The 62,833-nt window shown below is 39.1% G+C and overlaps 1 protein-coding gene across 1 annotated transcript; it reads right to left on the bottom strand.

The window, feature by feature from the left end:
- Positions 1-13,718: 13,718 nt before the first annotated feature.
- LOC122105319 (fatty acid desaturase 2-like protein FADS2B) lies at positions 13,719-53,097 on the bottom strand. Its single transcript, XM_042676520.1, has 12 exons — positions 52,777-53,097; positions 42,974-43,084; positions 39,370-39,575; positions 37,990-38,083; positions 30,488-30,613; positions 23,464-23,524; positions 22,005-22,081; positions 21,764-21,861; positions 20,533-20,629; positions 17,011-17,090; positions 15,603-15,728; positions 13,719-13,767 (listed from the first exon to the last, which is right to left on the bottom strand). The coding sequence occupies exons 1-12, from the start codon at positions 53,095-53,097 to the stop codon at positions 13,719-13,721; spliced, it is 1,446 nt and encodes a 481-aa protein (XP_042532454.1).
- Positions 53,098-62,833: the final 9,736 nt, after the last annotated feature.

The raw sequence follows: 62,833 nt of genomic DNA, 5'->3' as shown, positions 1-62,833 counted from the left end.
TCTGTTTCTGTAATTATTTCAGCCAAATGTTATCTTTTCAAAGGACAACCATTTTATTTTGTATTTTCTCAAATATTTCTTGATTCTCTTTTGTTTTTAAACTTCATCACCTCCCTTATAGTGACTTTGGATTTAATTTACTGCTTATCTGTCTGCAAGGTACACTCTTAAGGTCCTGATTTGAGGATTATTTTTCCTGTTTTAATGTGAAAGTGTACTGCTATACATATCTTATGTCTAGCATTGTTTCCATTGCATGCTGTGGGTTTGGTACAGTATCTCTTCATTTTAATTCATCAAAGAATGTTTTAATTTTGAAGTCCTGTCATTAGGTAGGCTTATTTGTATAATTGATATATCTTCTTAATGATTTCGATATCACAATTTGTAGCTTTCTTTTTTATCTTGCGTGTCTCTACTAATAATTTACTGTAGCTTTCGTTATTTTAACATTTATACAAATGTCAAAAGTGATTTATATACCACAGTTATAGCAACAGAGTATTCCAAGTATCCTAAAATGGAGTATGGAAATACCCTTATTTTTAGCATTGTTTTTTATACTTACGTTTGTTGCCACTAATTAATATTCTTTCATTTCTGCTTGAATAAATCTCTTTGACTTTTCTTGTAAGACAAGTCTAGTAGTGATGAACTTTCTCATCTTCTATTGGTCTGGGAAAGTTTTTATCTCTTTGGTTTTGAAGACCAGGTTTGCCAGGTAAAATGTTAATGAGCATTTTTTTTTCTCTTGCCGCACTTTGCCCGTCTCCTCCCATTTTCTTCTGGCGTGAAGTGTCTGCCAAGTTTTATGAATGTTCCCTCATGTATGATAGAGCTTTTTTGTCTTGCTTCCACCACCAAAATTTTTGTCATTGATCACAGACAGTTTTATGATAGTACTTTGGTGAAGCCTTTCTGGACTGAATGTCTCAGAGAATTTGGAGCTTCATGTACCGTGGATGTCAATATATCTCCCTAGATAAGGGGTAATTTTTTAATTTGTAATTTGTCATTCTTTCTTTATTGTTCTTGTAGAGGTGATGTAGTGAGGGGCTTTGGTTACATAAGTCAGATAAAGAACACTTCTTTTTGAGCAATGTCACCTTGCTCTCCCAGTTTTTCCCTCCCATCCTCACCTACAAGTTGCGTAAGTTCATTGTCAACAAGGTATCTAGGGATGCCTTGTTGCATTGGTACTGCTGCATTGGTTCCCTCTTTGTCCCATCACTTCTATTGCTCCCTTACCCTCCCCCAAACAGATAAACATGCATACAAGACAAAAAGGTACAGAAATCAAAAACAGTAAAAATAAATATTATTTTATATGGTCAGATGCACATAGCTATTGCACCTATGTGATCCTCTCCTAAGAACATCCTCCTTTGGTCTCACTGTGTGTGAATATCTACAGAACTGTATAATTTATCATGTCTTGGTGTATTTTTTTCCATAAGGGGTATTTTTAACCTATATTTCTTTACATATCTTCTCCCCTTTCTTTCCTCTCCTTTTGAGACTGCCATGAAGCGTATATGTTGGTTCTCTTGATAAAGGCCCACAAATATATTAGGTTTCTTTTGCTTTTATTCCTTCATATTCTTTTATGTTTTCTCTTTGGCAAAATAACTTCACTTTGATTTTGTGGATTCTTTCTTCTGCTTTGCTGAAGTCTGCTGACTGGGCCATCTATTGTAGCTTTCATTTCATTCACTGTGTTATTCAGTTACAGAATTTCACTTCTCTAAGCATTATTTTATGCATTCAATTATTTAATCCATATTTATTGAAAAACAACATATATGGGTTCAATGCTTAAAAATTTACCAAGTGGCAGACACTTCTGTTGACCAATAGAAGGCCAAGAAATGCTGTTATTTGTTAGTGGTGGTCAGCCTTCTTCCCATTTTTTTTTTTGTTATTCCATTATACTTTGTCCATTCAGTATTCTAGTTTGTTAATGGATCTAAATAGTGTGATGCATGTTTAGAATCATTTCCATCAAATTTTAGAGTATGCCTAAGAGGAACTTATAACTCTCAATCCTGCCATGATGATGGCTATGGTTCATTTGCACAAGGGATCTTGAAGTGGTTTTTAGATGCCTTTTGAAACCCCAGTGTACTCTATTTTGTTTCACATGATCCTACTTTCCATCCACATGGAAAATGAAAGCCATGGCTTTAGTTCACATTACTGCCATTTTCGCCCAGAATTATGGGAGTCATTTCTCAACCAAGTTCTTTCTTTACCAATCTCATTTCCCACAAGTTCAAGCTCCATTAAATATGCAGCTGGTGATCTCTTTCTCTTGAGTAAACTTAGTCTATGGTTTTCCATGTTTTTCAGTATCAAGTTTAGACACCTTGGCTCAACACACAAGGTACTTCAGAAATTTCCCATGATGCCTTACAGCAAACTTCCTGAGGGCACATTTGCTTCTCTTCAAGCCAATTTCCTGCAGTGTCTTCTGAGACTCTCTAGTCCTGATTCCCTTCTATTTCTCACCCTTCTTTTTAACTGTGTGCTAAAGGGAACCTGTATCTAACCTGTATCTAAGTCACCCTGGTGACTTAGACCTTTCTTCTTTTCCTTCCCATAGCTAATGGGCATACATATCCAGTGTCACTCTGTATTAGTTCTTAATGTATATCACTTGTTTGCATTCAATGTTAAGTACCTTGGAGTCAAGAATATTTATGTATTTGTATCAGTAATGTGCAATGTGGCACCCCGGATTAGTATATATTGAAATCTATATAGATATTCAAATGTTATATAGATATTCAAATGTTATATAGATATTCAAATCTATATAGATATTCAAATTTGTTCAGAGAATAACTATTACTGAAAAAGGTGTGATGTATGATAGGAAAAGAATCTACCCTTTTACTTTAAGCAATGATTACTGAAAGCACAAAACCAAACCACTAACACTATTTATTGTGGGCTTGATATTTCAAGGCATTAGACTGAAAAGTTTTATGTGTAGTGTCTTCTTTAAGCTACACACAACTTTATGGCATAGTTAGTGTTAGTATCTGTCCTTTATAGCTAAGGATTCTGAAACTCAGGAACATGAAGTAACTTAGCCATATTTATCCTAATTACTGATCACACAAGTTGAAGTTAGAATTTAAATAAGTGAGTTTGAGCCTAGAATTTAAGAGACTAGTCACTAGTACTTGAATTTGTTAAGAAGCAAGATGGTTAATTCTTCAACATTCCTCAGGAAAAATATAAATTAAATGACTAGGCTTCATGCTGAATGCTTTATGTTAATTCAACAGTATTTTGTGTTAATACAGCAGATTTGATTATCACTAGCTGCATGATAGCACTACCATTGAGAACAGATAAGAAACAGAAACATACACATATGTAAGATTCTCAGGGAGTTTGCATTGTATGTGTCTGGTGAAGTACAGTATAAACAAAAGAAACCACTGCTTGCTGGATTAGGTAATTTCTAGAAAGAAAAATGATATGAGGAAAATTAAATGCTACGAGGACTGAAGAGAGGAGGCATGATCTCAGTCAGAAGAGAGGTCTTTTTTTTTTTTTTTCTTTTTTGTCAGTTGTGGGGCTTGAACTCTGGGCCTCAAAGCTAGCACTCTACCACTTGAGCCAAGCGTGGTTTTCTGGTGGTTTATTGGAGATTAGAGTCTCACAGATTTTCCTGCTGGGGCTGGCTTTGAACTGTGATTCTCAGACACCAGCCTACTAAGTAGCTAGGATTGCAAGTGTGAGCCACCGGCGCCCGGGAAGAGGACGTCTTATAGAAGTGTTACAATGGAAGGAGCAAATGCAACTGAGGAGAAGATGGCACAGAACTCTAAAACTCTGAAGAAAGAAAGAATTGGAAAGAGTTTGTGTGTGTGTGTGTGTGTGTGTGTGTGAGAGAGAGAGAGAGAGAGAGAGAGAGAGACAGACAGACAGACAGGCAGACAGACAGACAGACAGACACAGACAGACACAGACAGACAGAGTCCTGGGGCCTGAATGAACTCAGGGCCTGAGCATTGTCCCTGAGCTTTTTTGCTCAAGGCTAGTGTTCTACCACTTGAGCCACAGTGCCACTTCTGGCTTTTTGGTGGTTGATTGGAGATAAGAATCTCATGGGAAGCCGGGTGCCAGTGGCTCACACCTGTAGTCCTAACTAATCAGGAGGTTGAAATCTAAGGATCGCCAATAAACTACTAAGAAAACCGAAAGTGGAGCTGTGGCTGATGTGGTAGAGAGCTTGCCTTGAGCTGAAAAGCATAGGGACAGCACCCAGGCCCAGAGTTCAAGCCCCACAACTGACAAATAAAAAAAAAAAAAGAATCTCATGGACTTTCCTGCCCAGGCTAGCTTCAAACCACTCTCCTCAGATCTTGGCATCATGAGTAGCTAGGATTACAGACCGAAACCACCAGCATTCAGCTGAGCTTTGTGCTTTTTGAGGCTAAGAAAGTAGGCTGGAGAGATTGAAAGGGAACATAACACATGTTGGATCCGAGATCCAGACGTCTGGCTTCCTGAGAAGGGTGAATGTTATTCTGTCTTTGTAGGGAGCCAGGGCAGGGCAAGTGGCGTAAGTGACGTCTAGCAAATCATTGTGTTAGACGGATCATTATTGCGGACTGCAGTATAGATACAAAAGCATGAATGGAAGCAAGGTAGGAGGTCATTTTTGAGGTTAATGTCATCATTCACTTGAAAGGAACAGCAGCCAGAGCTCAGGTAGTAAATGGAAGACGAAGAGTAAAATACGTACCTTTGCTACTCAGAAGATAGCTTATGGTAATTGCTTTTGGATTAAATTTAGAAAATAAGAGAAATGAATGCTGACTGCTAGGTTCTTGCTACGATCAATCGTGTGAATGCGAATGCTATTTTGTTGTGATAGAAAAGATGAATGGCACGTATCAATATAACATACAACAAAATCAGATAAGACATTACAAAACAAATGGACAAACAAAAAAATCTCTTTAGGGAGAGACTTGAGGGGATGGCTGGGAGGCAGTGAGTACTTTCTTGCATCTTTACTGACTTGAAATAAAATCATTTGATTCCATGGTGCAGAGAGAGGGTGTGGGATGGGGGATGGGGGTGGGGTGAGGGGAGGGGGGGTGGGGTGGGGAGGATGGTGGACAGGAAAAGCAAGATTAAGCAAGAGTAAACTTTAGATGGAATCCAGATGGAATCTAGAAATTGTAAACTTTGATTTATAAGAGATGCAACAAACTGTAGCATGGAGTGCTGACGAAAATAGTGAAAAGCAGGAAATCGCCACCAGGGGGGTTATAAGAAAACGATAAAAGACAGGTCTCAGGAATATTATGTGTATCAAAATTCAAGATAAGCTGGGTGCCGGTGGCTCACCCCTGTAATCCTAGCTATTTAGGAGGCTGAGATCCAAGGAGTGTGGTTCAAAGCCAGCCTGGGCAGGAACGTCTGTGAGACTCTTATCTCCAATTAAACACCAGAAAACCAGAGATGGCACTGTGGCTCAAGTGGTAGAGCGCTAGCTTTGAGCTGAAGAGCTAGGAACAGCTCCCAGGCCCAGAGTTCAGGCCCCATGACTGACAAAAAGAAAAAAAAAATCCAAGATGAAAGATCTACATACCATACAACACACACACACACACACACACACACACACACACACACGAAGGAACCCTGTCTTTTTACAATGTTCTTATTTGCAATATATATCCAGACCTCAAAGGTTTCCTTCCTGCACTTCCTTAAGAGAATGACCTGGCTGCACATTCACCAAGAGAATCTGTAGAAAGTACAGACTGCCCATAGGAGCTCAGCTATAAAGCCAAAGACTAAAAATCACTGAAACAACAGCTATGAAGCTGAGAGTGAGCGCTCACACGGGGAGCAGCGGGGCTGGAAACGAAATACCGTCTGAACTCCTGTAAAAGGAAAAAAAAATACATTGTTTGCATGAGGACAGAATTGGAATGCTGAGTAATGAGGAGCAAGTTGAAGCCCAGCCAGGGCAAATTGAATTGTGTCGACAGCTGTAGCTCAGGTTGAAATGTTAACACTCAAATCATCCGGGATCTCTACTTGAAATTTGATTTTTGGACAGGATATTTGCCTTTTGTCAAGAATTGTCTTTCTCAGTCCATTGAACAGAATAGAAAAGGTGTGGAAAATCATCACCCACTTAGATTCGGAGGTAGACTGGGGAAGGCAGAGAAGGAAGGGTTGAGGGGAGTTGTGGAAGGTAGGGTAGAGACTACTCACAGACATAGTCGTATCTCGATATTATAGTAACTACTACTGGTGCATTCTTGATATGTATGTGTCAGGGAAATCCATGTGTGTGCTTTTTTTGTAGTATAACACAAAACTTCCCAACCTGTGGGTTGGAGTTAGTGTGAGAGGCTGATATAATCATCTTCCAGCAAATGGAGACAGCCACAGTTCTCAAGGAAACCAACAAGGAAGGAGCAGTATACAACTCCTCTTACCCTCTATGCCATATAAACTTGATAATCTTATATTTGTACCATTTCAGAACAAAATTGGTGGTGAGCAAACATAATATCCTCCCCTAGTGTTTAAAGAGGATGACTAACTTGGAGACATAAGCCAGATAATCTTATCAGAGTAGTACCAGGGTTTGAATTAGGGCCCTGTGTTACTTGGCTTGCTCAGCTCACTTGTGATAGAGCTGGTGCTCTATCACATGCGCCACACCTTTAGCCTTCAGTCTTCTTTTTTATTAGTAAATCTAGTTTTTATTTTCAAGTGTTTAAGGTGCTATTAATTTTGGTCCACATGGCCAACATCTTGATATGCACCAAGCTCAACTTTGTTTTTTCCAGACTGAACAAAGTTGGTCAAGAATAGAACTAAATGGTTTTGTTTCTCCTGTCTGGTTTGTCTCAGTTTATCATTCACACCCCAAGCCTTCCTTCTCTTCCTTCCTGTGGATCATGGCTCCAGTATTTCCTGCAAGGGTTCAGTGAATCCTCTTTATCTTTGCTATCTCTTTCCCCTCCCTCCTCCTCTCTAGTAGAACATCCCTCCGATTCAAATCAAACCTCTTTCTCTACTCTTTTCTCTGGTCGACTTCTTAGGAGGTTGTGTCCCTGTTGCTGCCTTTTGTCTTCATTTTCTTTTCAACCTACAGAGGATGCCTCCTTCAATTACTTGTGAGATATCCAACAAGCAACTACTCACTTCTCTTTCGTTTGTTAATGCTGTCCGTCCACAACCTAAACTTTTATATCTCTTTAAGTTTCTCACCATTGGATAACCTGAACCCATGCAGCATGGATCCAGGTTCTATAAATTTTCCATTTATTCCCTTGTGTTTCATAGCTACACCACACTGCTATGGCTTAGAGTTGGGTCACTTCATTTATGTCTATCTCAAAAGCTTTGTTCTTGCTTTTGAAGTGACTGTCCCAAAGATCTCCTGGCAGATACCACCACATCCCCTGAAGATCAGTGAACTGAACCAGGTCTGTACTTTCTAACTGAGCATTGTAGATTGTCTTTCAATATGAAATCAGTTACTTATTAGGCATATCCACCATGGCTCTTATACATGAATGATTCATGACAACCTTTATTTAAACAATCCACAAACAATGGGCTAGAGGTGGAGATGAAATGACTATTAGCTCGCAACCTCTGTGGGGTTTTCAGGCTTGTGGGTGGTAGCAGCAGATATCAGTTCCACCAGTGAGGTGTACAGGACATAGGAGCTGAGAGAGAGAGAGAGAGGGAGAGAGAGGGGGGGGGAGAGAGACAGCGACAGAGACAGAGACAGAGAGAGAGACAGAGAGAGACAGAGACAGAGACACAGAGAGACAGAGACAGAGACACAGAGACAGAGACACAGAGAGACACAGAGAGAGATACAGAGAGAGACACAGAGAGAGACGCAGAGAATTAAAATTAACCTGGTCATCTGAATCTAGGAAGAATTCCCAGAGAAAACTCCGCTTGTACAAACCACGAGGTCATTTTGACTATTGTTGAATAGCTCAGACACACTGAACTTATGAATAAAAAGAAGTTTAAATGATATTTGAGGTAACAACCTTGTTTGGTGTTCCAGCTAGTCTGCCACTCTGTTATTTGAACAGATTCTACTTTAGAACTTTTGTTTTCTTGTTTTTGTTTTTTTGCCTCTGATCATTCTGTGTGTCAGATTCATGACTGGCTTACTTCACTTAATATAATTTTTTCCAAGTCTTTCCATTTCCTAACAAATGGGGCAATGTCATTCTTTCTGATGGAGGCATAGAATTCCATTGTGTCTATATACCACATTTTCTTGATCCATTCATCTACTGAGGGGCATCTGGGTTGGTTCTATAACTTAGCTATGGTAAATAATGCTGTAATAAACATAGTTGTGCTGGTAGCTTTAGTGTGGTCTTGTTTGTGATCATTTGGGTAAATGCCCAAAAATGGGATTGCTGGGGTGGTGGTAGGGGGTTGTGGGTATGGGGGGGTGGAGAGGGGAAGGGATGGGAAGGGGAAACAAAGGAGGAGGTAACAATGCTTGATAAGAAATGTACTCATTACCTTGCCCATGTAATTGTCACCCCTCTGTACGGTATTTTCACAATAATTAAAAAAAAAAGAATTATGGTAGGCACCTTGGATATTTTTCTCAGATTCACCCCTAGTTAACCTTTTCTGCTAATGTACTTGTCTGATCATCTCCAACCTCCTATCATTCAGTTTATTTTTTTTATGTGCAATCATCGTGGCTTTTCTTCCACTTGTAAATTGACTGCCTTCGCCAGAATGAGAGCTCCAAGAACATTCAGAGTTGTCTCTTCTTTACATCACCTGGCTCAATGACCGACACATGGTAAGTGCTCACCCAAGATTGCCAAATGAGAGTGATGACTATAACGAAAGGCATGTGAACAAATGAAATGAGATCCCAGGCATGTGCACGTGGGCACATATACATGTATGTATGCACATGCATATGTAAGTTTGTTCTTTAGGGAGCTAACTAGTTTGTAGAAAAGATAATCATGCTTACTTAGAGATAGGTCTGCTATGTAATTTTCACCCATCCATTCTTTTCAGTGGCCTATATGAAATTATACATATACAGGAGACTCATCATGGTGTTTGCACACATGCACATACTATGTTTTCATCCCCTCATAATATATTACACCCATCCCCTCTATTACTCTTTTTTTAAATCCTTCTTTTATCCCTTTCCAATTTACCTCTCTCGTAGCCCCTTGAGCTTGGTGGTGTAAAATTCTTTCAGTGTTGCTGCTTGCAAACTTTCTTAAGCAGTGTTTGGAAAGTAATAGTGTTCAAGTATCTTTATACTCAATAGAGTTTAACTTCAAGCTTCCACTTTCTGCACTTCTAAGATTGTACCAGGAGAATGGTGGTTAAGAAGCAAAGAGTCATGAAAAGTCCTTTACTAGATGTAGTTTAAGCAGCAGATGATATTCTTGTATTTGGTAGGATTTCCTGCAGTAAGAATTGTGAACTCACAGTTAAGGAGAAGTTTGGGCAACTAGAACCCTCTTTGTCTCCTGTCTCTATGGGCTGAGCTTTATATGTTTCAGAGGATTTTTGGTGTGGGCACAAGTGGAGGGTTATTTATTTTAACAGGACAAATATTACTTCTCATGTGTGACTCAGAGTCTCTTATTTGGGCAAAAGTGCCCTCATTACCAAAGGATTCATATCTTTCCATCCTGTGGGTCTGTATAACTTGCTATCATCTTTTTTAATGTTGATGGGTCTTGGTTGTGATGAACCTTCCTTACAATAATAACTGCAACCACCATCTAAAATGGCTGTTCTTTACTAATGAAGGCCTTTTATTGGCCTCACTTCACTTGATTATTACAATCATGCTATGATGCATGTAAGGAAGTTAATATTATGCATTCCACCTGTTTTATAAATGTAAAAATGGAGGTAGAAATTACATAAGTAAACTGGCCCAGGTCACTTGCTAAATTAGAATTTGCTAAATTAGAATCGGCTAAATTAGAATCTAGTTTCATGACTTCTACAGTCTACTTAATACCCAACTGAAACTTAGGTGAGTCCTCATTTTTTTGTAATTATACCAAGAAAAGTGAAGCTTGAAAGAAAGAAAGTATTAGGGAAAACCATGTAAATATAATCATGGGTAACATGAAGTTTTCCTGGGTTGACTGTAGACTATGGTGTTGCAGAATCTTAAATGGTTTCTCCATCCTGTTTACCATATGTAATGAAGCATCTGCCATTCTGAAAGGTTCACTCCTGAGTCTCTCCAAGCAATATTGCCCTGATCTGAATACTTTTTAAAGATTGGCAAGTAGAGGTTGGCTAAGAAGGACCTTTGCTTAGTTTCCTTTAATCGGTAACGTGGTTCACAGGTAACTGTTCTGGCAGAATGCACCGGTATTCAAGAGCCATGTGGGCACACTCTATCAGCTCCAGGGAAGCTCTCAGAAATATTTCAAAGATGTCAACTGCCCGTGTATTTGAATGCTACATAGTGACACCTTTGCTTTGGATTTCCTACCACGGAAATGAATAAGCATTGTTGTGAATTCAAATATTCCTAGATCTGAAGCTCTACCAGTTTCTACCTGTGAAACCAGGCACATTGCTCAGTTTCCCTTAAGCTTTGTGTTTTTATCCATATGATGAGATTAACTATAGTACCTGCCCCATGGGGTTATGATGAGGCTTAAATAAAACAAAGCCCACGAAGAATGTGGCTCATTAATTATTGTTAAGGGTCTCATATAACAAATCCACACTTGTGTATTCATTAAAAACAATGGAAGTCAACAATGTTAGTGCTCTCCTCTTAAAAGATATTAGCATTTTTGTCTCAATTACAACAGTATTCACAGTAGCTAAGATATGAAAAGAATTGAGATGCTCATCAGGATATGAGTGAATAAACAACATGGCATGTGCATCCCAGGGAATATTATTCGATCTCAGGAAAGCAAAAGACCCTGCAATAAACAGCACAACTTGACCTTGAAGACATCATACTACGTGAATAAGAAGAGTGCAGAAATGCTTTATGTTCATTTCATCAAAAAAACAATTCCTATCAGATTGGAAGAAATTAAATTAACATTTTGATTTTGCAATCAGAAAAATCGTGATGGAACAAAAACTTACTGGGTAAATTTAGTAAATTTTAATTTGCTTCATCACTTGCTAATTCATAAGACCATTTTCCTGGGTTCTCAGTTTGACTAATTTTATCCTTTACTCTGTGTTGACTGGTATTTGGACTTGTGCCAGGGTAGGGGTTGAGGTAAGCAATGAGAGCCGGTTGCTCTCCAAGCCACTGTTAGAATTTAGGTTAGCTGACCAGTAGGCCAGCCAGCCCCTTACTTTGTTCTTACCTAGTTAACCTTCTCTCCCTCACCCCACCATGGCCTTCAATTTTGTGTTTATTATTTTCTTACTTCACTTAATAATGAACACATTTGTGAATCCCTAGACAGCAAATCATTTCATTTACATCTGTTTGAATAACACAGGAACACAAAGGATCACTATAATTATTCACCCACAAATTGGATAAATGGTAGGAATAAATTCCCAGGAATGTGATCTACAAAGACTGAATCATGAACAATAGAACATCTGGACCAATCAAGAAATGGTAAGGGATCAAAGCAGTAATCAATGACACTGATCAGGATGCATTGTACACATAAATGGGCATTGCTGAATTGACCACCTGTCCTTTGTGCAATTATTTAAAAAATAAAATTAAAAAAAAATCCTCCCAACGAAGAAAAGCTTAGGACCAGATGACTACAACTTTCTTAAAACTAATTTCATGTTTTCCCCTCTATAATCTATGGACATATTCTAGTTCCCTTGAAATGTACACAGTAAACAACTCTAACTGGGGAACTACAAAGTAGGCTAATTTGAATGTGGAGTGGGGAATTCCTTTGAGATAATTAGTTTTGGCCAAGGAGAGGTCCAGTTGCTCTTTTTAGACACTAAGAGCACAAAGTGCCTGAGTGACAGAGAGAAAGCCAGTCACTGTATCCTCTTCCTGCTTGCGACCCTGACTTCAGGTAGGAGAGACTGGAAAGGCATATCAGTGGGAGAGATGGCGATCCTCACAAAAGAATCATGGAGTCAACCGTACTTTTTTTTTTTTTTTTTGGGTCGGGTCGTGGGGCCTGAACTCTGGGCCTGGTCGCTGTCCCTCAGCTCTTCAGCTCAAGGCTAGCGCTCTACCACTTGAGCCACAGCGCCACTTCCGGCTTTTTTCTTTTTGCTTATGTGGTGCTGAGGAATCGAACCCAGGGCCTTTAGCATGCAAAGCAAGCACACTACCACTGAGCCACCTTCCCAGCCCTCAACCGTACTTTTTATCCTCAGTCTCTATGCAGATTTCCTATTTGGTAACTCTATAATTCCATACCACATTGGTATCTCTTACTCCCAGACAACCACTTTTCTTTTAGATTTGACACGCATTTGTAATTTCCTAGGAACTCAGAGTTGCTTAACATTCTGTTCTTCACCGGGGATTTGATTCAGACTCAAACAAACCAGAGGGTGTTTTTCAGAATGTGGAGAGAATGATTGCTAATGGGTAAAATTTCAGTCAACAGAGAAATCAATAACGCTGATTTGCGTGGAGCCCTTATAGTTTCCCTCCTTGTAGTTAAAGTCAAGTTTTATCACAGACCGCCCCCCAACAATGGCTGAACAGAAGGACAAATCAGCATGGTACAAATGAACCATGTCTACTTTATTCTTTGTGAGGAGGGTGGGGAGGAGATTTCTCTTAAGACATATTTAATTTGATGTAACTAAACTTGAGAAAATTCTTTGACACAACTTACAGTCTCCATAATAGAAAATGAAAGTCTTTCTTTGGTCCATGTGACTGAGAAAAGATCTCCAATCATTCTGCTCTGGTGGATATGGAACTAGGCCACCAAATCGTATACTCGAGTCTGTTGTTTTGTTTTGTTTTTGTTTTTAGCTGAACATAAGATACCTTCAAATACAGAACTGTTCAGTCGGTTGCTGTTGGGACTGATTGAAGTTTCCTAAAAGTTTTTTTAAAATTGAAATTCTAACTTCTCCCATAAAAACACTATATATACACACTAATTACAAACATATATAGGTCCAGAAATGAAAGTCTGAAGCAATATATTCAAATCTTTGAAGATAGTTTAATGTTATTCAGGATAAATTTCTTTTAAAGAGAAAGAACTCAAATGTTTGAGAAGACATAAGCAAAAATTTGTACTTCCTAAGAGACCTCTTAAGTCAAGATAATTTCTTTTAAGATGAGTTGCCCTGTTCACCAAAATACTCCATTGGAAGTCTCTCCTCTGGGTGGCTTACTTCTTCCTATGTCAGCTTCATCTGTAAATTTTACCAGGTTCCTGCACTGATGATCTTATGAGGTCTATTGTTCTATCTATTAAGATTCCATTAAGTTCATGATTCTAATGAAAAAAATCAAAACACTCATTTCCTTTTTGTCACTGTGGCCAAAATCACCTGACGGACATTTCTTCTGCTTCTTATAGGCAAGAAGACCTTTAGAGAAGGGGTTTTTGTATGTGTCTGGGATTCACATTCCTGGCACACTCAGGGATATCAATGGTGCCGCTGGCTGATTTCTAGTAAAGCAGGAGAGATCCTCATACAGCCAGCCACCAGTCCCCTGAGAGATACAATTAAAGGCGTGCTCTGCATCATTCATAATAAGCATCCATCCAGAGAGCTGCAGATTTCTTCAATGCCCTGTGAGAAGAGTAAACGAAAGCATCAGGAGGCGAAACCCCTCATGGAAAAGGAGTTTCCAAATATCTTTCCTCTACGTGGTATCAGGACAATATGACTTCCAGCTCCATTTGGTAAATTGGTCAAAAAATATCAAATTGATTTGGAAAATAAGTTCCTCTTCCTTTTCTGAAAATTTGAGTTTACGTTTCATTTTTTTCTCTTCTGCACTTAAATATTTACAAGCCAGTCTGTCCTATATCTGTTTACCTACAATATGTTATAATGAAGAAGGCATTTTTCTATGCTCTGGATTATACAGCGATGAAGGAAACAAATGTAAATCCTGTCTATGTGGAGTTCTTGGTACGGTTTTAGAGACATGTAATAAACAATTTATTGCATACTCAAATAATAATTTATTTAAACTCAGTAGATCATTGTTAACAAATAATGAATTACTTCAGTATGGCTGTGACAAAAGTCATCAGCTAAGAGAAGCAGGTGCCATGAGATCCTGTTAGGGATTTGCTCTTGGATATTAGTGAAGATTAATCTGAGGAATAGGAATTTGAGAGGTGCCCCATTGAGTGAATGGGAATTGTCAAAGAGACATTGAAGAGATGCAGCAAATTGGAAGGACATCCATGAAGAAGAGAAAAGTGGTAAAGGAATGAGAGAGTAGGACCAGGGCAGGAGTTTGGTAGCAACTGAAAGGAGAAAGGGAAGTGTGGTAGGTATAAGAGTGGGGGCTTTGGAGAAGGATTGGATAAGATCAGGCTGGGACCAGCACAATGTCTTCTAGAAAAGTGTCTGGGAATGCCTTGGGATGAATATGGATTTTCAGTTTTTATAGCTCTCACTCCTCAGAGCCAGCCACCCCAGTTGGATCCCCTTTGTGTTCACTAGCCTATCAACAACAGTGGACCTGAAGATTTGATCATCTCTTTCCTCACTTAAATCCTAAAGCATGTGGGAAGTCTTTAAGGGATACAGACATAAATCACACATAGCTTTCATTTCCAGAAGCTTGAAATATGCGTTTGATGCTGGTAGTTTTTGCCTGTAATCCTAGCTGCTCAGGAGGCTAAGAACTGAGGATCACGGTTTGAAGCCAGCTGGTCAGGATGTGAGACTCTTTATCTTCAATTAACCAGCAAAGAGCCAGAAGTGGAGGTCTGGCTCCAGTGGTAGAGTGCCATCCTTGAGCAAAGAAGCCAAGTAAGAACACAGAAGGCCCTGAGTTTAAGCCCCAGGACCAACACAACACACACAAAATCGGAAGAAGACTAAGGAATTTTCACTTAGCCATAAAAAATAATAGTTAAATGATAAACTTTTTTTTTTTTTGTTTTGTTTTTTTTTGGTGCTGGTCTTGGGGTTTGAACTTAGGGCCTGGGCACTGTCCCTGAGCTTCTTTTGCTCAAGGTTAGCCCTCTACTACTTGAGCCACAGTGCCACTTCTGTTTTTTCTGAATAGTTTATTGGAGATAAGAATGTCACAAATTTTTCTGCCTGGGCTGACTTTGAACTGTGATCCTCAGATCTTGGTCTCCTACTCAGCATCCAATGAACATTTCTTCCCAGGAGAACTGCAGTTTGAACTCAAGTCTTTGTGCTTACTAGGCAAGTGCTCTTCCACTCTGGACTCTTGCCCCCAAACCTATGGTACGTATTTCAGTTATCAGATTGTTGCTGGAGTTGTTCTCTGCAGAGTCCCATGTTTATGCTGGGCTCATAGGGAACTACCTTAACCAATGGTTGTGGGAGGTATGATTCATAGGCCAGTGAATTTGGTGGGGACTGTCAGTGAGGGAAACGTGAGAGCTGTCAGCCAAGAGAAATTATGTTCGCACCTGACAATATCTCCAAACGCCTTCAACATGGGCTTGTTCACATACTGCAATCCGTGCTTGGCACACAGTGACTTCACCAAAGGGGCCACTTTGTGGTAATTATGACGTGGCATTGTGGGGAACAGACTATTGAAACAGAAAATACAAGTCAGATGAAAGAAAGAAAAACATCAGGGGTATTTTAGTTCCTGTATTACTACATAAAATTACATCAACAATGCAAACCCAACCTTGACCTTACACAATCCTTCTTGGAAGTTCAAACGTCCTGCCAAAACACTCTCATCCTATTTCTTAACATGTCTGTCAGCCATGTAGGTGGCAAATGTTTGAGAAATGATAACAGGAAAAATATCACCCCCCCCCCAATGCATTTACTCTGGGACAAGTCAGGTAAAAGTATGGGTCATTGTACCATGTGAATGACCTTGGAGAGCTACATGCTGCTCTTGGCTCCCACCTCCTCTGTCTGTAACTCTCTTTCTCTCTATCTAACTTTCCATCCTGTGAAGAGGTGAATATTCATTCACAAGGGTCCAGTTATGGCACATGGGGAAAAGCTCAAGGACAGTAAGAAGAATCGAGGAGATACAGATTTTATTCAAGGTCATGCAGCAATCCATCAGGTAGCATTCTTGTTTTTTAGCCTCCTCTTTGATAAAATATGAGTAACAGCCCTTTGATTATTTTTTTCTGAGGGTTTTAAAGACTAACATAAAAGAGAAGATGAGAAAAAAATCCCATGAACAGGCAGACATCAGATCTCTGTCCTTCACTGCCTTTCTCCCAGATATTGTTTAGATAAAGAGATGAGGAAATTATCTTTCTGAATTTTCTAGAGAGATTGGCTATCCAATTTACTATTATTTTCTATTAAGTTTATGTTCAATAAACTGACCTATTGGTAAAGTATTTACAAATACTACTTGGGAATTGGATAAAGAATAGATTTGATGGTTGAGTATTTCATATTTTGGCTCTAAAAAGACATTTAAATTGTCATTAAATTTCAATAAAACTTTGTAACTCATGTTATATGATTCTTTCCCCCACTTGGGTTTAACCAACTAACCAAATGTTCATGTACACATGTTAACACACACATACACAGACACACACACACACACAGAAAACACTCTCCAATTTCTAAGACTCAATATAACCAGAAAAAGAGTCACTGGTACATTTATACTCTTCCACTTCATTTTCTCACAAATAGGGAATCTTCTTCCTTTCTTTTTGCCCTCCCCCAACCAGTGTCCCCAATGGAAAGATAGTAGACTTTAGAGAATCCTGGTTTGTTTTAGCTCTTCTGAGTTTCTGAGTGGAAGAACTGCACCCAGGACTGTGTGTGGGGCTGTTCCTTGTGACTTCCCTTCTTCTAGCAAGGATTGTCTCTATCACTCACTGGTGCTCAATTTGGAAGTTCAGGTGCCCCGTGAACCAATCGTTGAAAAAGGACTGTTCAATATTGCATGTGGCCAAAACCTGCAAAGGAAAAGCTTCCATTAGATAGGAAAGGTAAAAACAAATGCTTATTCTTTTATGCAGACAACTGCCAACAGGTGCTTAGGAATACATTCCTGAGTGTAAGAATTGTAGCAGATATAAAAGATAACACAGTCCCAGGTCTTAAGAAGCTCAAAAAGATGATGAGGTTTTTTTTTTGCCAGTCGTGGGGCTTGAACTCAGGCCCTGGGCACTGTCCCTGAGCTTCTTTTTGCTTAAGGCTAGCACTCTACCACTTAAGCCACAGCACCACTTCTGGCTTTTTCTGTTTATGTGGTACTGAGGAATTGAACCCAGGGCTTCATGCATGCTAGGAAAGCACTCTACCACTCTAAGCTACATTCCCAGCCCTGATGAGATTTTTTTCGTTGTTGTTGTAAAGATACAGTTACATGAGTAAGGTAATGAGTACATTTCCTATCAAGAATTGTTACCTCCTCCTTTGTTTTTCCCGTACTATCCCTTCCCTCCCCACCTCCCAGCTCCTTCCCTGCCTCGGAAGTTGTAAAGTTCATTTTCAACATAGAGTCTTGTATGTCTCACTGTTACAATGGTCAACCTGTACCCTTATTTCAGCATTTTGTTATTTCCCTTCCCCTCCTCAAATTAGAAAAGTGTATATACAAGATGCCCTGCCCTGATGAGATGTTTTTTAAAAAGACATTTAAAAAGACAATGAAATATGTTTTTGCCAAGAAGCACATACAAGGTAATAGATATAAAAGAATATGAGGATTTCCAAAGAAATGGTTACTGATGATTCTTAGATAAACAAAATTATAGTATCAAGAATAAGGATTTTGGTAGGCGGTAATGGGATTGTAGAATTACGATAGAGATTATAAGAATAGATTACCATTCAAAGAGTAGACTTCGTGGATTTGTAAGTATGGAGAAAGGCATATTTTAATGTTCCATTTTATGTTATGGTTTAAGAAGTCATGGTTTCAAAGGAGGACATGCTTAGGAGAGGAACTAAGGTGCAAAGCCTCTGTGGATCTGATCATACAACATAATATTTGTCGAAATGAGCTCCAGGAAATAGAAATGGGGATTTTTCTTTGCTGCTGGTTTTGTTTTCTTGTCTTTTTGTCTTTTTTTATGTATCTATCTTTGAGAGACTAAGGGGTTCACAGAAATGAAGTGACAACGGATGAACAAACGCAGCAGTGGTACTAACTAGACTATATGATTTGTGGGTGGAGATGGGAGGAAAAAACTGGGAGAGAGTGCAAAGGAAGGGGTGACATTGTCCAAAATGAAATGCACTCTTTACCTAACTCATGTAACTCTAACTCCTCTGTACACACCTTTATAATAACAATAAAGATTAAAAAGTTATGGCCTCAAGAGGCAGAGGCTTTGTTTTAGATTGCCAAGGTTAAGAATCCATATATCTCTATCTCATCTATCTATTTATCTATCTATCTATCTGTCTATCTATCTATCTATCTATCTATCTATCTATCTATCTATCTATCTATCTATCTATCTATCTATCTATCTCTGTCTGTCTGTCTGTCTGTCTGTCTGTCTGTCTGTCTGTCTATCTATCTAGCTATCTATCTATCTGCCAGTTTCCTCTATGTCTTTTTTTTTTTTTGGTCCTAGTCCTGAACTCTGGGCCTGAGTGCTGTCCCTAAGCTCCTTTTGCTCAAGGCTAGCACTCTACCATTTGTTATATCACCATTTCTGACCCTTTCTGTGATTAATCAGAAATAAGAGCCTCATGGATTTTCCTTCTCGGGCTATGATCCTCAGATCTCAGCCGAGTAGCTAGGATTACAGGTGAGAGCCATTGGTGCCCGGCTTTCCTCAATATCTTCTTAAAATTTAATTTTAGCTGGATATTTCCCTTGAATGTAAACCAGTTGTTGTTCTCTGTTGGCATTACTCAAAGCGTAGTACTGATGATTTTGAGGTACCCAGCGCCCTATATTTACAAAATATTTCATATTACTTCTAACACACTATCTTTTAATTTTCATCCTCTTAAGGTATGCAGTGAAATTTAGGCCCAGCGAGTACAAACGTGGAACGCTGTCATGACCTTGGTGTTAACATGAACTAGAGTGTTTATTATTTTGAAATTTTAAATAATTTCTGTTTCAGTTTCAAATATAATAGATAACAATAATATAACCTACATACAAAGTTCTTCGAGGTTTTCAATAATTTTTGAAATTGCAAAGTGTTTTTGGTGTCTTTCATTATTGTAAGAGATGGCGCGTACTAAAAAACCAGAAATCTGGAAAATTAGTGGGAAGATTTTGTTCTTTCCATGCACTAGCTATAAACATGATATGCTAGTGTATTATTCTAAATAAATTTCTTACTATAAATTATATGCCTCAGTCACCACAGTCTGTAATGAGTGGAAAAAGAAGAGTGAATGGCTCAATACAACAGTTTTTTTTTCCAGGGATATTGGATATGAAACATGATGAAATATTAGTATTTTTCCCACAGTAAAATTATAGGCCTAAGAAATAAGCAAGAAAAAGTGTATAGTATATATTACAATATGCTGTTATCTTTACAAAGTTATTGAAACTCAATAAGAAATATACAAATATCTAGACTGAGTAATAGATGAAACGGTTCACAGGAAAAGAAATATGAAGAGAAAATAAATACTTGAAAAGGATTTATCTCAATAGATAATTAAATAAATTATAAGTGGAAACCAACAGACAAAAATGTGGTTCTGTGGGCAAAAAGTTCAAGACGCCTTCTCTGTATCACGAAGAGAGTCATTTGAGTTTGCATATGAATTTGCAGAAGAAATAAGGTAATTACTGATTCCTTTGTTAGCACAATGAAGCCAGTCATGGGGCATATGGTGTAATAGGAAGCAGAGCAGTTCTGCATTCGAAATAACGTTGTTAAGCATTGACAATATTTTGGGATACTCTATCCAAATATTAAAGTTAGGCAATTTTCAAGGTTCTTACATACAATTTTTTTCTATAATTCTGTGAGTTTCAGATTCATTTGAAAGAATATCATTGGGGGATTAGAACAGGGAGAGAAAACTTGTTCCATAAATACCACACAATAAATACTTTAGTTCTCTCACAGTTACCCAATTCTACTGCATCATGAAAGCAGTCATAAATAATATATAATTGGATGTATTAAAAAAATGACATAAAGCAGCAAGAAGTAGTCCAGGTCTAGTTGACTGATACTTGGTTTAGTGGAAAGGTTCTGTAATCAAAGTGCCAAGGTTAAAACCTTGTTGCCATCACTTATTACTTGTGAGTTCTATATGCGTCCTATGACTTCAATGTTATGATCTGGTTGAGTGAGAATAACCTTTGTGCTTAACCTGGTGCCTGGCTTCTGGAAGCACTTTGTGATGGTTATGAGATTCCTATCTGAGGTCACAAGACTCTTAGATCAATCTGGTGGGAATTACCTGAGTGCTGAGCCAGTCTCGGTTTTCCTCTCTGCTCATTTTCATGGGTATGTGGCTCATCTGCGTGACATAGGCAATCCATGGGCTTTCAAGAAACCTTTCAGGGAAACAAAAGATGGGTGATGGCTTCTTAGTGTGTCTTCAATGGCAAACACTGGGCCTGCAGAGCCTTTTGGGGAGGTGGCCAAAGACTGGGTGGAATTGGAGAGATTCCACCATTGCAGTAAAAATGGTCTTCATCCTATATCTTCCTGGCATACTTTTCTAATCTAGCACATAGCCATTTGGCCCTACCATTTGCCTAAACCAGGAGAGTAGTACCTCCAAGAATTCCTAGGCTCTGTGCAAGGGTAAAACATACCAGGTTTTCAAAGGGCATGTGCAAAGTGTTTGACAGCCTGCTTAGTCATCAGAGAGAGTTGGGTTCAAGCTCTGTCTTGGCATTAGTCTTGGCCCTTACGGGTTCTATTGCCACAGACCAGTGATTTAATCTCTATGAGACTCAGTTCCACTAGCAGAAAAATGAAGATGATACCATCTACCTTGTAGACTTGTAGGAGGATTACATTAAAAAAGATAATGTATGTAAAGCTTTTAATGAAGTGTCCAACCCATAATAACTGTCGCTATACTTACAATTAGTTAGGATTTAACATAATAACGTGGTAGGATGAAGGAAGGAATAAACTAAAGAGTAGGACAAGGTTATTTAGGAAAAAGCAATAATTGGAAGTCATTTGGGCTTTGGGAAAATCTCTATGTACAAAAATACTTCAAAAATATCTAATCTTGGGTAGGGTATGCTGGTACATGCTTATCATTTCAGCTATTCGAGAGGCAGGGGTAGGTAGACCACAGTCTGGCTTTTCTGAGCAAAAGCATGAGACCCTATCTGAAAAACAACTAAAACAAAAAGCAATTGGGGTATGGCTCAAGTGGTAGAGAACCTGCTGCTGTGAATCTCAACTGAAATTCTATATTTTCGAATCTGGGCAAGTGCTGAAAAAGGGAAATTGGGCAAATCATTCTTGTGAGAAATAGATCTTGCTCAAGTAATTGAGCCATTGCCTTTTGACATTTATTTAAACACACACACACACACACACACACACACACACCCTCAGTTCCCAGTTAATGGAGTATGGTGTTTTAATCTTCTACCAATCACAGATACCTCTGACAAGAAAGTACCAAGACCATGTGAGTTGTGGCAATAAGAGAGCATTCTTACTTGACCAAATATATGAGCAACACAGTTCCAAAAATTCCATAGAAAGGGCCAAATGTGATGAAGTGTCGGATGTAAAAGCTGCTGACCCAGGCAATGTCCTGCAGAGAAAAAAACACTGAGTATTATTTCATTGCTTCTTCATATCTTGGCTAAGTCCACATGCTGTGTCTCAAGGGAACTAAACATTTTCATCCCCCTCTTCTATTTGGCTTAGTTTCAGGTAATAAAGCAAGTTACTCACCCACCAATACTTTCGAAGGTACATCACTTGCATAGATTGCAGGTTAAAATACACAGGCATGAGGAGGGGGAGAGCAACTAAAAAATTAAAAGAAAACAAGAAGAGATGACATTAAAATGTGACTCAGAAACAAACCAGCAAACCTCTGTTTCCCTGTTCTCCCCATCTGTCTCTTTCTCTCCCTCTCCATGCCTTTTCCAGAATACTGGGCCCTGAGTACGGAGATTCACACCTGTATCTTAGACTTTACTGAACTTTCCAAGGCCCAGAAGTTGAAGTAAGAATTTGATCAGTAGTTCCAGGCTCAACTTCCCTAAAAGTTAGTGAGATGTCATGTGGGATGGGTGCACTTCCAAAATTTTGTTGTGAATTTGCAAGATTTAATTAAAAAAAAAAATCAGGTCCTACAGTCTTGTAGTTGCCCTCAAATGCTTGTTATTGGGTCCAGTCCCAATATGGTTGTCTTGTAGGAATGAGGAAGGTTCATTTATTTCCTGGCCAGAGACTTCAAATGTCTTTAGATATTTTCTAATGTCTCCAAGGGAAAAAACTTGCTCCTGGTTGAGAACCATTGTTCTACCAGCAATGTTTGGTTGCCTTCTTAAATTTTTTTAATTTCCCAAATGTGCAAATATGTTTTAGAAGAGCAAATTTGCAAGTTATTTGAAAACTTCCCTTGTAGGCTGCCAGAAATTGAATTAGTGAAGAGGAAAATCTCTTTGCTATGATGTTCTTTTATTGGCATCAGAATTACTCAGCTAAACTGATTTGCCTTCTGGCTACCATCCCTGCATAGATATGTATGTATGTATGTATGTATGTATGTATGTGTGTGTGTATGTGTGTATGTATATGTATATGTAGTTGTGTGTGGGTGAAAGAGGGAGACAGAGAGGGCGGGGCAGGGAGGGAGAATATCTCATGCATTCTGTAGTTATAAGTAGGTCATGGGAATATCAAGCTTTCTTCCACGCATACTGCTGGCTTTTGTTTTGAGTTCTTCTTCTGTCACCATGCTATATGTGGTTCATTATTACATTTCTTTCTCTCTTCCCTCCCAGTACAAATACCACTCTTAGCTTTTGGTTGATGTGATTCTTTTCTCAACATGACAGTTCATACATGGTCCCTGGGTTGATATTCTGACTTCTGAATGTTTAGGTTGTCTCCATTTTCCCCTACCCAGCACCACCCAGTGTGTGTGTGTGTGTGTGTGTGTGTGTGTGTGTGTGTGTGTGTGTGTGTGTGATGAGATGAGTGTTTAAGAGGCCTGCTTGATTTTCCATTTTACTTTTCAGATTTTCACACCAGTGGATCTGAAATTAGACATGCTGCTTTTCTCAGTAACGAAAAGATCTGGGCTGGTCTCTGTGAGAGGTTTCTGATCATGCCTTCTGGCTTGGCAAGTGCATGCATGAAAGAAATGAGAAGATAAAGAAAGTGGCTTCAAGAGACTCACCCATATAGAAGTACAGATGTTGCTTTTCGTAGTCAATGTATTTGATTTTCTTCTTACCATACTAAAGAGAAAGAATAGAACAAAAAGAGACAATACCTCTGATTATCACACTAAAGGACATTTGTGTATCTGTGTGTGTGCATGCACACACGTGTGTGTGTGCAATCATGTGCATCAAAGAGCCATTTGGTCAGTGTTCAATGGTTGGCAAACCTGAGACACAAGAAAAAACAAAACAGAAGCCGGGCGCTGGTGGCTCACGCCTGTAATCCTAGCTACTCAGGAGGCTGAGATCTGAGGATCGCGGTTCAAAGCCAGCCCGGGCAGGAGAGACCGTGAGACTCCTATCTCCAATAAACCACCAGAAAACCGGAAGTGGCGCTGTAGCTCAAGTGGTAGAGCGCTGGCCTTGAGCTGAAGAGCTGAGGGACAGCGCCCAGGCCCAGAGTTCAACCCCACGACCGACAAAAAAAAAAAAAAAAAAAAAAGAAAAAGAAAAACAGGGATGGGAATAAATATCACACTTTAGTCAAATAGAGATAATTATAGCATGCATGAATTTTTGTTTGTTTTACTAAGGGAAATTTTTTTTTTGCCAGTCTTGGGGCTTGAACTCTGGGCTTGGGCGTTGTCCCTCAGCTCTTAGCTCAAGGCGAGTGTTCTATCACTCGAGCCATAGCACTACTTCCAGTTTTCTAGTGATTTATTGGAACTAAGAGTCTCCTGCCAGGGCTAGCTTTGAACAGTGATCTTTGGATCTCAGCCTCCTGGGTAGCTAGGATTATAGGCGTGAGCCACCGATGCCTGTCTTTACTAAGGGAATTTTGATCACTAAAAAATATTGTTGGGGCTGGGAAGGTGGCTCAGTGGTAGAGCGCTTGCCTTGCATGCCTGAGACCCTGGGTTCGATTCCTTAGCACCACATAAGCAAAAAGTAAAAAGTCAGAAGTGGCGCTGTGGCTCAAGTGGTAGAGTGCTAGCCTTGAGCTGAAAAGCTGAGGGACAGCGCCCAGGCCCAGAGTTCAGGCCCCACGACTGGACCAAAAAAAAATATTGTTATGGAAATCATGTGGAGACTTATTCCCTTTCCTTATGTGCATTTACTGAAAAGGGATGGTATCGTTAAGCTTTCTTAAATTGTAATAGTTAGGATTCTGAGGCAAGCTCAGGCTCTAGCTCCATTATTATTGAATAAATATTTATTAAGTGGTCATGTGATAAGTGATATAGACATATTACTTCCTGTCTCGCTTTTCTTCTTTTATGATCTCACATGGTGATTCACTACTGTTTCTAAGAAGAGATAGCAATATGTATGAGCATTCTGTTTACTATGTATCAATACTCATCGTCTATGTTATTATTTTCCATTCATAACTTTGAATTTAGTTAACTTCCTAGGTTTTTCCTTGGTGAATATGACCTGTGGCCTAGGCACAATGATAGAAAATGCTCTGAGAGGAAGAACAGAAAGAATACCTATATCTCTGTAGTCCCAGCAGCAACTCAATAACTGTTCATTGAAGGGTTGAATGAATGATCATTCACATTCCTCTTGTGCATTCAGTTACAACAGTGTTAACAGGGTTAAGCTCTTGTTTTTCCCATTTTCTTTCTACCATCTTAGGTAATAACTTCTTCACTTATTTGGATATTATAATTAGTCCCTACTCCATTTATTGTCAGAAATAAAAAGAAATAACACATGGCTGAGATAACTATTTGCAAAAGCTACCAAACTTCTAAACACCGAAGTAGTAAGAAACAGGAAAAAAAAGAAAGAAAATGGGTAGAGAATGCTTAGGAGTTGACAAACTTCTATGACCTGGCTAGGTATTACTCTGAAGAAAGACAAAAAGTCTTGCTTGATATGAGTAAAGGAGAGAAAAGACTGAATGGAGGTGTATTAAGAAACAGATGTTTAAAAAAGTAGTGGAAAGACTATCAAGAAAGAGGAAAGACATGCTCAGAACTCATCTGAAATGTGCAACTACTGAATTTCAGAGTTGAAATAATTTCATGCTCTATATCAATTACAATGGCCTCAAAACCAACGTGTGTAGAATGCTGTGGTTCTGAGATGAGAAAATTATGTCCTAAGCTACTCAAGGGTAGCAGCACAAGTTAGAGAAGTGGTCTCTGTAGTGTGGGTGTTGATTCTGGCAGTAGAAGCATATCTAGGGAGTCAGAATGCTTCCTCGACTATACTTCCTCTGGAAGAACCATGAGAGAAATCAACATTTCACAATTCTAATGCTAGGCACAGAAGTCCACAGCACATTGGAGTTGCTCATGTGGCTTGTGGAACCATGGGCATTCATTTATTTAAGAGTTAACAATAGGGCTGGGAAGGTGGCTCAGTGGTAGAGCGCTTGCCTTGCATGCCTGAGGCCCTGGGTTCGATTCCTCAGCAGTACATAAGCAAAAAGAAAAAAAGCCAGAAGTGGCGCTGTGGCTCAAGTGGTAGAGCGCTAGCCTTGAGCTGAAGAGCTGAGGGACAGTGCCCAGGCCCAGAGTTCAGGCCCCATGACCAGAACCCGCCCCGCCCAAAAAAAGTTAACAATATTTTAAAAGACCTACAAGCAAGAGTCTGCTGCCTTTGTAGCTGAGGTACATGGTAAGGTTTCCCAAACTGAGAAAAACGATTTTCAAGATTTATACAATTTGCTTTTTTTTTTTTTTTGGGTTTTCATATATATCAGATCGATCCAGGTAATCACTGGCAAAGATTCAGTCTTTTATTGTTTAGCACTCTTCAGTTTTTTGAGAAGGGAAAAATTTCTTAAGCATTTGACAACCGTTATCCAACACGTCCCCTTGAGGAGAGATTATTTTTTTGTGCTCACCATTATACTTCCTCTGTTTAAGAAACACTATCTTGTCAGGTGTTGATAGCTCATGCTGTAATCCTAGCTACTCAGGAGGCTGAGTTCTGAGGATTGTGGTTTGAAGCCAAACCTGGCAGGATAGTCTATCTCCAATGAACTTCCAAAAAGTTGGAAGTGGAGATGTGGCTGAAGTGATTGTGGAAAAAACAAAACAAAAACAAAAAATAACAAAACTCAAGGACAGTAACCAGGTCCTCAGTTCAAGTCCAAGGACTGGCACAAAAAAAGAAAAATGAACAAATGAAACACCATCTCTTACAAAGTTTGATGGTTTAAATAGTTCTTTACATGACAAGCATTAATGAAATATTAAAGGAAATCAATTACTGAGAAATTTTAGACATGACTTTCTCCCCTCCCCACCTTTTTTCTGTTTAGAGGTAAAACTTGTCTTTTACAAGACATCTGGGCTGTGCAAATTATATAAATCAAATATCCCAAATGAATAAAAGATAAATCTAAAAGCATAGTCTCTTTTAACTGGCTAAAATTAGTTGAGACAACTAGAGGTTTAGATGTGTATGACTAGTGCTAATTGAAGAAGCGATTTATTTTCAGTCAGTGACAATCTTCCCATAGCTTTTTATTTTTCAGATGTGGGGCTTGAACTCAGAGCCTGGGAGCTGTCCTGAGCTCTTCTGCTGAAGGCTAGCACTCTACCACTTTGTGACACAGCTCTACTTCTGGTTTTCTGGTGGTTTATGGGAGATAATAGTCTGAACAGCCTTTCCTGCCTGGGCTGGCTTTGAACTGTGATCCTCAGATCTCAGCCTCCCGAGTAGCTAGGATTTCAGGCGTGAGCCACCAGCACCTGGCTTTCTTTCTATATCTTCAAGTTTAGAAAGTCATACTAGTTCACCTCATCTGCTCTTATTTTTTTAATTGTTTTTTTTTTTTAATTGTGAAAATACTGTATAGAGGGGTTACAATTACATGAGCAAGGAAATGAGTACATTTTTTATCAAGCACTGTTGCCTCCTCCTTTGTTTCCCCTACCATCCCTTCCCATCACCCCCCACCCCCAAACCCCTCCCCCCCAGCCAAAGTTGTAAAGTTCATTTTCGACATAACGACTTGTACATCTCATTGTAGCAATGGGTCCACCTGTATCCCTACTTAAATGATTTGTTTTTTCCCTTCCCCTCCACAAATATAGTGAAAACAGGGATTATACCGTGGGAGAGGGACATACAAAGCAACAAAGAAATCATCTTATAAATATGTTAGAAACAATCTCATGAAAGAAAAAACCATTTGAATACTTATCTTGGGGTTCATTTCACCTAACATCAACTTATCTGTCCTTTTCTGCTTGTCTCAGACACATACTAGTTATTGCAAATAAGGGAAACCATGGGACCTATGTTTCTTTGGGCCTGGCTTACTTTACTTAATATAATTTTTTTCAAGTCTTTCCATTTCCTAACAAATGGGGCCATGTCATTCTTTCTGATGGAGACATAAAATTCCATTTTGTATATATACCACATTTTCTTGATCCATTCATCTACTGAGGGGCATCTGGGTTGGTTCCATATCTTAGCTATGGTAAATAATGCTGCAATAAACATAGCTGTGCTGGTAGCTTTAGTGTGGTCTTGTTTGTGATCATTTGGGTAAATGCCCAAAAGTGGGATTGCTGGGTCATAGGGGAGCTCTATGTGGAGTCTTTTGAGGAACCTCCATACTATTTTCCAAAGTGGTTGAACAAGTTTACACTCCCACCAACTATGCAGTAAGGTTCTCTTTTGTCCACATCCCCTCCAGCATCCAAAATGAGTTAAACCATCTTAAAAGGCCCATATCAAGCATTGAAATAGAAACAGCAATAAAAGACCTCCCATCTAAGAAAAGCCCAGGACCAGATGGTTTTACAGCGGAATTCTACAAGGCCTTCAAAGCAGAGCTCACACCAATACTCCTCCAACTCTTCAATGAAATTGAAAGAGAAAGTTCACTACCGAGCACATTCTATGAAGCAATAATAACCCTCATCCCAAAACTAGACAACGACTCATCAAAGAAAGAGAACTATAGGCCCATTTCTTTGATGAACATTGATGCAAAACTTCTCAACAAAATTTTGGCCAATCAACTTCAACAATTCATCCAAAAAATCATACACTATGATCAAACAGGATTAATTTCAGGGATGCGAAGCTGGTTCAATATACGCAAATCAATTAATATAATTCATCACATCAACAGGAGCAAGGATAAGAACCACATGGTTATCTCAATAGATGCAGAAAAAGCATTTGACAAGATCCAACACCCCTTTATGATGAAGTTTCTGGAAAAATTAGGGATCCATGGAACATTCCTCAATACAATAAAGGCTGTATATGACAAACCTACAGCCAGCATTATACTTAATGGTGAAAAACTAAAGCCATTTCCTCTTAACTCAGGAACAAGACAAGGATGTCCACTCACTCCACCTCTCTTCAATCTAGTATTAGAATGCCTAGCTACAGCAATAAGACAAGATGCAGACATAAAGGGGATCCAAATAGGGAAAGATGAAGTAAAACTCTTCCTCTTTGCAGATGACATGATCTTGTATTTAAAGAATCCCACGGACTCCACTAAATTACTCAAGCTGATTCAAACCTTTGGCAATGTATCAGGGTATAAAATTAACCCACAAAAAGCAACGGCTTTTCTGTATGCCAACAATGAGAAAAGTGCGGCTGAAATCAGGAAAGCAACTCCATAGTAAAAGCCCCACAAAAAATAAAATGCCTCGGAATTAATTTAACCAAAGAAGTGAAGGACCTCTATGATGAAAACTTTAAAAACCTGAAAAAAGAATTCAAAACAGAACTTAAAAAGTGGCAAAACTTCCCATGCTCCTGGATTGGAAGGATCAACATTATGAAAATGGCAATACTTCCCAAGGCTATCTACAAATTGAATGTGATACCTATCAATATTCCAAAAAATTCATATGGAACAATAAAAGACCCTGAATAGCAAAAACTCTCCTCAACAGAAAGAACAGTGCTGGAGGAGTAGCAATACCAAATTTCAAACTCTACTACAAAGCCATAGTAATCAAAACAGCTTGGTACTGGCACAAGAACAGACCTCAGGACTAATTGAATAGAATTGAAAACCCAGAAATGAACCCACAGACCTATAGCCATCTAATCTTCGATAAGGGAGCTAAAAAAATAGAATGGAAGAAAGATATCCTCTTCAGTAAATGGTGCTGGCAAAATTGGTTAACTACTTGTAGAAAACTAAAGCTAGATCCTTATATATCACCCTGCACCAGAATCAACTCCAAATGGATCCAAAACCTCGGAGTCAAAGCAGACACTCTGAAAACATTACAGGATGGAGTAGGAGAAACCCTAGGTCTCCTTGGCACAGGCCAAAATTTTCTTAATAGAGACCCATAAACATGACAAATCAAAGAAAGGTTGGACAAATGGGATTGCATGAAATTACAGAGCTGCATGGCAAAGGACATAGCTAGCAAGATCAATAGAAAGCCCATGGATTGGGAGAAGATCTTCACAAGCCATATAACGGACAAGGGTCTCATATCTAAAATATACCTGGAACTCAAAAAATTAAATCCCCCAACAACAAATCCTCAAAGAAACAACTGCCCAATAAATAAGTGGGCTAAAGTCTTAAAGAGAAACTTCTCTGAAGAGGAAAGAAGGATGGCCAATAGACACATGAAGAAATTCTCAACCTCTCTAGCCATAAAAGAAATGTAAATCAAAACAACATTGAGATACCACCTCACCCATTAGAATGGCTATAATCAAGAACTCTAGTAACAACAGATGCTCTTCTTTATAATAGTGGTTGATATTACGTCAGAGCTAGTGGTAAGTACTGGGCAGGGACCTGTCTGCCACTGAGATTGCCCAAGTCAGGTGATACGACTTATCACATCTCCTGGTGTGGGAGTTTGGACTGAATGACCTTGATGATCATAGAGTCATGACCTCAAATATACTTCTGTTCTTAGAAGCTCTTTTTTGTTATTTGAAATCTATATCTTAAACTTCAAAGGAGAAAGTTTCTTAGGTCTTTCCAAACACAAGGATGAAAGCCTTTCCAGAATCCACTTCTAGGGAAGGTTCTGTGGTTTCCTAGGGCAGAGAAATACATACCTTGATAGGTTGCAAATCTCCCAGCAGAAAAAGTGGGCCTACATCAATATCTGGGTCTTTGGGGTAAATGTTTGGTTTTACATGATGCTGAAAGTGTCTGTGATTCCACCATCTTGCTGACAAGCCCTGAGGGAAGAAAAAAATGATTAACTAATAAGTCAATTAGTTAACTCATTAACTAATTGACAAATATCCTATCATTGTTGTATTAAAATGCATCCTCAAAGGCCAAATTAGATTGTTGTGTTTCTATAGCCCAATTGCAAGGCTGGGTTACAGACTGACTCATGGGGCAAAAATTCCCAGTGCTTCTGAAGTCAGTTCTCTGATTCAGAAACAAATTTTGAGGCTAAACCAACTCCCCCAAATGAAAATATAGAACAAGTTACTGACATGAAATGTTTTTGCTCTTCTTCTATTTGATGCTCATAAAAAAATTCTGAAGGTAAGCAGGGAAGAGAAGATTACTTCTATTTTACCAAGACTTTAATTAGTTCTGGGAATTAAAGGGTGGCTCCACATAGCATACTTCAATGAATATTTCAAAGAATCATAGATCTGAAGTGATCTCCACGGGAGACTTGGCTCAGATTATTATATAGCCCAGCTTCAATGCTCTCCTGCAAAAATAAATCCAAGCTTGAATCCGCTCTGATGAGGTTGTTGATGATTTTTTCTCTTACTAAAAGTTTTAGAGATTTTCCTAAAGTAGAAGATTTGGAGGTATACCAACCTCTCTCATATGTTGGGTGCATAAATGCTGTTGTGTGGTTGTGGTAAAGCATTCATCCCTTTTTAATCTGCATTCTACCCCCACTAAATGCATTTATAGGCATTCACTCTCTAGGTAGTACAGGAAGCTACTAGATGTATGTATAATATATGTATAATGTTGGCACATTGCCATACTCCAGCCCTTTTTATTGATGCTAATTATTTGTAGAAGAACATGGCACAGCAGCAATTTTTAATCCATCTTGCAGTTTCTTAATAGGTAGTCCTAGATCTGTGCTATCCCAATACACTCACCATTTACTATCTGTAGCCAGCTGAATTAAGTATCATAAAAGAGACAATATTCTGAAGACTCAGTATCAATAAAACAAGGAAAGCCAAATATTACGCAAACATTTCTTACATCTGTTATATGCTGGTAATATTTTCCTTATTGCTGTCTGAACGTAATATTTTCTTGACTTTATCTTCAATTTCTAATATTCTTTCTTTGCTTTGAATTTTTATTTTTTAAAAATTATCTTTAAGTAGGTCAACAAAGGAGTTTCAATTCAACCTACTATCCTTTCTTATCCTTGTTTTGGTCAATATTTTGATGTTTTGAATTTTTGTTTTGCTTTTCATGCTCAGTCTCTGTATATGTCTTTGCCAGTAGGATTTATTTTAAATACATATGGAATGAATAAATTGCTTTTTAAATGTAACTAGTAGAAAGTTTAAAATGACAGGTTATTCTCATGTGACTTGCGTTTTATTTCTCCTGTAGAATACTGGTCTGGATACTATACATCTAGAAGGAGAGTATGCCTGAAAACCTGTGAGTGTTAGCTCTGACTTGCCACAGTTTTCTTGGGGCTTTGCTGAGAGATTGAGGAGACCCCTACACACTTCCAAACATAAGGGGTGGAACGTGTAATTCTCTTTCCACCCTATCACTCTGACTTCCTTACAGTGGGATGCCTCCTTCTACTCCCCAGCTCTCTCCTGAATCTCATGACAGCCTGTGAAAGCACTTTCCATCTGTTTCTGTTTGAAGATCCTTTTGATATCTCAGACTCAATGTATCCCCAATTGGGGTTGTCCATGTCTAGCCCATCTTTGGGGAACCACTGCGCCCTGTACTTTTGTCAAATTCTATAGGACCCTTTCACTCTCAAAACTGCGCCTGCACTCACTTATTATTATTCTGTCATTCACTCATTATTTATGTTGATGTTTGTCCCATGTGTCAGATGCTGAACCAAGCATTTGACATGCCAAAGTAAACATGGTCTCAAGGAACGCCCGTATTAGCAAACATGTAATCCAGTGGGAACAGTAGACAAGTAAACAAGAACAAGGGCGATAAAAGTGAATTCCCCTTTTTAATTAAGTTTCTCCAGATCCTCTTCTATCGGGTGACAGTATCTTCTAGCTAACCACTACCTGTGAGACAGGTTGTGATTCACAAGAGGTTAGGGAACAGATCTTAACAGCATAAAGCCCTAAAGCTTAAAACAGTGGCCAGGGTAATGATGGGTGTGTTCTAAGCAACCTGTTCTACTTGGGCCGCTCGGTCTGGAAGCCAAGTTTACTCAGAGACAGAAGAGAGAGAGTTCTTCACGAGTAAATGAACATTCTCAGCCTTTGTGCTTGGTTGTCCCTGACAATCATCTGACATACCCAGAGCCATTCCTCATTTCTGTGTCAAGTCCTTTTTCAGTACAGGAGAAATAATCCAAGCTTTGCCCTGCACCAAGCCTAATTTAAATGCCTTCTTGGTCATCTATGAGGTGTGTGACTTGACAATTTCCTGGGAAAATTCCAGGAAGCAACATACTTGACACTCCCAATGTTTTAGAATGTAGTCATGGAAGACAGCCTAGGTTTGCCTTTGTAGGAAGGTCTCCATTTAAAATATTCTTCTCCATCGTCCCTAAAATGACCTTTATTTTGTATTGTTTTCAAAATTTGCTGGCTGGCAAGGATTGAAAGACACATCTCTAGAGGTCTACTGTGGCGTCAGGAGCAGTCACACAGCTCTTATTTTGAAATGCTTGGGAATAGAAATATTTTAATTAATTTACAATTTTGAAAAATTGGGTTGGGGGAGATAGAAGACAATGATAAAAGGGGTGACATTGACTAAGTTGCATTATACTTACAGACTGCCATGCTGAATTGAAATCCTTTTGTACAACTGCTTAAGGAAATTAAAAAAATAAAATAAAAGTGTGCTGTGTGCCAGTGGCTTATACCTGTAATCCTAGTTACTCAGGAGGCTGAGATCTGAGGCTCTCAGGAAGCCAGCCCAGGAAGGAAAGTCTGTGAGACTCTTATCTCCATTAAACTATTGAAAAAAGCCAAAAGTGGCATTGTGGCTCAGGTGGTAGAGCACCAGCCTTAAGCCAAAGAAGCAGAAGCTCAGGGACAGTGTTCAGGCCCAGAGTTCAAGCCCCAGGATGTCAAGAAATAAATACATACATACATACATAAAATTATTTTTGTGTCAGTCTTGGGATTTATACTCAGGGCCTGGGATTTTGTGCTCAAGGCTGATGGTGTGCCACTGGAGCCACAGCTTCACTGCTAGGTTTTTGGTGGTTCCACTTGTAGACATTTGGTAGTTCATTGGCAATAAGAGTCTTAGGTACTTTCCTGCCTAGGCTGACTTTGAACTGCCATCCTCAGATCTCAGCTTCCTGAGTAGCTAGGATTACAGGCATGAGCCACTGGTACCCTCGACCAAATTAAAAAAACATAATGGAACAAAGTTTTATGATGTGGAATTTTCTGCTGTCAGAAAATGTCAGAGCTCAGAAGCGTATAGGTTTTGGAGTATTTTAGATTTTGTATTTTCAGATTAGGGCCTCCTCCACCTGTATTGCATGAAAAATCCGAAAACTACGTCGTCATTTTGTAGCTTACTTTTTGAGGATCTCTTTTATTGTGCCTACATTGCAAAGACTAGAAGATACTTAACTTTGCAACAGGGGCGAATGAAAAGTCCTAAATTGTATCGCTCGGTATCTCTGCCTTTCCTGGGATTGGGAGGTGGAATGGAAGATGAAGTTTTGAAATTAAAAGTTGTGATGCAAACGCAAGGAGGGGATGTGACTGCTCCTAAGTTTCTTTGTCATCTCTTCTCCGCCCACCTTGCCTCACCGCAGGTGATTTTCTCTTCTACTTGTAGCTGAAGCCTATACTCATCTTGCTCGTAAATCACTGGCTTTGCTTGAATGAAGCTAACATAATACACCCTGCCTTGCTTTTGGACTCCACTCCCATTTTCTCGTTCTGTTCACAAGTTCATCAGTTCTAGTCATTTCAACTTGGGTCAAATGGATTCTGGACACACAATATATAAAGCGCTGTGGTGTATAGATTTGAACCAGTGGGGAAAGCATTGGCTGTGCAAAGGTGCCAGCAGGGGTGGGGCTGATGGGAAATTTTGTACATACTGGCACCAAGTCCACTGCCAATGACCTCAGGGGCAGGCGAGTTTCACCTTTCTCAGGCTCCTTCATGGAGTGGAAGGCATTGGGCCAGCTTTCCACCTGAGTCTGACGGTGACAAGAAAAGAGCTCTGCTTTTATTCTGTGGTATTTCTCAGTGAATTCTGCCACACTCACCTGCTATATCCAGCACAGGCAGATAGATGCTACTGGCATTGTATGCCATGGGAATCTTATGCTTCAATAAAACTTGTCACATCAAATGACTTTTTACTACTCATTCTAAGCATTTTGAGGGGTAGTCATATCTTTAATACCGGAAATCTAACTCGAGGATTTTTTTTTCCACTGTATTTATAGAGTAAAAATAGTATAATCTGCTCCATGGAAGGTAAGAGGGAGTGATTCTTTGCAAGTCAATGAGACTGTCTGAGATTTGAGGTCTACTTTCCTACCTTAATACTAACATGATTAAATACTTTTCTTAATGAGTCTGGGCCATTGCTTTATGAAAAGATTGTTCCGAATATCAGGAACAGCTAGAAATGACTGAGCATTTTCAGATACTATTATATGGCGCATGGATGCTTTATATAATCCTTATTCTATCCCTCTGTGTTGAAGCCATTATCTACCCTGATTTTACCAGTGAAGAAAGTGAACTTCAAACACATGTAATATCTTGTTCAAAGTGGCCTAGCTAATCGGTAGCTAATCAGAGTTTGCGTGGAAGGCAGCTCTGTCATTGGGTCAGTAGTATGTCATTCTGGTTCAAGTTAGAATCACCTGGGGGAGGGCAAGCTTCAAAACTGGTTTGATAGATCTTCCCACAAATGAATTTTATCAGAACATCTGAAAAAGTGTACAGCTTGGGGTAGGAGGGAATATGAGGTTTGCACTCAGTGCTACAAGTTTGCTAGACAGGCAATCTGCCACTTACGCTACACTCCCAGTCTTTGTGTGCTTTAATTTTTTTAACATTATATTTTTTCAGATAAGGTCATGCATTTTCGAGTGGATGAAGCTCATACAATGATCCTCCTACTCCAGCTTCCCACAGAGTGGAGATTACTGGCATGTACCACCACGCTTGGCTTATTTGTTCAACTGTTCTCACATTTTTTTTTTTTTTTTTGCTTTTGCTCGGCGCGGCCTCAAAAAACCAGGATTCTCACAATCTCAGACTACTGAGTTCTTGGAATTGCAGTTATGAGCCAACTGTGCCTGGATAAGCATTAAAAAAAAGTTCTAGTGCCTCTCTAACTGGTAGGTCGAATTGAGAAACACTGCTCAGAAGTCTGTACCATGTAACTCTCTGCTATCAATTTTTTCCATTACCAATGTATTGACATTGGCTTAAATAGTCAAACCCTTTGACTACCTACCATAGTGAAATAGGGGCACTAGAACCCCCATTTGTGAAAATTACAGGATTTAATAGCTGAAGATGGCAGCTTCCAGCTATTGTGATCTCCCACTGGGCCCTCCCTTTTCTTTCGCTGCCCATGACTACTGCTCTCTCTGTAGTTCCAGCATTCTTGTTGTCTCCTTAGTAGCTGGCTGCTTCTAAGGGGCTGCCAGCTGGTAAACCATAAAATAGCTTTTAAAATAAATAATTAGTAACTTCTATGCTAACACATAGGCTCGGAGTCTATGTCCTCCAATTTTTTTTCCTTAAAAGGGTTGAAGGATTTGGTTTAGTGTGTGGGGTGGGGGGAGCCAGGGAGGTGGGCATCAGAGGCATTAGTGACTACAAACCCCAGAAAGCTAAAAGCAAAGTAGAGATCTTGCTTCACTCCTAATATTGTAGATGAGAACACTGAAGAACAGAGACAAGCATGCTATCACCTTGATGAAGGTGCATTGAGCTCACAAACGGACATGCTGAATAGCAGCCCCTTTGTATATCTACTTAAAGATGGTGATGGAGATGAAATTGTGAGTAATGTCAGAGCTAAGGCTGAAAGTCACTCTAAACAATGATGCACTGTCATCTTGTTTCAGTTGTTTCTCTAGTCATTCATTCAAAAAATGCTTATTTGAAGGCCTATTGTGTGCGTGGCATGCTGCTAGCCACTGCTTAGAGGAGCTGCCCCATGGAGCTTATACCAGGGCGGATGAGGCCGGCTGTCACCATTTTGATCTGTCCATACGTTTAGGTTTTGTAACCAACCTGGCTTTTGCTGACCATTCTCTCCCTTCCTCTTCACTTTTACCTGGTCTCCTTCAGCTTTTTTTCTCTAGTTTCTTAGTGCTACTTTTTCAGAATCAATCAGACCTGCTGGGTTCCCTCTAGTTACCAGCAAAAAGGTTCACATTTCTTCTAAGATGACTATATTTAATATGCAATATGTAAAATATAAAATATAAATATTACAAATAACTCAGAGCCTGGGTACTGTCTCTGAGCTTTTTTGCCCAAAGCAAGCACTGTACCACTGGAGTCACATATCTACTTCTGGATTTTTGGGGGGGATTTTTTTTATTGGAGATAAGATTCTCATAGACTTTATTGCACTGGCTGGCTTTGAACTGCAACATTCAGATCTCAGCCTCTGGAATAGCTACGATTACAGGCATGAGCTACCAGCACCATGCTAGATGACTATTTTATTCATGAATTTATAGTATCTCTCTCTCTCTCTCTCTGTCTCTCTGTCTCTCTGTCTCTCTAGACAGACCTGATGTGTGGGACTGTTGTAAACTTTATATAGTGTATATATACCTACATATATATATATATATATATATGATATGATATATGCTAGATAATCTTTTATTTTACATGCCAGTACTGGGGTTTAAACTCAGGACTTGTAGCTCTTGCCAGGCTTTTGTTTTTGCTCAAGGCTGGTGCTCTACCACTTGAACCACATCTCCACTTTTGTATTTTTGCTGATTAATTGGAGATAACAATCTCACAGACTTTTCTGCCTGATCTGCCTTCAAATCTCAGTCTTCAAACCTCAGTCTCCTGATTAACTAAAATTACAGATATGATCCACTAGCAGCCAGTGATATCTTTAATTTAATGGTTTTTTTTTAGGACAATGAGAGGCCATGGATTGTGCCAAATAGCTTCAGAGTAACCAAAATATAAGTTTCTTAAATAAAAATGAAGTTTTCTAATAAAAAATGAAGATTGTAATTTATCACCTATTTATGATGTTATATTGCCTATTAGTATGTATAAGCTACATAATTAGAACATTTATATTTGGGGGAGATGATAAACATTTTTTTTTACTGGCGTGCATACACAATTGGGCATGGAAACCCTGTCTTTGGGAATAGCAATGAGGGATCCCCATCTCATTGTCTGACACCCTGTACCTTGAGATGACACATCACGAATTTGTGCATCAGATGGTTCCACTTGGACTTCTTGAACAGGGAAAGATGTCCTATGTCATGCTGCAAAAATGAACTCTGAGCCTAGGAGAGAAAAAATTGGGAAGTATTTCTATTTCCCACACATGCCATCTTCTTCCTAATCTCCCTCCCTTTGTACAGGTGTCGGAATTCTCTCTTGACCACTATTAACAATCTCCCAGTGTGGAGTAGAAACACCAGGCCTTGGGGTTCTTGATCACTTAGGAGCTGCATGACTCGGTAGATCTCTTCTCAGGTATTTACATCATACATGAAGGCAATAACACCTGATGTGTGGGGCCTTTGTACAATTTATATAGAGTAAAATATTCAGTACATGCAGGCACCAAATACTTGTTTCCTTCTTTCTTTCCAACTGTTGCTCTCCAAAGAATAAAGCAAGATGGGTTTTCAAAGGAAAAAATGAATGATGTGAACATTTTGGACACCACTTGTACATGACTTCTAATTCTCTACGAAGATCTTTCCCACTTCTTCCAAAGAGAATGAGATGAATTTCTATTCTAAAGCAGCATGTATTCTTTCCTCCTGATGGCCTGTATCTCATTCTGCCCGGCAGAATGTCTTCTACCTTCTAGAAGCAGAGTGGCTTCTACCTTCATGGATGTTCACATTCCTAGAGGAAGAGTGTGTGAATTTCCCTTTATATCTACAGTACAGTCTTGTGATCTTGGGAGCCACGTGCAGAAATCATACTGTATGTACTTCAGCCAAGATTTCTCAAAGTCTCTCCAAAGCACCAGTTTCTATTTGTCCCTTATAAGACATTCTTGCTATTCTCTGTAAGATAATGGTCCTTGTTCTTGAAATCACAGTCTAGTTCATTGATACATGTAGGTGGATCAATGAATGAAAGGTAAAGAGGAATGTTACAGGACCAAGGACAAGATTATAATTACTGAAATTGTGGGTGGGGAGCAGACACAAAACAAAATAGCAATTGTCACGGATTAAACCTTTACTAGGTGTTTGATATCATGCTAGATGGTTTCCATATTAACTTGCTTTGTGTTCTTCAGAATTTTTAATATATATTTTTATTATAAAGTTATGGTACAGAGAGGTTACAGTTACATGAGCAAGGTAATGAGTCCATTTCCTATCAAGCACTGTTACCCCCTCCTTTGTTTAAATATTCATGATTGTTCTTACTCTATGGATGAGAGAATCCGGGCTTAGTGAAGTTTAGTAACATGTGGATAAATGTTTAACCTTGATGATAGCCTGCCAAGATGTATCAGGGAGCTGCCGACACCAATCAAAAAAGGGATGAAAAGTCTACGTGCATCTCACCTAGGCTACTGCGTAGAATTAGAATACCAGCTTACCTGAGACACTGTGAGGAGAAAAGAAACAAGTATTGTAACCGTCCAGCCACTACCAAAATGACACAGGATTAGCCATGCTAGGACTTCCAAAACCAGGATCTGGGCAAGGTGGAGGAAAAAGAAGCCCAGGTTGGCATTGAACATGTTCATGCTTTCCAGTGTCCTTCGCAATTTTTGGAAATCTTCCACCAACTGTGGCTGTAAAATACATATTAAAGGGAAGAAGAATTAGTTTTACCCACTCCAAGGGGAGAAGAGAGTATAAAGACGTAACAATGTATTCTTACTAATTACTAATGGCAAACTTGGTTGTGCGTATGAATCTGTATTTTCCAGAATATTCCCATAGTTACTGGTGATCTTTACAAGATGCCTTTCCTCTTTTCAGCCCTTGAATGTGTCCAAGGAATTCTTTTATGGAAAAGTGTGAACACACAACCACATAATTCACTTATATGAGCTCTAAGGATGAATTTTTGAGGATTATTTCAGCAGATTTTCGGGAGCAGGTTAAGGTTTCCATTGTCCTATATATTTACTATGTGAATGTGCCTGTGTGTGATTATGTACAATACATATTGTTTTGCAAGATCAAGCTTGCCACACTACCTAGGGAAGTGTGTGGGGACTTGCGAGAGGTATCACTTGGTTTGATGCTATACTGGTTTTATAGCCAGAACAGTTGAGATGGTGACTGAAGTTTGGAAAAAAAATATCAAGTTTGGACAGGTGGAAGAAAGGAGAGAAATTCCAAATAAAAACAATAAGCAGCTGTGAAAGTAATTCTAGATGCCAGAGTCTCATTTGAAAATACACTGATGTAACCTTAAATTTTTGTTTTTCTTTACTGTGGACAGTAAAGATTGGCAGGCAAACACTGGAGTACTTGAGCTATACATGTAGTCCTTTTGCTTTTTAGTTTTTCAGAGCTGGTCTCAGATTAACTTTGCCCTGGCCTGGCCTAGATCTGAGATTATCTTCTCTATGTAGCTGGGACCATAAAAATGTGACACCATACCTGGCTTGTTTTAGAGGCAGGGCACCATTAACATTTGCTTTCTGGGCATTGAAGGTGATCCTCCCATCTCTACTTCCTGAGAAATTACCATCCTCTGCTAGCGGTACAACTTTTAAAGAAACCATTACTGGCCCAAAGTCTGTATGGGGCTTATCTTTCAGTACTCCATTAACCTTACAATTCTGGTGACCATACATAGATAGTTTGAATAACTGCTATCAGTCACCTCTCAGGTTGCTCCTAGTCTGATCAGCTTTTCTAATTGACTGATTGAGTAGAAGTCATCAAAATCCAGAAGAGTGACTGGATTGAAATATTCATCTAGTCAGTGACAAATGGGAGATCTCAACCCAACTCCTGACACCCAGGGTCATAGTTTTTTATGTACGAAGACCTGAGTATCTGCATGGACTACCTAAAGAAAACTTGTGGCAGACTTCACCTTCCAGAGATGAGCATGGTTTTAAATCCTGGTTATCTTATAGCTCTCAGCCATTATCGAGAGTGGTCTTTTCCTGACAGAAAGTCTTTAGGAGGTATCAACTAAGCGAGGTGTCATCTTTTCACACTAACTTGGGGCCATCTTCCCCACATGAGGAGAATACATCTGGAATTTTGTAAGTTGCTCTATCATCATTGGGGTCATGATAACACCTAAAATGATCAAACATTTATATGTCCAATGTTGTTCTAAGTTCTAAGTTCTCTCATTCTTCTTCCTGACAGTTCGAATAAAGTTGATATTTTACGTGGAGAGAAATTGATGGACAGAGAGATTTGGAAATGAGTCTGAACAATTTGAGAGTGGCTGGGATTGTGAATTAGTGCAGGCTGCTCTTCCTCAGAGCCCAATATTCAAAGCAGAGCTTGATACATGGCCATGTGATATCTATATATGCATATGGAGTGACTCTAAGCCATTAGTCTCAGCTCTGTTCAGAATCAGTTCTGTGCCTCACATTCTCCTCACATTTCTGTTTCATTTCTTAAAGAGGAAATAAACTCCTACCTTCTCTACTTCACAGTGATATATGGACCAGTACTTTGTACAAGTGATTTAAAAAAGTTAACAAACTTAAGTTCTTGTCCAATAAATCACAGCTGAACACTAGTGGCTCACGTTTATAAGCCTAGAAACTCAAGGGACTGAGATCTGAGGATCACAGTTAGAAGCTAGCCCAGGCAGGAAGGGCATGAAACTTTTATCTCTAATTAGCCACCTCAAATTCAGGAGTGGGAGGCGTGGTTCCAGTGGTAGAGATCTAGCCTTGAGTGAAAAAATTCAAGGGACACTGGAGATCTTGAGTTAAAGCACTAGTACTGTACGTGCACACACACAACATTACAAATTCAAAATTTTTACCATTAAGGATCATCGCTTTAAGCTTTATGTAAAGCCATCTAGGTAAATTTTTCATCTATAGAAACCTTTGGATGACATTATTTCATAGACTGAGAATATTAAAGAGAGAATGGTATTCTTGAGAATACTGAAGAAGTTGTGAGAAAATGACTTAGAATTCCAGTTCTTTCATATACCAAGCGGTGGGATTTTCAAAGGGCCATTTATTCTTCACAAGTGGCAATTTGCCCGCATATAAAATGGGCAAGAGTTAGGATATATTTAAAACTTTCATTCAGCATTGTTTTATGGGCTTCTTAGTACATGTCTGATCTTGTGCAGGCAAGCAAAAAGGACACTGGGATAAGGAAAAGAAACACATTCCCTGCTCATGAAATCCATTGTAGCAAGGAATAGAGACACAGACACCAAACACATAATTACAAGCAGTCACTGAAATAAAAATATGCGTAAGTTTCCTGACACAAAGCAGGTGCTTAGAGACAGAAAGCTACTTTTGAGTAGAGTGCTAAAAATTGTAACAAGGAATATAGGCATAGACACCAAACTCATAATTACAGGCAGTCACTGAAATAAAAATATGTGTAAGTTTCCTGACATAAAGCGGGCACGTTGAGACACAGAACGACTATTGAGTATAGCGGTAAGAATTCCATTCTTTGTTTCACAGTAGTTTAAAAGTTCTGAGGATCTAAAGAAATGACTCTGCTTAGAGAAATGCAGAATCCCCTCTGACTAGTCCTTCTTTTGTCTTTCTGTGTCTTTCAGTTACTCCCAGTAGCCCCTCCCCTGAAAATACTAGGTAGAATATTCCAGCAGCAGAGAATTCTTCAGTTTTAAATGGTGCATTGTTCTGAGTCACATGATGGAATCTCTTTGCTATTCATTCTCTCCCTGTTCAGAGCACGAATCATCCCCACGTCTACTATATATCCGTGTTTTACATATTGCCCTTCTAGTGGTCAGTGATGGGGGCAATCAAGGTATCTCTCATGGTATCACACTACTTGTACATAGGGCCCAGTCCCAGACAAAGTTTCAAGTGCCCACTGAGGTCATGAAATGTACCTTCTGTTACTGTACTGTCTGGTGGGCTTACACATGCGTGCCATGTACTTTCTTACACCGTCCCCTCCCCAACCCAATACTAAATTGACCTTGAAATGTTCCCTTTCTCCATCATTCTTCCTTGTGGGTTCCTGACCCATTACTTACATCTTTATTTCTCTCCAGACTGGGCTCTCCTGGGGCAAGCTCTCCAACGAGCAGTGGCTTCAGGTACCGCTTCACGATGTCCTGATCCAGGTGCATGGCCATGAAAGCATCCTGGAAATCACAGATACTTGTTGGAAGTGTGGGAGAGGGAACACGTTTGTTTAGACACCAACCCACCTCTTCTTACTTGTCCTGTACCCAACTCAGCACAACATCCAACACACAGTCTTGGCTTCTAATTCTTCCATGTGGAAGCTTTGAGTTGATGAATTATACTTAGGACTCTCCTATGAAAGCATAATGCCAGAGACCCATTTAGCCTAGGTAGTGTTTCTTCAGGCACAGCCAACATGGTCAGGGTCTTCTGGAACATCGGCGGAACATCACTGTTTATTTGACTGAGTATCAGAGGAAAGAGTTTCTTGAGTCTCTTGGCCAAGATGAATCTTTAACTCATAAGCTTACATATGGAAGTGGTCTCTACTGTCTGAGCCACACAGTATCTAAGACTGTCGATGACAATTCACTCTTTTAAAGAGGGCCTCCTTTAAGTGGTTGGTCAAGACCCAGAAGAATGAGACTTCCTGCTTAGGTCTTTCCAGAGAAAGACATTTGATTTAATGACAGTGGCTAAAAGCAAAGACATGAGAAGTCACGAGATCCCATTCCTCACATCTGGGTTGTCTAAAGGAGTACACTCTTCACGAAGTTTGTTATAGAAAGGCTCCTACAACGCCACAAAAAACCACCACTACTTCCTGTCAACATCATCTACTCACTCCACATTGTATGGAGGAGCAGTGGGGCTCTTAGGTCTTCTTATATGGGGAAGTAAGAGACTCTCTTTCTACAAGAATGTGAATAGTTTTTTGGGGAGTGGGGTGGGAAGAAGAGCCTCTAAGCGATAGATGCTGGACTTTGTGTTGTCATGGTTTTGGGGTGAGAGGGATTGAAAAGGAAAACAAAACAACAGAGGTTGTAAGTTGAACATATGGAGGCCATAGAATACTCAAGAATGGTGGTTGTGAACAGTACGGATCCACAGACCAAACCTTGGAGTCAGTTTTCCAACCTTTAAAATCTGAGGTTGCTGCTTAGTAACTGTAGGACAAGTCTGTTGACTTGTGTGTCTTATTCTATCCTCTCATCCCTAAATGAAGGTGATTGTAGCCGCTCAGTTTATAGAGTAATCATGAAGATCAAATGAATTAATTTGGAATGTGGATTAGCACATATGAAGTTTATAATAGCTATTAACACATGTTGTTGCTTATAAAACTTTAGTACAAGAATCCAATAACAGTCTTCCTATACTCTAAGGCTAATGAATATGTCAATGAATACAATAAATCCCACATCTTCAAATCATGTAGCTGCTTTAAATATATCCAAGAAATACGTATATACCTACTTGTATAAAAGGCTTATACACTGATTAGAGTAATGAAATAGATTCGATATCAACTATTTCACATATGGATCTGTAGATGTAATGATGTAACTAGGGCTTTTTTTTTTTTTTACTTCAGGTTTTTGTCTTTTAGAACCACTCCAGGCTTTACTGTTCCTTCTGTATACTTCTTACATCCTCCTTGGGAGATGATGGTATTTCAAGGATGTTTAAAGTTTTTCCACATTCTATGTGGCTACAGTTTAGTTCTGACCAGGAAAAGAATGAGTCAATGATTAAGAGAATGCTGAATGTCTCTCATGGCAATACATCCTGACAAAATTTACACCTGCTTTGCTATTTCATAGCAGGATAGAATGGTGGATGTTGAAGGATCAATGTTAAGGCAAAACAGAATGTAATCTATTGCAATTACATGCTTACAATGTGCTGATTATACTATTCTTAGTTCATCATTTCTCCTGATCCCCAGGGAGGTCTATACTGTGATGACAAATACCAATGAGGTATAGACTTTTCCAGAACAGTAAGTATTGATCTGTTTTATGGACCTTTGTTCTCAGTGCATTCATGGGGAAATATAGCACGGAAGTTTTAGAAAATTCAATAGTTTTCTAATAGAACCCAGATACTAAGTTGTGCAATCTGTTGTTGAAAACCTGCAAGAACAGGTTCAGTTACTTACATTCCTGGGCAAGTATAGTCCTGCTGAAGGAAGGAGAGGGAGTAAAATGAAGGAGAAGGGGAGAGAGCTAGAGTTAACCCCGTGCATCCTATGTGAAAGATGTTCCGTGGGCCAACTTGTAGGGTATAACTTACGTTACACAGGAAGAGACACCAAGTTTGAAAAGTGAGAGTCCTTTTGATGTCATATCCCACCATCAATGCAAAACCAGGATTGAAATTTGGGATTATCTGGGCCTAAAACAATGAAGTTGTAAGCAACGGCTCCATTCTTGATATGTATAATTGTTTTTCTATGGGACACAATGCAAGATCACTTTTAAATGATGCTAAAATCAGTTTGCATCTACTGGAAAGAGGATAATGGTATTTCTCCATCTTAGGTTTAACTTTTTAAATATTTTATTTTATTGTAAAGATCCTGTGCAGAGGGGTTACGGTTACATGAGTAAGGTAATGAGTGTATTTCTTGTCGAACATGGTTACTCCCTCCTTTGTGATTTTTTTCCTACTATCTCTTCCCTCTCTTACTCCCCCACAACCCCGTGGGAAGATGTAAAGATCATTTCCAACATAGTGTCTTGTGGCATATCATTGTTGCAATGGATCATCCTGTGTCTTTGTTTCAGCATTTTGTTATTCCTCTTCCCATCCCCAAATTAGATAAATGTATATACAAGATGCAGGGTACCAAAATCAAATACAGTGACAACAGGGGATATACCATAGTGGGAAGAACATACAAAAGAAGCAAAAAAAAATCACAGAGTTCATTAAAAACATTAGCATCAATTCATGGTGCAAAGGGAATTTTGTTTTGGTATGTTTATCTAGGCATTTCCTGTGCCTTCTCAGCCTTACTTTCTTCTGTATCTTTTACACTTAACAAATAGTCTGTGTCTCTTCATGTACAATTCACTTTGCTTGATTTCCTCCTTCCATACAGCTAAGCTCTTCTTTGGCCTTTAAGACTTATATTACAAATTTCCTCCCCTCACTCATTTACTAAAGTTAACTCTAATCACTTCTAGGCATTCATGGCACTTTGTTCCTAGATCTTTTCGTATTAGGTTGCAATAAAAGAGTATGTTGGCTTCTTAATTATTTGTGAGTTTTCTGAAGACCAGAACTACTAACTGTTATGGATTAATGTGTGGCTAAGACCCACTGCATTGCCCCTTACATAGCATGTGATGACTACATGCCAGGTGAACAAGAGAACAGGTGCATAGACACATGGATGTAACAATTCTTTACGGGAAGCATTGCATTACTGAGGCCTTGCTTTCCAAGGATGCAGGTAGTAAATGCCTATGCTCTTTCTGTCCGCCCCCACATCTCTATTTTACATTTTACTACTTTCACTTCTTTCATTTTCCCTCACTAGCCTTCTGGCTCTCTTCTCCATTATCATCTCCTCTTCTGAACTTATTCACTAATTTATATTGCCATTCAGCTAGAAATGGATCAATCAATATAGCAAAGATGTGATTATTATGTTTCTTTTACAAACATTTTGGAAATGCTGCTAATTTATTTTTAGCTATCATCAACAGGGAAATGATATGCTTTCCTATAAAAGCAATATAATCCCTAGTAAAAGAGAAACACATGTAAGTCAGAAGGCCTGAGGCCAAACACTGAATTTATAATTTAAACAATATTACTCAAGTTGTTCCTTGCAGGAAGACGCCCAGCCAAGAGGGCAAATGTGTCCTGAAATCCTCCAGACATTCCATTTGTCAAACCTTGTGTCTATGGTGCTACCACCACAAAATGTCTGCCCTTTGCCATTGAGACTAAGCTACTTGGAGGTAATGATGGATCAGGCACCTTTGCATGGGGTGATTTACCTCAATTCCTAAGCCTAAGTCTTTTTTTATCCATGTAGATAATGTTATGTAATCCATCACATGGATTTACTAGTTCCTTCATTCATTTAGTCCTACTCATTCTCAAGCCTATCCATGCTAACATCGTAGGCTTTGAAATGGCAAAAGGTGGCTAAAATCACAGGCTTTGAAATTAGACACACTAATAAATAATTGCACACAATTACCAATATGATTACTTGGGTCCACTGATATGGGTTGAAATTTTCAAACAGAAGGGTATGAAGAAACAAACATGTTAAAAAAATACCAATGGAGAGAGTATATGTCATGAATAAGATAACTGAAATATAGGTTTTTTTTTCCCCTAATTTACTTCGAAAAGCTTACAAGCTGAGACGGTGGCTCAAGTGGTAGAGCCCCTGCCTATCAAACATGAGGCTCTGGGTTCATACCCCAGTTCTGCTAACTGCTAACTACTCATGAGACTCTCATAATCAGCCAAAGATGAAGTTCCCATTCCCATACCTTTGGGGAACTCCTTTTCTGCTGTTCTTCCAGATCTTTCGTGCTTCAAGGGTAGTGGCTAGAGCGAGACTTTTAATATTTCAGATGAAGAGTGTGCTATTACTGACTAATGAATCATAATGCACTCCACCTCTGCTTTCCTTTGCTTCTCCTGTTCCAGCCTTGCATTTGTTGACACTGTTTATCCCAAGCTACATGCAAGGAATTTTCTTTGGGAGTTAAACACTATGCTACATTTCTCTACATAGAAATCTTCAAGATGGTTGAAGACTATGAGCTTTCATCATCCATCATTGTCTTATTCATCTGTGACTCAGGGCAGAAGTTTTTTTTTCCTGTGACATTTATGGGGGAGGTTGTCTAGAGATGAGAAGCTGGCTGCCCTCCACATAAGATCATAAATCTCATTTCTTTGTTCCAAACATGTATCAGTGAATGCAAGGCAGCATTTACATTTTGGTGGAGCTTAGAACAATGTTGCTGTCTATAAAATTGATAGCCAGCTATTTATTCATATGTGTGTCCTGTTATTAAAGTGTTTCATGATCCTCATTTTAAAGATTGCAGCACTGACCATTATGTTGTCATTATATGGCAATCTTTATAATTGATCCTCACTGTTGCACTTAGAAGCTGTCTCTGGCTTTTCTTGGGTGAGCTCACACAAGTAAAAATACCCAGGCCAAAACTCTAGTAATTAGTACTGTAACAATAGTTTAAGAATCATATCATTTGAAAGAGACCACTTAAGTCAACGTTCCTTTGATGTGTTTATTTTCTTAGAGAAAATTGAGCTTCTTAGAGAACATTCAAACCCATGTCAGAAGAAAGGAACTAATAATAGAACACAAAGTAACCTTCATTCATTGAGTATTTAATCTGTGCTGAGCACCATAAAGAGCACTTCATTCCACTTCAGAGATGGTAACAACAAAACTAAGGTTAAGATGTTATTTTCCCTTTATAGATAAAGAGATTCCAAAGGCTTGAACAACTTTCTATGGTCCAGCCTAGTAAATGGAAGACTGGATGGTCCTACTAAGTGCAGAGTCCAGAGGTCCTACTAGACCTGTTTCATTCCAAACCTTCTGCCTTTAGGCATCAGACTGTACCTCTATGCAGCAAGCATTTTAGAGCAAATGAAGGGTAGAGTTAATAATCCCATGGGATGGATATATCATGTAGGTAGGAATCATATCCACTTTCTATGAGGCCTAGAAAAGAGTTCCTGTGTGAGCAAAAAGAATGGGGCAGGTGCAAACATGGGTTCAGGGCTGCCATGTAGAGACTTATACTCAGTATTTTAAGTTCTATAGAGAATGTTTGATCTCAAGTGCTCTGACTTCTTAGCTAGGATGCACAATGCATTTCCCATCATATACTGTTCTGTTCCAACTAGAGAGCATACAATATAATCAGAGCATCTAAGCAGATGATAAATTAACGTAAATTAATGATGACATTTATAAAGGAACTGTGGATTCTAGTGGTATGACTACTCATCGCTACCATCTAGTGAACCATAATTTAATGTCTGGTATACATTCCACTTACTAATGAAATATACATTCCACTTACTATAAACCTGGGTAGGTCCATTTCTCCTTAGCAGATGATGAAGTTGATTCTCAGAGCATTTCAGTGACTTTCCTAAATTTGACTAACCTATTCAAAGGCTCAAGTTCCCAGCCCTCTGAGTAACCAGAGGCTCCTTCTGGAACTTTTTAGTAATCTGGAGCCAGCTTTCCTTGGAGAAAATCTTTCCTCTGAACAGCTTTAGATTTATTTTTCTAAGGTACGTAATACATAGTTGACCGTGCATGTGATTTTTCTTTATTGCCACATACATATTTTAAGGCTGCTTGGCTTTTGTTCCTAAGGATCTGCTAGTATTACACTAATCATTTTCCTCATTGTTTAGAGTAGGAAGTAGAGGCATAATAATACCCTGGTTTCTGGGAGATAATGATCACTAGCAAATTATAGATTTATTGTCTGGCTACTTCAAGTGAGGCTGGGTTATTTCCTTCTCATTATTATTCTAGTTATTTTTTGGTGGTTCATGGACTTGAATTCAGAGACTTGTTATTGCTAGGCAAGTGCTCTATAATTTGATATATGTTTGTAGACATTTTCTTTCTTTCTGTTTTGACTTATGTGATTTTTTAGATAAGGGATCATACTTTTTTTTCCCCAGGACTAACTTTGAACTGCAGTTCTCCTACCCACACTTCTTATACAGCTGGAATTACAACCTTGAGCCTCTGTGTTTGTCCTTATCTGAGATTTTCAACATAGTTGAAAGCCCATGTCTTTGCCAGAACATCCTTGAGCTAGTTTTGTGATGTGTGTTGGAAAAGCCTGATCCATTGTACCTAAATTGTAGGACTGAGGGAACAGAAGAAAAAGAGATCAGTGTTTCTCTTTCAAATCATTTTTACATTTGTTATTTGTCTGTTATTTATACAGAAATATTTCCCCACTTTGCTAGATTTCTAGACATGTATCAACATCTAAGATACTTCCATCTCTTGCTACAGGATTCTTTTCCCAAGGAAAGGTTATCATTATTTTAAAAACTATTATTCGGATAAGAGAACACGGGATGCTAGCAGGGTGTGTCCAGATGAGAGAATGAAGACAGAAAAGCGATGAACAAATAAGACATTGGTGGGATAATTCAGGAAAACTAGGATTTGCAGGAACAGATGCTGATGGCACCAAAGATTCGGTCTCCTGTGCCTTATAAATCTACCAGTCATTTGTAAATTTTCTTAGTAGCACACCCTCCTTTTAGACTGTTGCTCAGCAAAATGATATCTTCAGCCCTTGGCCTGGAAACCCAGCTGGAGAAGTTCTATGCTTCTTTGTAATCAACAGGTACATCAACAGCAACAAAAAGACTAGGTTTCAGATTTTGCTCTGTCATACAACCTCGAGCTTGTTTTGTTTCTTTTTCTTTTGTTTTTTTGGGGTCCGGTCGTGGGGCCTGAGCTCTGGGCCTGGGCGCTCTCCCTCAGCTCTTCAGCTCAAGGCTAGCGCTTTACCATTTGAACCACAGCGCCACTTCCAGTTTTTTTCCTGCTTATGTGGTGCTGAGGAATCGAACCCAGGGCCTCATGCATGCAAGGCAAGCACTCTACCACTCAGCCACCTTCCCAGCCCGTTGTTTTGTTTCTTTAGACCTTTATTTCTTTATCTATACAATGTGGAAAATAAAAATTCCAGTTGGGAGGAAATACACAGCCCATGTAATACTATAAGCTGGAACTTCCTGAATAAACTCCTGTTTCACAACAAACAAGGAGAGAAGGTTGACAAAAAGATTCTACACAGCAGAGGATGTAGTCGCTAAGCTAAAAAGACACCATACAGAACAGGAGATTTTTGCCAGCTCTACATCAGATGAAGATCTAATAACCAGAATATACAGAGAGTTTTAAAGAAAATCCCAAGGAATCATTAAATCCAATCAATAAATGGCAAAGAAGCTAAACAGATATTTCTCAGATGAAATTCAAACAATCAATAAATAGATGAAGAAATGCTTAACATTCAAGGCCAGAAAGGAAATGCAAATAAAAACAATATTGAGATTCCATGTCACTCCAGTCAGAATGACCATCACCAAAAGTATGACCAGCAACAAGTGCATGCAAGGAAATGAGGGATAAAGAAACCTTGTGTGCTATTTGTTGGAATGTTACATTAGTGTATCTCCTATGGAAGTCAGTGTGGAGGTTTGTCAAAAGCCTAAACATAGAACTATCATATGATTCAGTGATCCTTAAGCATTTATCTAAAAGAACATAATAAAAGCATAAGACTTAATAAGACCCAATAAAGTTGCCCGTATGTTTTCATAGCAGCACTATTGAACTGTTCACCATACCAATGTTGTGGAAATGGTCCATAACTAGTGAATGGATTAAGAAAATGAAATCTACACACACACACATACACACACAAGCACACACATATACACATATGTAAATATAAATATGTTTATATGCATTATGTGCACACAAGCATACGATGGAATTTTATTCATCCATCTGGAAGAATGAAATTTTGTAATAACATAATTTGCAGAGAATCAGATGGACTTGGAATAAAAATCATATTGAGTGGAGTAAGCCGGGCTAAGCTTAGAAAGATGAAGGGCAAATGTTTTCTCTCATATATCAATGTCTATTTTGCTTAACTTTGATTTTGCCTTTCTAAGGGATTACCCTAGTTTTGGTTTCCCTTAAATGGACTGTATTTCAGTTAATGCATTCATATGAACGTGCACACCACCCAATGTGTTTACTTATGTGTCTATAAACGGATTCTAGCTTCTACATATGAAAGAAAACACACAACTATTATTTCTCTGGACCAGGTTTACTTCAAATTAACACAATTTCCTCCCAATCCTTTCATTCTTTTGCAAATGCTCATTCAACAGATGAGCAAAATTCTACTATGTATATATACCACATCTTCTTGATCCATTCAGATTATAAAATTTGTCACTAACATCTTCATAGACATGGTCAAATTTATTTAGACATATATGCATATATATGTATTGTACATATTCTTAGAACGTGAAAAAAAGAATAGAATTTGTCATTATCAATTGCTGGATTTGTGACACATTGGTCACCGCTGTGAATATTAGCTATCTCATCTGTAATATTAGCTATCTCATCTGTAATATGGAAATGATATTCAGCTTCACTGGGGGAGGTTGAAGCAAGGTATCACATTTGAATATATCCATAGAAGTGGGTTGTATCACCTTTGTCTTACTGAATGAGTTACCAGGTGCAGAAGAGCTCTGCAAACACTGAAAGTCCTGGTAATCGTTGGCTCTTTCGTTGTTATTGACACAGAGTTGTGTCCACTGGATGGCTTTCTTTCTTTCACTCCAATGACGAGTCAAAAAGTTCTGTGTGAACTTCATATATTCCTTTTTCCCCCCCAGATTTTTCCTTCACCTTCACCTTTGCCAGTTTCTTCCGATTAGACAGTGTGACTGCACTTCTATTCAAATGAAAACCAACACCAAGAACATAGCCAAACCCAGAATGCACCAGCAGTATCCACTATCAACATCTGAATATGCCTCAAACTGGGTGTGCATATTAACTAGACTTGTTTAGATAGGAATCTTGAAAAATTGGTTTGGGAGGAGATGAGTGATGGTGGAGCTGAGCACGAACTTGAATGTTTTTGGGAAGAGAGCCAAGAACTGAGCCATGTAGCAGCTGGCAGAGGCAGAAAAGGGGAGGGCATGGAGGGAGAGAGCAAGGGAGGGGAGAAGAGAGAAAGAGACAGAGAGAAAGCCGGGAAGTCCTTACCGTGGCATCTTCTCCGGCGTAGTGATTGAGGACTCTGTGCCCTCCTGGATGCTTCTCTGCCCACTTAGTTACATTGTAGACCTTGCGGTTGATCACCAGCCACTGGTCGGCCTCCTGATTGTGTCTCTGGATCTCCTGCCAGGTGTACGCGTTGAGACTCTTGCTGAGCACATTGTTCTGGCCATTTGCCTCTGGCTTTACATAGCTCTCAGCTTTCCCATTTGCTCTGGGTTTCCCATTCGCCTGATGCGTCTCAGCTAGGTAGGGCTGACTCGTTCCTACAAGGCTCCCGTTGTCCTCAAGTTTTTCTTCAAGCTTCATGGTCACCGAATCCCAGGGATCATCTAGATGGACTCCTGAGATTTCTATTGTTCTACCTGGGCCACGAAATGACCGCTTTTCTTCCCTTTCATTCCCCTGAAATATGATGCCTGAGCAGAAACACTCTTTAGTTCAGTTGACCCTCCACAAGCCTGATAGTGAAACAAACTTTCCACCTGTCCCTATTCTGGTCTGTCACCAACCTCTCCTGCTCTGAGGGAGGCTGCACATTCTTTCAGTCTTTACTTCTCCCCAGGCTGGCTGGTCTCTTCACAGCATCCTCCTTCATCATTAAATGTCCCTTCAGTGAAGAGTCTGGACCAATCGCAGCCCAGCTGAATGCTGAGCTCCGCCCCCAGGGAGGAGGCGGCTGTGCCCCGTGCTCCTGGAGCTGGGTTGGGTCAGTCTGTTCCCTGAAGTGCCTGTGAATAGACCTTGAAGGTTGCAAGTTCAGCTTTTGAGCAAAAACTTTCCAACTCTCCAGGACGACACAAAATGCTTGGTGGACTTGGGAAATATTCTTCTGACAGTTATCATGCATCACAAGTCAGGGAATTCAAATGCTTTTTTTTTTTTTTTTTAAAGCTTCCTTGTAGTTTGAGAGAATCAACATCAACCACCACTTTTCACTGTCACCATGTATAAAGGTAACAACAACAGACATGTGCTAGATAGAACTCATGACGGTTTACTAAGTCTTTGTCACACGCTTTATCTCATCTAATCCTCCCATCCTTCTTCAGTATTCCATCTTCCAGCTGAGGAAACAAGGACTGGATGCCACAGGTAAGATTCCAGCAGTATTATTCTGTGAGTGACAAGTGACCCCCATAGGCTCTTATCCAATATTCCAAGCTCTTGACTTTGTTTCCTCACCTCTAGATAACAGACATAATAATATGACTTCGTGGTTCAGAAGCAGAAATTGAAGAAGGTTGAATAAGCGAAGATGATGAAAAGATTGTATAAGTGGTAAGTGAGGAAGACAAAGGGGGAATTCTGACTTTGAAAATATATATAAAATAAGAGGCTAAGGAAAGTATATAGCAAAAGCATATTTTATGATTGGGAATCTATGTGGTGAACTACATCTTTAAAAATCAAATCCAAATTTCCCATACAAAGTGATTTAGCCCACTATTTCTTATAAATTATTTATTTACCGAATTCCCCTCCAAAGCAAAAATTGCCTAACTGTTCAGCTATAAGAAAGGCTCTATGAATGATGAATATACTGAATATTGTATAGATATTTCCAAAGACTTTGGTAGACCGTTTCACAGCAAGGGGCAAGTTATTTAGTGGATTGTATTAAGTCAGTGGCAGATGATGAGCAGAAAGTAGGTCACCAATGTTGGCAGTGGTTCAACCTGGATTATAGTTCTATTCAAAATTAAATTTAAAACAATGTTTGTGGTACTTCTTAAATTTTCTGTTAGTTTTATATATATGTGTGTGTGTGTTCTAACTACATACACATACAAATCTGTATGTGTATATGTATGTTTCTACATACGTATATATATATATACACATGCATATATATACCTACACATATATATATGTGTAAGTATATATGTATATACATATATGTGCACACATATATACTGCATTCAGGTCTTTCTAAAACATATAGGAGCCTATCCCAGATATACAAAGAGTTGGTCCTTCTCAGTACCGTCCCTAGCTTCCTAAAAACATTCTAATTCTTCACTGGGGACACTTAAGTAAGTGCTTCAATGCAGATGTAATACTCCAGGTGGTTATGATGACAAACATTAAGGTATATTTAATCCAGAATTTCTTTTAAGGATAAGATCCTGACCCAATAATCTTACAAAGAGCTTTTTCAGAGGCTGACATCTTTTATCAGTTGAGAGTGAGTCATCCAGTCATTTCTTTACAAATCCATTAATTGAGTTCATATTGAGTGGCTTCTGTGGGCTGGCACTGAGCCTCCTGGCATTTTCACCATCTTTAGAAACAACTGAGTCTTTTTTATTTCATCATTCAGCAGGACCTTAGACTAGGGGTTACCATGACTCAAAGACATCAGTGGCTTAGGAGTTGAGGCAGTATCCCTGATACGGGGCTTTCAGAATGCTGGTGTTCTAGCCTGTCAGCCTGAAATGGTTCAGAGTTATTACAGAAATATTTGCAGCTTCTTCCTTTAGTAATTTGCTAAAGATTTCCCAAGAATTTATTGTTTTCTGTTGCTGTGCTAGATAAACTGGAAATGACAAATGAACATAACTTTCATTTTTCTCTACAGAGATCTACTAAAAGCACAAAAAAGAGTGGCAACTTCTTTGTAAAACTGCTGAAAGACAATTAAAAGGAACCTTTTTGTTTCCTATGCATTCAGTTTCTTTGTACAGAGTTCAAAAGCCAGAACTAACGCTTCTAGGATTATGAATTCGGACAAGTGCCCTAACCTCTCTGCTCCTCAGTTTCCTCATTGTAAAGCTACTAGCACCAATGCTGCGTAGATTTTCCTTGGTGACAATTAAACACATTAATTCATTTGTAGTGCTTACAATACAGTTAGAAGTTATCTATAAGCAATTAGCTAATGCCATTCTTCTTAAATTGACATAATAATTACATATATTTACGAGGCATGGTTTCATATTTCAATACAGGTTTGTTTGTTTATTTATTTATTTTTGGTTGTGGGGCTTGAACACTGGGCTGGGTGCTGTCCCTGAGCTCTTCAGCTCAAGGTGAGCTTTCTAACACTTGAGCCACAGTGCCATTTCTGGTTTTCTGCCTGGGCTGGTTTTGAACTGTGATCCTCAGATCTTAGCCTCCCGAGTAGCTAGGATGACAGGCATGAGCCACTGGCTCACGGATCAGTACAGGTTTATAATGTGTATATCTGCCACTGCACACACATGCTTCTTTGTGATGGGGGAATTCAAAATCCTCTCTGTAGATATTTTGAAAACTATACAATTATTTTTAGTGAACTGTAGCTACCCAGCTACTCTACATTACAAGTTATTAAAAGTTACTCTCATTCAGTGTCACCCTTTTATCTGTTAGTCACCCCTTTTGCCCATTACTCTCCAAAGTCTCTAATCAGTGTTCTTTTTACCTCTATGAGATTAATTTTTTAATTTCTCATCGAAGTGAGAACATTCAGTGTTTGCCTTTGCATCCTTGCCTTGTTTCATTTAGCATAATGTCTTCTAGTTTCATCCTTGAGGCTCGAAATAGCAATTTTTATTCTTTAATAGAGTTGCACACTATTCCTCTGTGTTTGTGTGTAGCATATTTCATTTATTCATTAATTTGTGGCTAAACACCTTGGTTGATTTTACTTCTGGCTTATTGTGAATGTAAGGGTGATACTGTAATAAATGCATCTTTTGGATATTCTTCAGTAGTGCTATTTCTGGTCGAGGACCTTGATTTGAAGCCCAATGATTATATTAACTTATATTCCCAGTAGCAGTAGGAGTTCCCCAGTCTCCACAAACTAGCCAGCTCTGGTTGTCTCTGTACCAGCATAGAATTCCATGACAGAAGCTGACGAGAAATTGCTGTTACATGCTGAATCTTTACAATAATTTGGTTTTTCTAAAGGGAAATAGGATGGTACGCAGCCAATGGGCAGGAAGAAAAGGGACAAACATATATCAGAAGTCAATGTATCGAAAGTGAATAAAACCAGGAAAAGGGTATCAAGCGTCAATCACAGGCGGTAGAAACAGGTTGAATTTTATTTTTCCTTCTCTCACTTACAAGGGCTGGATTTTTCTGGAAGAATTCAACCTTACCATCTTGAATCTTATTCAGGCTCCTCCTTTCTCCTTTTTCTTGATCTCCTACTCCTCTAGCACATATTAATTGTTCAAAACAATGGGCTTCATTGAGCAATTTCCTTGCTTTTCTCAACGAATCCCCCTTTCTACTTTCTTTCCTCTGTGTGTGTGTGTGTGTGTGTGTGTGTGTGTGCAGGAGCGCGCGCCCGTCTGAGGTTAGACTTTAGGGCTTTGAGCTTAGTTAACAGGTAGTCTTGATCTACATCCCTTGTTCTACTTCTTTGTTGCTGTTGTTGATTAATTGGAGATAAGACTCTCATGGGTCTGTCTTCCAGGCCTATTTTTGTAATACAATCTTCAGATCTCAACCTCCTGAGCAGGTAAAGGTGTAGGTCTGTGCCACCACCATCCGGCTTCTGGTTAGTTGTGAGATAGGGTCTTGCTTTTTGCCTGGCCTGCACCACAGTCTCCCTGTTTATGCTTCCTTCTCTAGCCGGGATGGCAGGTATGTGTATCCATGCCCAGCTTTTCCTATTGAGATGGAGTCTCATGAACTTTTTGCTTAGGTCTGTCTGGAACTGTGATCCTCCAATCTCTGCTTCTCAAGTAGCTAGGATTACAGGTAGGAGTCACCAATACCTGGCCTCTGCTGTGTGTTTTTATAAATTCCATATGAATATCTGGGCATCCCTTATTCTTGTAAGTCCCTAGAAGAACCAAAAAAGTCAAACTTACACACAGTCTTGTAGTAATTCCCTCAAAACCAGGACATCATTCTTTTAGGGAAAAAAAAAGGAGGCTCAGATACCAGTGCGTGCTACTTTTAGCTCCTGAAGATTCAAACTCTATAACTAGTTGAGAAAGAAGACATTTATGAGTGAGAAAGTTTTGGCCTTAGCACTAGCAGAACTGTCCAGACATTTTTCATATGTTAAAATTATAAAATTTGATAAAATACTATATTTTCAAGCGTTCCTTACCCTCTCTGAACCTCAGTTTTCTTTTCTCTTGCCTAAGATGCCTATAATGCTTGCCTCCAAAGGATTGTGGGGAGACTCAAAAGAGAAATATCGTTTGTAGATGTCTGTTATTATAATTATGACTTTATAATAATAAGTAGAAACCTCTCCACGAGAACTCATTCAACTGGATGCAAGCCGTCTGAAAGGAAAAAAAAACCCTATTCTTAGCCACTGAACCATACAGAGTGTTAAACTTTGTCTGGGGGGTTAGGCCTTCTGTTGATTCGCGATCTATGCACTATGACTTGGAGCTCCCTGATGATTGACATCATGTACATGAGTACGAATGCCAATATGGTTGTAAGTGGCCAGCCTGCTTTCCAGCTTAACTCTGGGCACACCCTTGGCTCTGTGTGTGAATGAGCCATTGTACAAACTACACACCCAGTTTTATTTTCCCAGGGCAATCTGTTCTAAAGCACAGCTTTATCATTTCGACAAAATTTGCTTGAAGAACACTGCAATTAGTTGCTGGTGCCCTAGGTTAAAAGAGTCCCATTGCATTGAGGTAAACATTCGAGACAAACTGCTTTATCCTGTCCCCTGTCAAACTGTCCTTGGCTGCCTTGAAGCTGCCAAGGCCAGGATTCAAATGGGACAGCTCAGCTCAGGTTTCTCACAGATTTCACACCGTCCTTTTCCTGTTTTCGTCCAGAAGCAGCCTTATCTCATTAGGAGAAAGGGGGGCGGGGAATGGTCTTATCCGAAGAACATTCTAGATTGTGCTTAGATAGCCAAAGGAAAGAAGAGAGCTAGAGATTGGAATGTCCCAAGCTCAAGGAGTTTTGTTCTCTCTCTCTCTCTCTCTCTCTCTCTCTCTCTCTCTCTCCCTCTCTCCCCCTCTCTCTTCACTGCTCTATTTGTACAGTTTACAGCAGCCTTGGGTTTTCTTTTCTTTTTAATATGTTTTTTTTATTGTGAAAATACTGTACGGAGGGGTTACAGTTACATGAGCAAGGTAATGAGTACATATTTTATCCAGCATTGTTGCCTCCTCCCACCTCCTCAATTCCCCCCCCCCCCCCCCCCCCCCCCCCCCCCCCCGCCTTCCGCCACCGACCTAAATTGTAAAGTTTGTTTTTCGACATCGTGTCTTGTACATCTCATTGTTGCAATGGGTTAATTTGTATCCCTATTTCAACATTTTGTTTTTTCCCTCCCTAAATTATACCAACATCAAATACAGTGAAAACCAGGGTTATACCATGGGGGAGGGACCTACAAAGCACCAAAAAGTCACATGGTACCTTATAAATACATTAGAAACAATAGCAAGGAAGAAAAAACCACTTTTTCCCCTATCTTGGGGTTCATTTCGCTTAACATCATCTTATATGAGCTTTTCTGCTTGTCCCAGACATATACTAGTTATTGCAAATAAGGGGAACCATGGGACCTATGTTCAGCCTTGCGTTTTCTTCAAGTGTTTGTTCACACATGAATAAAGGTAGGAACAGAATGAGCAGGGATTGAGACTTAATTTCCAGTCTATCCATGACCTTTCCCTGGTCCCTCAGGCATGCTTATTTGCAATGAGAGCAGTGAAGAGACATTTTTTCAAGCGTTTCCTGTACATCCCATATTTACTCATCTTCTTTTGCTTCATTCTCATAATAGTGGCATGTCAGAAGTGTCAATACTGCGTGTCCTACAGGGTGAAGCAAGTTCAACAAGATTAAATATCACGCCAGGGGGAGACGGCTTAAAGGGGGGAGAGATGGATGCAGCTTCTTGACCTTTCTTCTTAGAGGCTCCCTAAATAGTTGTTCAAGAAGAAAGAAATGCATGCATGGATACCAGGCTTCTGCTAGGTTTCCGTGACTGGGTAATGTGATTTTTTTTTTCCATGAAAATTTCATGGCGAGTTTGCTTCTGACTCAGTAATAAACTTTGCTTACTGCTTGGTTGAGGTTCTGGAGATTCTGTAGGTTTGTCTACCTTGGGGCTTCTGAGGTCCTTGACCTCTGGTCTCAGGTGTAATGAGTTTTGTGTGATATCATTTTTCCTCCAGAAGGAAGAGCCCACATTTAGTGGCATTTACACATTCTTTCTATATGCCTATTCATGTGTGCCTGGCGTAGGGTTGAATTTGCAGGGAAATAAGATTCCAATGTGATTTATTTAATGACAGCCTGTCTTCACCGGACGCTTTAATTTTTCTTGTCTCTTTTCTTCTCGCTCCTTTCTCACCCTCTCCTTCTTCCCTCTTCTCCTGGCTCACTATTTTCTTTTTTCTCCTTCTTTTTCTTCTTTATAGGTTCGGTGAGACAGAATATTAGTGTCTTCCTTCTCCAGTATTTCTACAGCTGAATGGAAAGAAAATCTTATGGGTCTATATTACTCTGAGGGAAATCTGTTTTGCAAACAAAAACTAGGCAGATGTTCATGTGTGATGACAAGGACTCGTCTTGTGACTCTTGTGGTTTGAGAGTAGGGCATGTGGTATATTCAAGTGTCTTTATGGGCTATTTTGAATTTTTAAAGCTTATTTTCATCTGTATTATGCATTGTATCACATCAAAACAACATTCCCCATATAGGAAGTGTGAAAAAATTAAGTGATGGAGATAAAATATTAAATAACCAGTGATGAAATAAAACATAAAATCCATCCCGTAGTGAGTTTATTAAATTTTGACAAATGACCCTAAATGATCAGGATGGGGTTTTTGTTGACTGATCATGATGGTTCATCTTCATTTTTTGAAAGATTTAATTCATAATCTTTCAAGAACCAAATAATTTAGTGTTTGATTTCTAGGCTTTAATATTTTTAATATTTCAAACTTACAGAAGAGCAGAAAGTACAGATAAATGAATACTAGTTGGCTATTGATGAGAACAAAAATCTCGAATGCTCCAAGATCTGAAAGTTTTATGAGGTCACATGCCATCATTTGCAGGAAATTCCACATTGGAACTCATGTACCAGGTTGATTGCAATCAGGATGCAAGTGCACACACAGCATGAAACGATGCCCAGACTCTGTGTATGAGATATGTGTGAAATATATAGTATAGATAATTCTGTATTTTGGACTTAGGGCTTATATCCAACCTATATTATTACATATTGGTGAGTAGTCCAAAATTTGAAAAAAATTTTAATAGTCCTAAGCATTTCAGATAAAATTACTCAGCCTACACTTATATATATTCATCTTCTATAATTTTATAAAAGGATTTTTCTTTACCAATTTTGCTTTATTTCACCCACATCTATTAGTTTGTCTGTCTGTCTGTCTATCTATTTATCTATCTATCTATATCTACCTATCATCTCCTATTTATGCATGATCTATTTTTATCCACCCATACGTCGTTCCCATTCATTTACATATATCTATCAGTCAACCATTCTTCTAGTTGTTTTTGCTGATTGATTTCAGAACCCAGTTACTGATATTCTGACACCTCACTCCTAAAGTTTTTAGCATGGTTTTAAAACAGACATTAATTGTACAAAGGTGTTTCATTGTGATCTCTTTTTTCCCCCCAAGCTCCTTTCCTCTCCCTCCTTCTCTTCCTTTTAGCTATTTAACAAAATAATTTGCTTCTTTGTGGTATTTCTATACCTGTATATAACATACTTTGATCAAATTTACCTGCTTCTTTTTCATACACCCCACACATCCCTTTAAAAAAAACAAGTGTAATGGATTTCTTAATCCTATTTTCACACAGGTGCATGGAGCACTTTGATCATATGTATTTGTCCTTCACCTTCCAGGATGGTATCCTAGGATGAAAAGAGCAATAAAAACGGGTGTAAAGAGGAACACCTTGTTTCACTTTTTTTATGCGACAGGATGCTCCCTGCCTGGAAGAATTGTTTACTATAAATTACATCTTGTTAAAGTACCTTTGACGGCCCTTTTGTTTCATTGTTTAGTGCGCAACTGACTCATCTCCCTCTTTCCTTCCCTCCTTTCCTCCATCCCTTCCTCCTTTTTGCTTTCCTTCTTCCCCTTTTCTTCCTCCTTTGGAAGAGCTAGGGTTTGAATTCTGGGTCGTACACTTGCTTGGCTGATGCTTTCCTGCGATGCAATGCCTCCAACCTAGTTTTTCACTGGTTATTTTTGAGATAGGATCTGGCTTCCCACACAGGCACACGCCTGAGCTATAACTCACCTACTTTTTAATATCATGATCATTATTTAATATCATTGCTGGGATCACAGGTGTGTGCCTCTGCATCTAGCTTCTTTCTTCAGAGATAGAGGCTCAAAGATTTTTCTGCCAGGGCTGTCTTAGAACTGCCATCCTCCTTGTCACAAACTCCCGTGTAACTTGAGATGACAGGTCTTGTCGCTATACTCAAACAAAGGTTGAGAAGGGGTCTTGTGAACTTTTCTGTGCAGTCTGGCTTCCAGTGGCAATCCTCCTGATATCTCAGAAGTAGCTAAGATGATGATAGGTGTGAGCTACTGCATCAAGAGTATAGCATAATGTCTAAATCTATTAATCTGTCAATCAACACTTTGGTTCTTGATATCACTTCCTGTTTTCTAACCAACTCCCTATGTCAGTGTAAACAACACCTTACATTTACACCTATGAGACCTCCAGCTTACTTCTGACTGTGATGCCTATCTTTCTTTCTTTTTCTTGTAGGACCCAGCTCAGATTGCTGCTGCTCTAAAAGACAGGAAGTGACCTCTTCCATCTTTAACTACTCATGACCTCCATACTTAACAAATAAAATGGATTTGCCTTTCAAAAAAGGCATTTTATTGTACAAAATATTTGACTGAAGCAGCACTGTTTTTGAGGTGTGACAACAATTGATTTCCTTTAATGACTGCTGTGTCTTGGTTCTTTTGACTCTCTCCCCCCTCCCATTTTTGTCAGTGGGTCTTATAAATATGATGGCCATTCAATGTTTTAGCTGTCCAGTCACTTGAGTTACCAAAACAGTCTCTTCAACTTGCAACTGATGGAATACAA

Source organism: Dipodomys spectabilis, unplaced genomic scaffold (assembly GCF_019054845.1).
Source record: "Dipodomys spectabilis isolate Male_0828 unplaced genomic scaffold, ASM1905484v1 ptg000030l, whole genome shotgun sequence".
NCBI classification, from domain to species: domain Eukaryota; kingdom Metazoa; phylum Chordata; class Mammalia; order Rodentia; family Heteromyidae; genus Dipodomys; species Dipodomys spectabilis.
The sequence above is the reverse complement of the archived record's forward strand: the minus strand, read 5'-3'. Positions and strand labels throughout refer to the sequence as shown.

What these genes read in the sequence shown, in the direction of transcription:
- LOC122105319 (XM_042676520.1), bottom strand. Translation starts at nt 53,097, where the DNA reads ATGAAGCTTGAAGAAAAACTTGAGGACAACGGGAGCCTTGTAGGAACG. An exon ending in ACGCCGGAGAAGATGCCACG is followed by an intron (nt 43,085 to 52,776) that starts GTAAGGACTTCC and finishes TGTGATTTCCAG; the next exon opens with GATGCTTTCATGGCCATGCA. An exon ending in GAGATTTGCAACCTATCAAG is followed by an intron (nt 23,525 to 30,487) that starts GTATGTATTTCT and finishes CTTTCTCTTTAG; the next exon opens with TATGGTAAGAAGAAAATCAA.